The sequence below is a fragment of the Bufo gargarizans genome, chromosome 2 (assembly GCF_014858855.1).
Source record: "Bufo gargarizans isolate SCDJY-AF-19 chromosome 2, ASM1485885v1, whole genome shotgun sequence".
Taxonomy (NCBI): domain Eukaryota; kingdom Metazoa; phylum Chordata; class Amphibia; order Anura; family Bufonidae; genus Bufo; species Bufo gargarizans.
Window position 1 is genome coordinate 725,199,166 of NC_058081.1, and position 72,089 is coordinate 725,271,254.

Consider the following 72,089-nt stretch of genomic DNA (forward strand, 5'->3'; position numbering starts at 1 on the left):
TATTACAGCATGTAATGGCGTTGCAAGCAGCAGGAGCATCCCTGAACGTCCACGATGCCCGGAAAGCTGTCCGTGCAGCGATCCCTTAGATGGCCCTCTCAGATGACGTTGAGACCTATCTGGCGGTGCTCAAAAAGGTGGCTTTGAGGGAAAAGTTACCCCGAGACTAGTGGGCTGAGGTTGTCGCTCCGTTCCTGGCATTTGGACCCCAGCAAGTTTTTTTCGATCTCCCCGATAATCAAGCGGCCGACTACCTGACCGTAAAAGGTAAGATCCTGATAAGACTGGCGTTGAATGTATTGGTCCGGGCCCAGCAAGTGCATCAGTGGGAATTTAACCCGGTTGAACCCGCCAGACCACAGTAATATGACCTGTTACACCGTTTGCAAAAATGGCTGCAGCCTGACATGCTGACCCCTACTGCTGTGCTGGACCCGTCTCTTGGCGGATGTGTTTTGGAGGGCTTTGTCGTACCCTCTCCAGCACTGGATCGGCCAGGTGTCTCCGGGTAATGCCTTGGAGATGGTCGACCTGGTGGAGCGCTACGAGGCAACCAGAAATCTACAAGGGGGGTTCTTTTGGGAGGGGGCCAGTCAAACCCCGGAAATCTCCACCCCAGACCCGGCGACCTGTGCCAGCCGAACCCGCCCGGGACGTACCCCCTGTAGACCCAGCCCCGGTGGTCTGCTGGCGATGTCAGGAGCCTGGACATATAAGAGCCGACTGTCCCCATCTGGGTGAACCCATGGATACCAACTATGGCTACCGCCATTCATTGTATGCCAGGAAGCAATGTGCCACAGGTACCTCCAAGACTGTAGACAATAGTCACCTGTGCCAGGTGGAAGTGGGGGACACTCTGGCGGTGGCTCTGCTGGATTCAGGGAGCCTGGTGTCCTTGGTAAAAGCTGCCCTGGTACGGCCTGCCAAGTATACTGGCCGAAAGGTCATGGAGACTTGAAAGGACTATCCCACCACTCTGGTCTCTCTCTATCAACGATGGCCGGCAGGTGGACTCATGAGGTGGCTGTCGCCACAAAATTACAGTATGAACTCATAATTGGGAGAGACTTTCCTGGCACTATGGCCAGCGGTAGGGGTGACCGCCACTTTGGTGGAAAAGGGGGAGACAACACCGCTAAGTGTGATGGTGGAAGACGTGGAGGAGTTTCCGCCGGGTCTGGAGTTGGCAGATTTCAAAGTCTCCGGAGATAATTTTGGTACAGCACAGCACCAGGACCCAACTCTATCCCGAGTCTGGGAGAATGTGGTAGTTGTTGAGGGTGAGCCGCAACAACCGGGGGCCGAGTCTATGTTTTCCCGTTTTGTGGTTCAACAGGAGATGCTGTACCGGGTAAATCAACTATGGGGTGAGCATATTGAACAGCTGGTGGTGCCCAAGGTGTATCGCAAGCTCGTGTTAGAGTTAGCCCACCAACATGTTCTTGGGGGACACCTGGGCCAGCAGAAAACACAGGAGCGGATTCTACAGCAGTTCTACTGGCCCAGTGTGTTCAGAGAGGTGGAAGAGTATTGCAAGTCTTGCCCAACCGATAACCAGCCCCCAGCCACATTTCCGTAGTCCTCTGGTCCCTCTCCCGATTATTGAGGTTCCATTCGAGCGGATCGCTATGGATCTCATAGGCCCAGTACCGAAGTCCGCTAGAGGGCACCAACACATCTTGGTCATCCTCGACTACGCCACTCGTATGACGCAGTGGCACCGCCTCCGGGAAACATCAGCCAAACTCATAGCTAAGGAGTTAATGGAGATGTTTTCTCGAGTGGGTCTGCCTAAGGAGGTTCTGACTGACCAAGGGACCCCGTTTATGTCCAAGGTCATGAGGGAACTCTGTAAGTTGCTCCACATAAAACAGTTACGGACGTCCATGTATCATCCGCAAACGGATGGCCTGGTAGAGGGTTTTAATCAAACATTAAAAATATGTTAAAAAGAGTGGTGTCTAAGGATGGGAGGGACTGGGACCTTCTTCTGCCCTATCTCACGTTCGCAGTGCGAGAAGTGCCCCAGGCCTCTACTGGGTTCTTGCCCTTGAACTGCTATACAGCAGACACCTTCGCGGTCTGTTGGACGTGGCCAAAGAGGTGTGAGAACAACAACCCACACCGTTGTTGAGTACGTCACCCAGATGCAAGGATGGATGGAAACCTCTGGTTAGGGAGCATATGGAGGCAGCAAAGCAAGCCCAGAGTAGGGTCTATAATCAGCATGCTCGGGTCCGGAACTTTAACTTGGGTGATCAGGTGTTGGTTCTGGTACCGACTGTAGACAGTAAGTTCCTAGTTAGGTGGCAGGGGCCCAACGAGGTACTTGAAAAAACTGGAGAGGTAGATTACAAGGTACACCAGCCAGGGAGGCGAAAGCCGTATGTACCATGTGAATCTGCTCAAACCATGGAGATATAGGGAAACCTGTAGGAAGACAGCCCACGACCAGGGTTCTTAGGGGAAGCGGTTTTGGCCCCTCTGTCTGTAGAAAGGGAAGCGGCTGCCACAGTGAAGATTGCTGACAGCCTCTCCTCTAAACAGGCTCAGGAAGCCAGGGAGTTCATTAGTCGGAATACGGATGTGTTCTCAGACCTCCCTGGACGCACATCCATAATCCGGCATGACATTATCACTGAGCCACAGGCAAAAGTCCGGTTAAAACCATACCGGGTACCCGAGGCTCGGCGACAAGCCACCGTGGAGGAAGTGCAGCTAATGCTACAGCTAGGTGTCATCGAGGAGTCAAAAAGTGAATGGGCCAGTCCGATAGTCTTAATACCCAAGACAGACGGGACATTGCAGTTCTGTAACGACTTCCGCAAACTTAATGAGGTGTCCAAGTTTAACGCGTATCCCATGCCCCGAGTAGAAGAACTTATTGAGAAATTAGGCCAAGCCCGGTATTTTTCTGTGTTGGACCTCACTAAAGGGAACTGGCAGGAACCCTTGACGGAGGCTGCCAAGGAAAAAACAGCTTTCATCACACCAGAGGGGCTGTATCAGTACAAGGTATCACCCTTTGGTCTACATGGCGCTCCCACATCGTCCGCACGCTTTATACGATATCGTTATCCATAGCACTGACTGGGAAAGTCACCTATCTAAAGTACAGGCTGTAGTGGACTACCTTAGGAAGGCTGGACTGACCGCTAACCCGAAAAAGTGAGCGATAGTGTTAGAAGAGACCAAGTACCTGGGGTGTGTAATTGGGTGCGGAATTATTAAACCTCAGGTGAACAAAATTTAGGCAATTAGGAATTAGGCCCGACCTGTCACTACTCGGCAAGTAAAGTTGCTCCTGGGTATGGTGGGGTACTATATTAGGTTTGTCCCCGATTTTGCTGCAGTCGCTGCACCACTGACCTTTTGAAGGGACGCAAGTCAGTAATGGTTCAGTGGAATGAACAGGCGGAAAAGGCTTTCTCCTCTTTGAAGTCTGCCCTGTGCGGGTCCCCGGTATTGGTAACGCCTGACTTCAAGAGGGAGTTTGTGGTGACAGATGCTTTTGAAGTAGGCCTCGGAGCTGTACTCTCTCAGGACATCAATGGGGAGGAACATCCTGTTGTTTTCCTGAGCCAAAAGCTTACCCCAGCCGAGACCCGGTACAGTATAGTGGAGAGAGAATGCCTGGCCATCAAGTGGGCACTCTATTACCTGTTGGAGAGAAAGTTCCGTCTGGTGACCGACCACTCCCCTCTCAAGTGGATGAGGCAGGCCAAAGAGAGGAATGCTCAGGTCACCAGATGGTTCTTGTCGTTACAGAACTTCTCAGTAGAACACAGGGCAGGCCGGTTACAGGGTAATGCAGATACCCAGTCCTGGGTACACTGTCTGGCGTGTGTTCACCCTCTCAGGGTTGAACAAAGGTGGGAGGTATATAGGAAGGCGCAAGGGTCCGTCATTGACGGAAGGTATGTGTCACCAAGGTTCCTGGCCTCGGTGAGGGAAGAGCCTGTAATTTCATGTGTCAGCGGCAGTTAGTGCTGACTGACATGGTTTTGCAATTTAGTATGGCTGTAAAGCCGATCCAGGCCGGCTTTTACTGGGAGAAGCCAAAGTGCAGGGTGGGTGGCTGCTCCCCATGTTCCAGGCCTGGTTTTTGTTTGGGCTATAAGACACAGACAGCACTGTGAGGTGAGAGGAATTTACTCCTCTCTGACAGTGAAGCTCTGTCATTCTCTGTGTTGGGACCTGGGAGTTTGGGCCTGGGTAAAGGCCTGCTACCTTGTTGACGAATCACAGTAATCTTAATGCATATTAGGTAGGTATATAAACTGTAAATCACTGAAAAATTAGACCTACTCAAAACTTAACTTTATATAGGAAATTTATTAAAATAAATCCCACAAAAATGAATATTATCGTTGGCTGACCCTAGTAACAACTTGCCCTAAAAAAGATAACTCCCAAAGAACAAATTCCCGACTCGTTTCCTCTGTCACAAATATTATGACAGAATCATCAGGGGATAAAAAGATAAGAATGTGGCCTAATAGCACCAAGCTGGATAACTTGCTGGTCCTCCAAATATTGCTACCTTGTTGGCGTGAGAGCAGGCGGTTTCTGCTATGTCCAAGGACTTCTGCATTGCTGCATGGTGTGAACAAACACCAGACTCAAGGTGACTGTTTTCCTTGAAACTGACTTTATGTTTTGCTGATCCTTATGTGGGAATAAACACCGAACTGTTTAAGTTAAAGGGAATCTGTCACTAGCAATTTAGCAAAGATTTTTTTTAATAAATCCATGTTTAATAAAGTACCTTTTTTCCATCTGTCTTGTTCTTTAGATTGTAAGTCTTGTCATTTCTTAAAAAAATCGATTCTTATGATATGCAAATGACGCTGTAAGGAGCCCAGAGGGGCGTTATTCTTTCTCCACGGTGCCCAGGAACGCCCCTCTGAAGTGCCGTGCCCGCCTAAATTTGAAAACTAATAATGCACCAAGTTCAGCTAAATCGCCTCCCAGAGACGAGGCTAAGTGCTCAACACCCGCCCCCCCCAGCGCCGCGCTCTGCGGCAAACACCCCGATCCTCCTCTCGCCCGCATCCGAAATCCCGTGCAGGCGCAGTGCCGGCGATTGCCTGCGCTATGATAAGACGACTGACGGCACTGCGCCTGCGCGGGATTTCGGATGCGGGCGAGAGGAGGATCGGGGTGTTTGCCGCAGAGCGCGGCGCTGGGGGGGGCGGGTGTTGAGCACTTAGCCGCGCCTCTGGGAGGCGATTTAGCTGAACTTGGTGCGTTATTAGTTTTCAAATTTAGCCGGGCACGGCACTTCAGAGGGGCGTTCCTGGGCACCGTGGAGAAAGAATAACGCCCCTCTGGGCTCCTTACAGCGTCATTTGCATATCATAAGAATCGATTTTTTGAAGAAATGACAAGACTCACAATCTAAAGAACAAGACAGATGGAAAAAAGGTACTTTGTTAAACATGGATTCATGAAAAAATTTTTTTGCTAAATTGCTAGTGACAGATTCCCTTTAAAGACATTGTGATTGCCTCTATACTGCATCCGCAAACCTGTCTACCAGAGCAAATCTCCACACAGGGGTGTATATAATACAGATATAATGTACCGGGGGTGTATATAATACAGATATAATGTACCGGGGGTGTATATAATACAGATATAATGTACAGGGGGTGTATATAATACAGATATAATGTACAGGGGGTGTATATAATACAGATATAATGTACCAGGGGTGTATATAATACAGATATAATGTACCGGGGGTGTATATAATACAGATATAATGTACCGGGGGTGTATATAATACAGATATAATGTACAGGGGGTGTATATAATACAGATATAATGTACCGGGGGTGTATATAATACAGATATAATGTACCGGGGGTGTATATAATACAGATATAATGTACAGGGGGTGTATATAATACAGATATAATGTACCGGGGGTGTATATAATACAGATATCATGTACCGGGGGTGTATATAATACAGATATAATGTACCGGGGGTGTATATAATACAGATATAATGTACAGGGGGTGTATATAATACAGATATAATGTACCAGGGGTGTATATAATACAGATATAATGTACCGGGGGTGTATATAATACAGATATAATGTACCGGGGGTGTATATAATACAGATATCATGTACCAGGGGTGTATATAATACAGATATAATGTACCAGGGGTGTATATAATACAGATATCATGTACCGGGGTGTATATAATACAGATATAATGTACCGGGGTTGTATATAATATAGATATAATGTACTAGGGGTATAAATAATACAGATATAATGTACAGGGGGTGTATATAATACAGATATAATGTACCAGGGGTGTATATAATACAGATATAATGTACCGGGGGTGTATATAATACAGATATAATGTACCGGGGGTGTATATAATACAGATATCATGTACCAGGGGTGTATATAATACAGATATAATGTACCAGGGGTGTATATAATACAGATATCATGTACCGGGGTGTATATAATACAGATATAATGTACCGGGGTTGTATATAATATAGATATAATGTACTAGGGGTATAAATAATACAGATATAATGTACCAGGGGTGTATATAATACAGATATCATGTACCAGGGGTGTATATAATATAGATATAATGTACCGGGGGTGTATATAATACAGATATCATGTACCAGGGGTGTATATAATACAGATATAATGTACCGGGGGTGTATATAATACAGATATCATGTACCAGGGGTGTATATAATACAGATATAATGTACCAGGGGTGTATATAATACAGATATCATGTACCGGGGTGTATATAATACAGATATAATGTACCGGGGTTGTATATAATATAGATATAATGTACCAGGGGTGTATATAATATAGATATAATGTACCGGGGGTGTATATAATGCAGATATAATGTACCGGGGTGTATATACAGGGAGTGCAGAATTATTAGGCAAATGAGTATTTTGACCACATCATCCTCTTTATGCATGTTGTCTTACTCCAAGCTGTATAGGCTCGAAAGCCTACTACCAATTAAGCATATTAGGTGATGTGCATCTCTGTAATGAGAAGGGGTGTGGTCTAATGACATCAACACCCTATATCAGGTGTGCATAATTATCAGGCAACTTCCTTTCCTTTGGCAAAATGGGTCAAAAGAAGGACTTGACAGGCTCAGAAAAGTCAAAAATAGTGAGATATCTTGCAGAGGGATGCAGCACTCTTAAAATTGCAAAGCTTCTGAAGCGTGATCATCGAACAATCAAGCGTTTCATTCAAAATAGTCAACAGGGTCGCAAGAAGCGTGTGGAAAAACCAAGGCGAAAAATAACTGCCCATGAACTGAGAAAAGTCAAGCGTGCAGCTGCCAAGATGCCACTTGCCACCAGTTTGGCCATATTTCAGAGCTGCAACATCACTGGAGTGCCCAAAAGCACAAGGTGTGCAATACTCAGAGACATGGCCAAGGTAAGAAAGGCTGAAAGACGACCACCACTGAACAAGACACACAAGCTGAAACGTCAAGACTGGGCCAAGAAATATCTCAAGACTGATTTTTCTAAGGTTTTATGGACTGATGAAATGAGAGTGAGTCTTGATGGGCCCGTGGCTGGATTGGTAAAGGGCAGAGAGCTCCAGTCCGACTCAGACGCCAGCAAGGTGGAGGTGGAGTACTGGTTTGGGCTGGTATCATCAAAGATGAGCTTGTGGGGCCTTTTTGGGTTGAGGATGGAGTCCAGCTCAACTCCCAGTCCTACTGCCAGTTTCTGGAAGACACCTTCTTCAAGTGGTACAGGAAGAAGTCTGCATCCTTCAAGAAAAACATGATTTTCATGCAGGACAATGCTCCATCACACGCATCCAAGTACTCCACAGCGTGGCTGGCAAGAAAGGGTATAAAAGAAGAAAATCTAATGACATGGCCTCCTTGTTCACCTGATCTGAACCCCATTGAGAACCTGTGGTCCATCATCAAATGTGAGATTTACAAGGAGGGAAAACAGTCCACCTCTCTGAACAGTGTCTGGGAGGCTGTGGTTGCTGCTGCACGCAATGTTGATGGTGAACAGATCAAAACACTGACAGAATCCATGGATGGCGGCTTCTGAGTGTCCTTGCAAAGAAAGGTGGCTATATTGGTCACTGATTTGTTTTTGTTTTATTTTTGAATGTCAGAAATGTATATTTGTGAATGTTGAGATGTTATATTGGTTTCACTGGTAAAAATAAATAATTGAAATGGGTATATATTAGTTTTTTGTTAAGTTGCCTAATAATTATGCACAGTAATAGTCACCTGCACACACAGATATCCCCCTAAAATAGCTAAAACTAAAAACAAACTAAAAACTACTTCCAAAAATATTCAGCTTTGATATTAATGAGTTTTTTGGGTTCATTGAGAACATGGTTGTTGTTCAATAATAAAATTAATCCTCAAAAATACAACTTGCCTAATAATTCTCCACTCCCTGTAATACAGATATAATGTACCGGGGGTGTATATAATACAGATATAATGTACCGGGGGTGTATATAATATAGATATAATGTACCGGGGGTGTATATAATACAGATATAATGTACCAGGTGTATATAATACAGATATAATGTACAGGGGGTGTATATAATACAGATATAATGTACCGGGGGTGTATATAATACAGATATAATGTACCGGGGGTGTATATAATACAGATATAATGTACCGGGGGTGTATATAATACAGATATAATGTACCGGGGGTGTATATAATACAGATATAATGTACCAGGTGTATATAATACAGATATAATGTTCTAGTGGTGTATAATATACAGATATAATGTTCTAGGGGTGTATATAATACAGATATAATGTACAGGGGGTGTATATAATACAGATATAATGTACAGGGGGTGTATATAATACAGATATAATGTACAGGGGGTGTATATAATACAGATATAATGTACAGGGGGTGTATATAATACAGATATAATGTACCGGGGGTGTATATAATACAGATATAATGTACCAGGGGTATATATAATATAGATATAATGTACCGGGGGTGTATATAATACAGATATAATGTACCGGGGGTGTATATAATACAGATATAATGTACCGGGGGTGTATATAATAGAGATATAATGTACAGGGGGTGTATATAATACAGATATAATGTACAGGGGGTGTATATAATACAGATATAATGTACCGGGGGTGTATATAATACAGATATAATGTACCAGGGGTATATATAATATAGATATAATGTACCGGGGGTGTATATAATACAGATATAATGTACCGGGGGTGTATATAATACAGATATAATGTACCGGGGGTGTATATAATATAGATATAATGTACCGGGGGTGTATATAATACAGATATAATGTACCGGGGGTGTATATAATACAGATATAATGTACCGGGGGTGTATATAATACAGATATAATGTACCAGGTGTATATAATACAGATATAATGTTCTAGTGGTGTATAATATACAGATATAATGTTCTAGGGGTGTATATAATACAGATATAATGTACCGGGGGTGTATATAATACAGATATAATGTACCGGGGGTGTATATAATACAGATATAATGTATAGCACTATGTATATATCACGTGACAGGCCGTCCTCGCCCATCACAGATCTATACATATACATTCGGTTTCGCTCTACCGGTGACGAGGCCTCCGCCCCCGTGTGTTCCCGCTCCGCCCCCGTGTGTTCCCGCTCCGCCCCCCTGTGTTCCCGCTCCGCCCCCCTGTGTTCCCGCTCCGCCCCCTGTGTTCCCGCTCTGCGCACTCTCTCTTCTACACCCGTGCCTGCCAGGGATTTACCAGCTGTGACTCTCGCCTGTCCCAGGATGTCCATATATGGCGTGTGACGTCACGGTCGGGGATTTCCTCCCCCACAGTGAGTCATATGTCTTGTTCTAGGATGTCCTCCAGTCAGCAGCTCAGTCATCACACAAAGAGAAGGGGAGGCAGCAGCTTCACAGCCAGGTGAGTGCCCTGTCCTAGTGCCATGTGCTCCCATCACAGTGCCAGGGAGAGTGCCCTGTCCTAGTGCCATGTGCTCCCATCACAGTGCCAGGAGAGTGCCCTGTCCTAGTGCCATGTGCTCCCATCACAGTGCCAGGGAGAGTGCCCTGTGCTCCCATCACAGTGCCAGGGAGAGTGCCCTGTGCTCCCATCACAGTGCCAGGAGAGTGCCCTGTCCTAGTGCCATGTGCTCCCATCACAGTGCCAGGAGAGTGCCCTGTCCTAGTGCCATGTGCTCCCCTCACAGTGCCAGGGAGAGTGCCCTGTCCTAGTGCCATGTGCTCCCATCACAGTGCCAGGAGAGTGCCCTGTCCTAGTGCCATGTGCTCCCATCACAGTGCCAGGGAGAGTGCCCTGTCCTAGTGCCATGTGCTCCCATCACAGTGCCAGGAGAGTGCCCTGTCCTAGTGCCATGTGCTCCCCTCACAGTGCCAGGGAGAGTGCCCTGTCCTAGTGCCATGTGCTCCCATCACAGTGCCAGGAGAGTGCCCTGTCCTACCAGCCTGTGCCCCTGTTGTTCTCTATCTTCTTTCTGGCAGAGTTCAGATAGTGACCCTCTCAGCGCTGAAATGTGATGCATGTGCTTTACTGGCTCAGTGCGGGGAAGTGACTTCTATTGCTGGGAATGAATATTTTCTTTGTTCTTGACTCTCACATCATTGTATTCACACTCCGTGCGATGCCTAGAGGTGAAGTACGTGCGATGCCCAGAGGTGAAGTACGTGCGATGCCCAGAGGTGAAGTACGTGCGATGCCCAGAGGTGAAGTACGTGCGATGCCCAGAGGTGAAGTACGTGCGATGCCCAGAGGTGAAGTGCGTGCGATGCCTAGAGGTGAAGTACGTGCGCCTAGTGGTGAAGTACGTGCGCCTAGTGGTGAAGTACGTGCGCCTAGAGGTGAAGTACGTGCGATGCCCAGAGGTGAAGTACGTGCGATGCTTAGAGGTGAAGTACGTGCGATGCCCAGAGGTGAAGTACGTGCGATGCTTAGAGGTGAAGTACGTGCGATGCCCAGAGGTGAAGTACGTGCGATGCTTAGAGGTGAAGTACGTGCGCCTAGTGGTGAAGTGCGTGCGATGCCTAGTGGTGAAGTACGTGCGATGCCCAGAGGTGAAGTACGTGCGATGCCTAGTGGTGAAGTACGTGCGATGCCTAGAGGTGAAGTACGTGCGCCTAGAGGTGAAGTACGTGCGATGCCTAGAGGTGAAGTGCGTGCGATGCCTAGAGGTGAAGTGCGTGCGATGCCTAGAGGTGAAGTGCGTGCGATGCCTAGAGGAGAAGTGCGTGCGATGCCTAGAGGTGAAGTGCGTGCGATGCCTAGAGGTGAAGTGCGTGCGATGCCTAGAGGTGAAGTGCGTGCGATGCCTAGAGGTGAAGTGCGTGCGATGCCTAGAGGTGAAGTGCGTGCGATGCCTAGTGGTGAAGTGCGTGGAGGACTAGTGGTGAAGTACGTGCGATGCCTAGAGGTGAAGTACGTGCGATGCCTAGTGGTGAAGTGCGTGCGATGCCTAGTGGTGAAGTGCGTGCGATGCCTAGAGGTGAAGTGCGTGCGATGCCTAGAGGTGAAGTGCGTGCGATGCCTAGAGGTGAAGTGCGTGCGATGCCTAGAGGTGAAGTGCGTGCGATGCCTAGAGGTGAAGTGCGTGCGATGCCTAGAGGTGAAGTGCGTGCGATGCCTAGAGGTGAAGTGCGTGCGATGCCTAGAGGTGAAGTGCGTGCGATGCCTAGAGGTGAAGTGCGTGCGATGCCTAGAGGTGAAGTGCGTGCGATGCCTAGTGGTGAAGTGCGTGGAGGACTAGTGGTGAAGTACGTGCGATGCCTAGAGGTGAAGTACGTGCGATGCCTAGTGGTGAAGTGCGTGCGATGCCTAGTGGTGAAGTGCGTGCGATGCCTAGAGGTGAAGTGCGTGCGATGCCTAGAGGTGAAGTGCGTGCGATGCCTAGAGGTGAAGTGCGTGCGATGCCTAGAGGTGAAGTGCGTGCGATGCCTAGAGGTGAAGTGCGTGCGATGCCTAGAGGTGAAGTGCGTGCGATGCCTAGAGGTGAAGTGCGTGCGATGCCTAGAGGTGAAGTGCGTGCGATGCCTAGAGGTGAAGTGCGTGCGATGCCTAGAGGTGAAGTGCGTGCGATGCCTAGAGGTGAAGTGCGTGCGATGCCTAGAGGTGAAGTGCGTGCGATGCCTAGAGGTGAAGTACGTGCTCCTAGAGGTGAAGTGCGTGCGATGCCTAGTGGTGAAGTGCGTGCGATGCCTAGTGGTGAAGTGCGTGCGATGCCTAGAGGTGAAGTACGTGCTCCTAGAGGTGAAGTACGTGCGATGCCTAGAGCTGAACTACGTGCTCCTAGAGGTGAAGTACGTGCGATGCCTAGAGGTGAAGTACGTGCTCCTAGAGGTGAAGTACGTGCGATGCCTAGAGGTGAAGTACGTGCTCCTAGAGGTGAAGTACGTGCGATGCCTAGAGGTGAAGTACGTGCTCCTAGAGGTGAAGTGCGTGCGATGCCTAGAGGTGAAGTACGTGCTCCTAGAGGTGAAGTACGTGCGATGCCTAGAGGTGAAGTACGTGCGATGCCTAGAGGTGAAGTACGTGCGATGCCTAGAGGTGAAGTACGTGCGATGCCTAGAGGTGAAGTGTGTGCGATGCCTAGAGGTGAAGTACGTGCGATGCCTAGAGGTGAAGTACGTGCTCCTAGAGGTGAAGTACGTGCGATGCCTAGAGGTGAAGTACGTGCGATGCCTAGTGGTGAAGTACGTGCGATGCCTAGAGGTGAAGTGTGTGCGATGCCTAGAGGTGAAGTGTGTGCGATGCCTAGAGGTGAAGTACGTGCGATGCCTAGAGGTGAAGTACGTGCTCCTAGAGGTGAAGTACGTGCGATGCCTAGAGGTGAAGTACGTGCGATGCCTAGTGGTGAAGTACGCGCGATGCCTAGAGGTGAAGTACGCGCAATGCCTAGAGGTGAAGTACGCGCGATGCCTAGAGGTGAAGTACGCGCAATGCCTAGAGGTGAAGTACGCGCGATGCCTAGTGGTGAAGTACGTGCGCCTAGAGGTGAAGTATGTGCGATGCCTAGAGGTGAAGTACGTGCGATGCCTAGTGGTGAAGTGCGTGCGATGCCCAGAGGTGAAGTATGTGCGATGCCTAGAGGTGAAGTGCGTGCGATGCCTAGAGGTGAAGTGCGTGCTCCTAGAGGTGAAGTACGTGCGATGCCTAGAGGTGAAGTACGTGCGATGCTTAGAGGTGAAGTACGTGCGATGCCTAGAGGTGAAGTGCGTGCTCCTAGAGGTGAAGTACGTGCGATGCCTAGAGGTGAAGTACGTGCGATGCCTAGTGGTGAAGTACGTGCTCCTAGAGGTGAAGTACGTGCGATGCCTAGAGGTGAAGTACGTGCGATGCCTAGAGGTGAAGTACGTGCGATGCCTAGAGGTGAAGTACGTGCGATGCCTAGAGGTGAAGTGCGTGCTCCTAGAGGTGAAGTACGTGCGATGCCTAGAGGTGAAGTACGTGCGATGCCTAGAGGTGAAGTGTGTGCGATGCCTAGAGGTGAAGTACGTGCGATGCCTAGAGGTGAAGTACGTGCTCCTAGAGGTGAAGTACGTGCGATGCCTAGAGGTGAAGTACGTGCGATGCCTAGTGGTGAAGTACGTGCGATGCCTAGAGGTGAAGTACGAGCGATGCCTAGAGGTGAAGTACGTGCGATGCCTAGAGGTGAAGTACGCGCGATGCCTAGAGGTGAAGTGCGTGCGATGCCTAGAGGTGAAGTACGTGCGATGCCTAGAGGTGAAGTATGTGCGATGCCTAGAGGTGAAGTACGTGCGATGCCTAGAGGTGAAGTATGTGCGATGCCTAGAGGTGAAGTACGTGCGATGCCTAGAGGTGAAGTACGTGCGATGCCTAGTGGTGAAGTACGTGCGATGCCTAGAGGTGAAGTACGCGCGATGCCTAGAGGTGAAGTACGCGCGATGCCTAGAGGTGAAGTACGCGCGATGCCTAGAGGTGAAGTGCGTGCGATGCCTAGAGGTGAAGTACGTGCGATGCCTAGAGGTGAAGTATGTGCGATGCCTAGAGGTGAAGTACGTGCGATGCCTAGAGGTGAAGTGCGTGCGATGCCTAGAGGTGAAGTACGTGCGATGCCTAGTGGTGAAGTGCGTGCGATGCCTAGAGGTGAAGTACGTGCGATGCCTAGAGGTGAAGTACGTGCGATGCCTAGAGGTGAAGTTTGTGCGATGCCTAGAGGTGAAGTTCGTGCGATGCCTAGAGGTGAAGTACGTGCGATGCCTAGTGGTGAAGTACGTGCGATGCCTAGTGGTGAAGTGCGTGCGATGCCCAGAGGTGAAGTATGTGCGATGCCTAGAGGTGAAGTACGTGCGATGCCTAGTGGTGAAGTACGTGCGATGCCTAGTGGTGAAGTACGTGCGATGCCTAGTGGTGAAGTGCGTGCGATGCCTTGTGGTGAAGTACGTGCGATGCCTAGTGGTGAAGTGCGTGCGATGCCTAGTGGTGAAGTACGTGCGATGCCTAGTGGTGAAGTGCGTGCGATGCCTAGAGGTGAAGTACGTGCGATGCCTAGAGGTGAAGTACATGGAGGTCTATGGATTGAGAGAACAATGGTAAACTGCAGGGGATGCTGGGGGTTATGGTTTGTAGGAGTAAGGCCTCATGCACACGGCTGTATGTATTTTGCGGTCCACAAAATACTGATGCGCAAAATGCGTATATTGCGGAAGGAACAGCTGGCCCCTAGTAGAACAGTCCTATCCTTCTCCGTTATATGGACGTGTTCTATTTTTTGGCGGAACGGACATACGGAAACAGAATGCGCATGGAGTAACTTTTGTGTTTTTTTTTGTTCGTTTTTTTGTGGACCCATTGAAATGAATGGTTCCGCATACGGTCCACCAAAAAAACGGAACGGACGCGGAAAGAAAATATGTTTGTGTTTCGTGTGCATGAGCCCTTGAGGGCGGCAGGCTGGAATCCTAAATTCTGCTGGTCCGGTGCTGGACATCCCGTTAATGCGGCAGTGCTGGACTGTTGGATGTGGGGTCAGTGGACTGTGGTACGTGCGTGGACGTATTCTGGGCACGGTGCCACACTATGCTGGGTGTGAATTCCAGCTCTTGTGACGGTTACGTCAGCCTGTGTGCATGTAATCAGGGGAGGGGTGCGGGGTTTTTATTACTTTCCTATTGTCATTTCGGGATTTCCCAGGTACATATCATTACTGGGGGGGGGGGGGGGGGGGTAGAGCGACCGCGGATCCCTGCACCTGCCACCGGTACCTGCGTGATGTCCTTAGAGAACAGGGGCTGAATCTCAAAGGATCAGTGAGGGAATCGCATAGATAGCACTTCCCTCCGAGGGCCAGATTCTATGGTGAGATCCTTACTGCCAGTAATGGGGGTGGAATCACGGAATGGCGCGCGTCCGCCTAATGGTGATCGTTTGTAATGTCAACATGAATGAAACGTATTGACCACCTGTCCACAACTGTGGGGACCCCCAGTGATCCCGAGAACGGGGGGTCCGTGGTAGAGTGCACCCATAGAGGACCGAGGTGCGCAGTACCGCCTGACGGGACCCTCCGTTCTCACAACTGTGGTCGGACCACCACCGATCCTGCAGAGAAGTGACAAAGGCTAAAGCGATGTCCCCGTGTATCGATGGCGTATCTCACTTTGTGATCACTTCTGACTGGCAGGACCCCCAGGGTGGTCTGAGCGCATTCGTAAGAACGGAGGGTCCCCGGTCTGAGTGGAGCAGTACGGCTCAGTAGTATGAGGATATGGCGGTATATTGGGGAATTGCTATGTGTGCAGTCGCTCCATTGCGTCAGACTGAACCTTCCCGTCAGGATTTGCATACTGAAAACAATTACAAGGTCAGGTCTGACCTGATTGACCTTTGCTTCCTGTTCGGGGGTTTTCTCTCGCTTTCCCCGACGCCCCCCCCCACCGCCCCCCCCGTCCTCGTCACTTCCTCGTATGTTCTCCTTGCACCATCTCCAGTAATCGCTTTCTGATGAAATCTGACGACATAATGTCCTGTACAAGGAAAGTGCAAGGTTTATTCCAAGATACGCCAAACACCTGGACACACCCCAGCTGCTGCAGAACCTCATAATACACACCCCAGCTGCTGCAGAACCACATAATACACACCTCAGCTGCTGCAGAACCTCATAGTACACACCTCAGCTGCTGCAGAACCTCATAATACACACCCCAGCTGCTGCAGAACCACATAATACACACCTCAGCTGCTGCAGAACCTCATAATACACACCTCAGCTGCTGCAGAACCTCATAATACACACCTCAGCTGCTGCAGAACCTCATAATACACACCCCAGCTGCTGCAGAACCTCATAATACACACCTCAGCTGCTGCAGAACCTCCTAATACACACCTCAGCTGCTGCAGAACCTCATAATACACACCTCAGCTGCTGCAGAACCTCATAATACACACCTCAGCTGCTGCAGAACCTCATAATACACACCCCAGCTGCTGCAGAACCTCATAATACACACCCCAGCTGCTGCAGAACCTCATAATACACACCCCAGCTGCTGCAGAACCTCATAATACACACCCCAGCTGCTGCAGAACTTCATAATACACACCCCAGCTGTTGCAGAACTTCATAATACACACCCCAGCTGCTGCAGAACCTCATAATACACACCCCAGCTGCTGCAGAACCTCATAATACACACCTCAGCTGCTGCAGAACCTCATAATACACACCTCAGCTGCTGCAGAACCTCATAATACACACCTCAGCTGCTGCAGAACCTCATAATACACACCCCAGCTGCTGCAGAACCTCCTAATACACACCTCAGCTGCTGCAGAACCTCATAATACACACCTCAGCTGCTGCAGAACCTCATAATACACACCTCAGCTGCTGCAGAACCTCATAATACACACCCCAGCTGCTGCAGAACCTCATAATACACACCTCAGCTGCTGCAGAACCTCATAATACACACCCCAGCTTCTGCAGAACCTCATAATACACACCCAGCTGCTGCAGAACCTCATAATACACACCCCAGCTGCTGCAGAACCTCATAATACACACCCCAGCTGCTGCAGAACCTCATAATACACACCCCAGCTGCTGCAGAACCTCATAATACACACCTCAGCTGCTGCAGAACCTCATAATACACACCTCAGCTGCTGCAGAACCTCATAATACACACCCAGCTGCTGCAGAACCTCATAATACACACCTCAGCTGCTGCAGAACCTCATAATACACACCTCAGCTGCTGCAGAACCTCATAGTACACACCTCAGCTGCTGCAGAACCTCATAATACACACCTCAGCTGCTGCAGAACCTCATAGTACACACCTCAGCTGCTGCAGAACCTCATAGTACACACCCCAGCTGCTGCAGAACCTCATAATACTCACCCCAGCTGCTGCAGAACCTCATAATACACACCCCAGCTGCTGCAGAACCTCATAGTACACACCTCAGCTGCTGCAGAACCTCATAGTACACACCCCAGCTGCTGCAGAACCTCATAGTACACACCACAGCTGCTGCAGAACCTCATAATACACACCTCAGCTGCTGCAGAACCTCATAGTACACACCACAGCTGCTGCAGAACCTCATAATACACACCTCAGCTGCTGCAGAACCTCATAATACACACCCCAGCTGCTGCAGAACCTCATAATACACACCCCAGCTGCTGCAGAACATCCTAATACACACATCAGCTCCTGCAGAGCCTCATAATACACATCTCAGCTGCTGCAGAACCTCCTAATACACACCTCAGCTGCTGCAGAACCTCCTAATACACACCTCAGCTGCTGTAGAACATCATAATACACACCCCAGCTGCTGAAGAACCTCCTAATACACACCTCAGCTGCTGCAGAACATCATAATACTCACCTCAGCTGCTGCAGAACATCATAATACACACCTCAGCTGCTGCAGAACCTCATAATACACACCTCAGCTGCTGCAGAACCTCATTATACACACCCCAGCTGCTGCAGAACCTCATAATACACACCTCAGCTGCTGCAGAACCTCATAATACTCACCTCAGCTGCTGCAGAACATCATAATACACACCTCAGCTGCTGCAGAACCTCATAATACTCACCTCAGCTGCTGCAGAACATCATAATACACACCTCAGCTGCTGAAGAACCTCCTAATACACACCTCAGCTGCTGCAGAACATCATAATACTCACCTCAGCTGCTGCAGAACATCATAATACACACCTCAGCTGCTGCAGAACCTCATAATACACACCTCAGCTGCTGCAGAACCTCATTATACACACCCCAGCTGCTGCAGAACCTCATAATACACACCTCAGCTGCTGCAGAACCTCATAATACACACCTCAGCTGCTGCAGAACCTCCTAATACACACCTCAGCTGCTGCAGAACATCATAATACACACCCCAGCTGCTGCAGAACCTCATAATACACACCTCAGCTGCTGCAGAACCTCATAATACACACCTCAGCTGCTGCAGAACCTCATAATACACACCTCAGCTGCTGTAGAACCTCCTAATACATACCTCAGCTGCTGCAGAACCTCCTAATACACACCCCAGCTGCTGTAGAACCTCCTAATACATACCTCAGCTGCTGCAGAACCTCCTAATACAGCTTATTTCTATGTTTTCTGTGGTTTATTCTACTGCCGGCGTAGCACCTGTATCTTTAAGGTCTCTTTATTTGACGTCTGCGGAGCTCTGAGTAAACCTCGTAGCACTCGGCAGTTCATTCTGTTCCAGCACGACCAGTACGTGACCTTGTCTCCTCGTCACCCGCTCACACCGAGGACGTCTTGTTCTGGTCACTTTCGGATTGTCTTATCAGCCTGGTGTAGGAGACAGTAAATAGAGGGCGCGCTCAGTGTCGCAGGCTGGAGACGCTGCGATCGGCCGCCGTCACCCGGACTGACAGGTCGGAGCTTTGTGGTGTTTTATGACTGAACCTCTTCCTGTAAAATCACTTTGATGCCTCCATGGCTCTGCCTGCGACAGAAGGAGGTGTCCGACAACTATTGAGGGGTCACAAGAGGTGGCTGCGGCGTCAATAGGGACTTCAGTGTGACAGAAGAAGAGCTGATGCCAAACCAGGCTGACTACGGCCATGACCATCTCCCCACTATCTGTGGTCAGTTTTGGAGATGATCAGGAGGTGCGATTTTCTCAGGAAATCTGGGGATTTTCTTCCAGTTACACATTACACAGCTCTTCCCAGTAACGTATCATACTGGTTAAAAATGAAAGTAAAAGCCGACGGGCGCCCAAACAGCAGACGTACGGAGCTGAGTCTACCAAGACCGCTGCCGGTTAGATCAGGGAGCCAGAAGAAGAACTGCTTCAAGTTTTGAGTAACCGACTGTAGGTCTTACACGCGAACCATGACTTCTGACTGATCGGGGGAGGGGTTGACTTGTGCCATTGAAACCAGTAGACGTCCATGCGCCACCTTCTATTCTTGGTTATAGGGAGATCCATATTGGTGTACGCCATTAGGCACAACCGCACCATGTGGGCGCACCCATACATTTCAATTCTGCGGGTCACATCACTGGTTTTTCCATACGAGTTAGGCCTCATTCAGGTGGCCATAATGTGGGCGCACGTTAGTGTCCGTATTACAGACACAAATCCGATCGTGGGTCTACTTTCCTGAACTTGGGATCCATGACACTGGAAGTTTGTGGTTGGATCGGGATTTGCTGCTGTAACACAGACTATAAAATGTGGCCTTACGATGGTCGTACATTTCCACGTTCTGGATTATCAGACAGGGCACACAGAACTCCATAAGCATTGTCCTCCAGAGAGTTTTCTGCAAATGCCAGACTATTGGACGTGAGTCAGGACGACGCCTCCAGAGCCTAACTATGTTTGCATTTCTCCAGGAGAGGACGTGGGATTGTATAAGGAAGCGATGCACGAAGAAGTGAAACTGGGGGCGTCTTACATCGTAAGGCTGCTGAACCGTCACGAAAAACTGGACCGTCAGCAGGTGGAGAGATTTACCAAAACCCTCACCTCCATTTTATGCGACAGGTTTGAAGGACACTGGTATCCCGAGAGCCCCCAGAAAGGCCAGGCCTACAGGTAAGAACAACTGCGGGTCTTCTCATGGGCGGGGTTGGGTAAAGTGATCGCCTGTAGCCCAGGATAGTCAGAATATAATTGGTTAAAAACATGGACTGCACTTCTAATCTCTGGGGCGTCTTCTAATCTCTGGGGCGTCTTCTAATCTCTGGGGTGTCCTCTAATCTCTGGGGCGTCTTCTAATCTCTGGGGCGTCTTCTAATCTCTGGGGCGTCTTCTAATCTCTGGGGCGTCTTCTAATCTCTGGGGCGTCTTCTAATCTCTGGGGCGTCTTCTAATTTCTGGGGCATCTTCTAACCTTAGTTGCATCTTCTAATATCTGGGGCATCTTCTAATCTCTGGGGTGTTTTATAATATCAGGGGCGTCTTATAATATAGTCCGTCTTCTAACGTCAGGGGGTTTTCTAATATCAGGGGCGTCTTCTAAAATCAGGGGCGTCTTCTAACGTCAGGGGCGTCTTCTAACGTCAGGGGCGTCTTCTAACGTCAGGGGGTTTTCTAATATCAGGGGCGTCTTCTAAAATCAGGGGCGTCTTCTAAAGTCAGGGGCGTCTTCTAACGTCAGGGGCGTCTTCTAACGTCAGGGGCGTCTTCTAACGTCAGGGGCGTCTTCTAACGTCAGGGGCGTCTTCTAACGTCAGGGGCGTCTTCTAATGTCAGGTACGCTCCATCCGCTTTGTAAAAGCTTGACAGACAAAGGTTTTCTTACATCCCTGTGATCACCAAGGGGGCCTTTCTTCTTACCAGGATTCCAGACAACTGTTCTTCATCTTACCTGCCAAAACAGCGTGCAGGCCATGTTGTCAGAGCTTATCCTGCTAAGTAGCTTAAAAAACTTTCAGGTTCTGTTGGGTCAAAATGGCCAACGGTGGGGGGGGGGGCTGTTCTCAGTAATGGAGGAGGTCTATTGGCTGAACCCCTGCCTATCATGCTGTCTTCTGACAACCCCTTAAAGGTGCTGTTCTGCCTTTAATGTAGATGGGCTGCAGTACCACACACAGCCTGAGGACACGTGTGGCGATATTTATTGAAGCAAGCAGTCATGTTTTGCTAATCCTAAGCATAGGAAGCTGAACAGAACAGGTTATGTGTCTGAATGACGGGGGTCTGACCCCTTCAACCCCCATCGATCATGAAAAGAGAGGTCCTGTATCCTCCACCATGTGAACTGTACTGCGGATGAGCATGTGCGCTAGTTTCATGGAGATAGAGAGGCGATGCGCACACTCATCCGCCATTTCATTAATACGGGTGGGACAGGACGTCTATTTCCATGATCATTGGGGGTCCCAGCTGTCAGATCCCCCACCAGTCAAGGATAGGAGTAGGCACAACCCATTTGATGAACGCACAGGTGGAGTTATCCTTTAAAGCAATAGTCTCCATCTTCTGGCTCCCTAGCCAGTGCAATACTACAACTCCCAGCATGCTAATCATTGTAGTTTTGCAAGAACTGGAGAGACCACAGCTTTAATAGCTGATATATTTTCATTGTCTCTTTGTGGATGGGTGTGTACGGTCAGGGCATACTGGGAGTTGTAGTTTTACACTGGCTGGGGGGCCACAGGTTAGATAGACAACTCTAGCAGATCCGATCTGTCGGGATATAATCATCTTATGCACCTCATCTGATCCCAGGTGTATCCGGATAGAAAAAAACATGGCGGTGGATGACTCCGTATTACGGGCCTGTGTTCGGAGCGGTCTGCGCTGCTCACAGTTGGCTTTTCCTAAAAACATGTATATTTGGATTGATCCAAAGGAGGTGAGCTGCAGGTAAGTCCAACACACAGCAACCAGTTATTAGATCATTACATCTAATCTGATAATCCAGCACAGAATGAAGTATAAGACTGAGCTGGGAGAACCATTTCAGAATCTACGTCCGGCCCTCAAAACCATTTTTATAAGCCCCACCCCGTTGAGGACCCTCTTATGGATCACAAACCCTCGAGGTCTTTATGTGGAGTTTCCTTTGATCCTCAGGTTAGGAGAGAGCTGTAGCCCCTTCATTGTGAAGGTTCCAGAAGAATCCAAGAAGGCGACAACTGAGGAGAAACCGGAACAGGACACGTCAGACTACCACTCAGACGGCTCAAGCAGATCTCCGTCAGAATGCTCCAGCGAGGATGAAGAAAGCGTCATGAGCAAAACGAAATCTCCTGCGACTGATACTCAGAAAGTGGTGAGTCCGCAGGATAATGACTGGTTTGTATGATAGAAGGAAAGATGGGGTCATCACGTAGTGTGGCACGTGCTGGAGACAAATGTAATGGCAAGGAGTGGTGAGTCTGTGGACTCTGGACGCTGTGTGTCGGCACTGAGTCACCAGATCTAGTCTGTTATTTTCTTCCCATCTCCTCCTTAACGAATGTTACTACCTGAAATCCAAAAATTCTTGAGTCGTCTGCATGAAAACCAACATGGCCACCTTTCAAACTGGGGTGGCCACCTAGAGGCGACCCACTAGTAAACTTTCAGGTGGTCACCCAACTTTTCCAAGCTCCTGAATGGAAAACCTCTTCAGTTATGTCATGATGTATCCCCTACTATCGTGGCTCGCCTAGGTAGGTCTGCTGTGTTGACCAGTGAAAAGCTGGGTGACTACCTATGTGGATACTGTATAGGTGGCCATTTTGGATATCGCATTGTTTTTCCATGTGGAAATGTCAGGCCAGGAAAGATTTTTTTTTAAATTTTCATAATGGCTTAAAAATTATAAAAATAAGTATTATTCACCTTCCTGATCCCCTGCCGCTCCAGATCTGAACGGGAGTGGTGAGTTACTACTTATTTTTGTTAATTTTTTAAACCATTCTGCTTGTTTTTTCATTTTTTTCCCAGCTGCACAATTTCTTTAAGCAACTTCTGATATCACTGTCCTGACTGATTCTCTTTCTCCGATGACAGGCTGCCCAGTATTACTACAGCCCAGCGCCATCCTCCACCGTCTTCTACCAGTACCCCGGTGGTGCTGTCAGCTTCATCCCAACCTATCAGCCCATGACCTTGTATTACCTGGTGCCGAAATACTATCACAACGTCAGATCTCGGGGAGTTCAGAGGAAATGGAAATCCAAAAAGTCATCACCTCCCACCAAAAGTTGAAGTGAGACTTTTTATCGCCTCGGCCTCCGGTAAAAATTTCAACCTCATATACTTGAAAACAACTGAAGCTGTGGCCGGTGTCCTCGGCAGTAGGATGTGAGCCTAGCTTCATGGCTCGGATCTCGTTGATCAGCTATTGTGTGTAGTCCGAGAATTTTACAGGAACACTCAGGGACCAGAGTAAAAGCTGTGAATGAGCGCAGCTCTGGGGTAAAGCTACTGATACGACTTGACGGACCATGACCCACCACTGAGCAAGGTCCGTCCTTGGTGGCATCATGTGGCATCACTAGATGTGTTACTGCATTATAGGTAAGCACAATGGATATCTTCTTATACCTCCGACACAGGCCTGGGCAAACGCCAGGTAGCCAATGTGCCTTTTGCAGTTTTTGTTTTTTCTATAAAATTCTATGAAGCTGCACATTTTTGGGAACGTTCTATGCACTGTGGAGATCTCCACTTAAAGGGGAGCTTCACTTCCATTCCTTTAACCCTGCACAATCTCACCAGATGCAGATTCTGCAGTATTACGATGACCTTCCTTCTTCAGGTCTGGAACCAAAGGGCAAAAAGTCAACAGTCCTATCGGGCACCATATACTGTCACCTTTAAGAAGTTGTCACAGCCCTCCCCACTCACATTGGGAGGAAAAACTCAAATCCACATGGAAACAAAGTTGCTGATACACGGGAATGTGGCGGTATTTCTGATGTTTTTGAAATTCTCCTCTATGAAGTCCTCTTTTTGGTGCAGAGTAGCAAAAAATAAGCTGATGCCTGGCTTTTAAAGGCGGCGTGATTGTTCTTATTCATGAGGCCCATTGAGGATACCGCCACGCTAATGGAGTGTGAATATTTATGTAAATGAGGTGTATGAATATTTATGGTTCATGCTGGTCACTGTGATCATGGGAACAAATTTTGGGAAAAAATGTGATTATTATTATTATTATTATTTTTTAAATATATATGCTGCTGCGTAATTAACTGAAAGGTCTGTGAGGCGTGACCTTCCATTTGAGTGAAACTACGATTTCCAGGATGCTGGGGCTTGTAGTTTTGCCCAAGCTGGACGGTCATATGCTGGGAGTTGTAGTATCACAATAGCCACAAGTTCCAGACCTGCTTCAGCTTTTAATTTATACTGTTGTAACAGGTCCCGTCTCCTCAGGGATCGATTATATACTCAACGCTGGTAGGTTTTTTCTACCCCGATGCTGCTCAGTCTTGGCATTAAAGCTTTATTTAAAGGTATTCTATGGACAATAAGTTAAATTTGTGATATGGAAATGTTTGGAATTATGTCTTTATTAATCTGTTGTAATGCAGAGAAGCTTCATCATTGTGTTTTTATGCTATTTTTATCTGGAGACTTTTTAACATATTTTGTATAAAAAATATTTATTATATAAAAGTTGACTAACAAAACCGTCTGTCTGTATGTGAGTGTGCTGGGCGGGGCTTGTCCTGCAGGATATAAGCAGGGGCGTGTACTGAGGGAGGAGCCTGTAGGGAAATGCCCGCAATACACCTTCTAGTTCCATAAGGTTTCTATAATAGGAGATAAGCAGCAGCCGGACTCCTCTGCTTATCCTTATCCCACTAGTAACCAAGGATCGTGTGAATGAAAATCCAACTTGTGTGACTTCAGTTTTCCCCGAGGAGGGACATTTCAGGCTGTACCCGAACACACTGAATCATCAGCAGGTCCCTTTAAATTGACATACCAGAGCAATCAAAATTCACATAAAAGTTAAGCTGATTCTTTCCTTTTTGTTTTTTGTGTCAATTACTCATTTCATATCTATTTCTCCAGTCACATCCAAAGCTGCTATTATTCTGCCAGTTGCCCCTGGAAACAGACAGCTGTTTAGATCCACCCTGCTGACGGTCGTGATATAAAAGCTTAGCTCTAGCTGTAGAACTGCCATATGAACCCCCACAATGCACTGCTCTCGGGAAACTGCAGAATTCTACATTTTGCTTTGGGTGTGAATAGAGAGGAAAACATCATGTGAAATTAAGTGGGAAAAAAAGTATTTACACATTTACTCAACATGTCCTCAGAAGATCCTACACTGAGAACTGATGCCGCGTGAAGGTGAATGGGAGGAGAACAGATTATTTCCGGCAGAGCCGAGGAGTCAGATGGGGCTGCAGCCTCAGTCCAACCCTCTTCAGTATCTACAACAATGAGCGGCCGCGGCTCTGGGGTCCTCTTCAGCACCCGGTCTCACCCTCCATGACACCCAGGTGAAATGTCTACTGTATGCAGATGACCTTCTGCTACTATCACCAACTGAGAAAAGTCCCCAAGATAACCTAAAAATTCTGGAGAAATTCAGCACCACATGGGCTATGCCCATCAATCCAATAAAAACCACCATCATGGTGTTTCAGAAGAGAAACCAGCCGGGTGTCCTCCGTTCCTGTTATAGGGGTATTCTCATCCTAATGATCACTGTTAAATCTGTTAATGATTTGACAGTGATCATTTTTCTAAATACATGTTATTACCCAATGCCCACCCTTTTTTTAGAAAATAAGTCCCCTCTTACCTGATGTTGTCTTTGGTCTCCCCTGGTTATGGCCACCTCTCCTGTCGAATCCCGCCGGGCCGCGCTTGCGCAGAAGACTGAAAATTCTCTCCGGGCCACGCAATGTCCTGAACGCGCACGTCGCCACGCATGCGCCATGATGACTTCTTCCTGGCCAGTTTAGCACAGGGCCGCGAACGCGCGCGCCGGCTCTGTACTATACAGGCCTGGAATAAGTCACTATGGCGCATGCGCGTTCAGGACACTGCGCGGCCCAGCCGAGAGAAGAATCCAGGAAGTGGACGTCGCACTCAAGGAAGGTAAGTATAAAAAGGGAAGATGAGAATACCCCTTTAACCAACTGTAGACTTTCAGAAACCAATGGGTACACCTACCTGGGACTGGAAATTAGCCCGTCAGGAAGCTTTAAGAAAGCCAAACAAATACTAAAGGACAAGATGTGCAAAACCTTCTATGCCATCAGAAGGTGTCTGTATCATCTCTAAGCAACAGTGATCTTCTGGCTTCAAATCTTTGATAGCATCATCGTCCCAATCCTCCTGTATGGGGGTGAAGCCTGAGGTCCGGATACATACCCAGACTGGTCGAAGTGGGACTCTGGGCCAACAGAAATATTTCACCTGGAGAACGACAAGCATCACCTCATGAGCAAAGCTGGGCAGATTTCCACTATACCTTGCTGTCCAGAAGTGGTGCTATCATTCAGGGCCCATCTACATAGCAGCTGTCCAAGCTACTACCTTCACAAAGCCTTGCTGCACCAAAGAGCCCCAGGAAAATGAAGCAACCCCCAACAATTCACCCAAACCCAGTCTAACTATGCCCCAACCAGTACAGCCTGACAAAGGGGGACATCCAGAAGACGATACACAAGAGGAATATATCAGAATCTGAAGGAACGACATAAGAACATCACAGAAGCTGACAATCTACAAGAGCCTACAGAGGAAGAACAAACTGCCCCATATCTGGAGAAACTCCCCAACCCCAGAAATGAACAGATCCTGAGCCTCTACAGACTCAGCGCCCCCCACAGCCTGCTCATCAAACCCAGGCAAAGGTACAAGCAGGCTGTGCCAGCAGTGCGACCAGGAGGCCGTGGAGGATGAGACCCCTAATACTCAGCAGTGAAGGACACTCAGTTTAGGAGACTGTCTGATCTCTTCCCAGCTTTCACCTTGGGAGAAAGAGGGGAACACAGCTGCCATATCAGCACAATATTTCAGTGCCTGCCATAGACTGAGAGGAGCCTGATATGCCATATAATAATTATTTAGAGTGAGAGTGTTGATGAGATGGGAGGCTACAGAGGAGAATGCTGCAGTAGTCCAGGGAGGAGATGATGAGAGCATGCACTAGTATTTTAGTTTATTGAGGAAGGAGCGAATACGAGAGATGTTCTTGAATTGAAAGAGGCAGATGTTGGTGAGGGTTTGGATGTGTGGCTTAAAGGACAGGTCCTAATCGAATGTTATCTCCAGGCAGAAGACCTGTGAATCTGGAGAAAGTGTTGTGTCATTAACTGTAGTGGATAGGTGTGGTAGGGGGGCTTAGTGACATGGGGAAAGATGTGGAATTCCACTTTCTCCATGTTGAGTTTTAAGAAGTGGAAGAAGAATGAAGATACTGTATAGCCGACAGACAAGCTGGGATTCTGGACAACGGGAAGTGACATCTGGGCCGGAGAGGTAGACTTGAGTGTCCTCATCATAGAGGAGGTATTGGAAGCCATGGGGCTCTATGAGCTGTCCAAGGCTGAATGTGTAAATGGAGAAAAGTAGGAGACCCAGGACAGAACCTTGAGGGACACCAACAGAAAGGGGCAATATGATGAGGCAGAGTATGAATAAGAAACACTGAAGGTTCTGTTAGTGAGGTATAAGGAGATCCAGGAGAGGGCCAGGTGTCTGATGCCGAGGGAAGAGAGGGTTTGTAACAGGTGAGAATGGGCAACAGTGTCCAAGGCAGAGGAAAGGTAAAGAAGGTGGAGGACAAAGTAATGACATACACCGCTATACCGCGCCCTGGATGTGTCCCTATCCCAACCCAGTTATGTATCACTTGCTTTGGCAATACTAATTAATATGTATTTAGTCCTGCGAATTAAGCCAGATAGATAATACATATGAGATAGATAAGAGAAAAACTCCAATGCTTCAGTCCTCTCACTGGGACTTTTCGCAATCGGTTCCAGTGAGAGGACTGGAAAGTTGCTGTTTGGTGATTGAAATATACTTTATTTGATACATTTTTGGAAGTGCCGTGGAGCTTTTCTCTTTTGTATTTTTGGAGGTTGGATCGCTGTCACGGCCGCTGGCCCCTCTCACATCTTTATGCTGTGCTGCTCACATTCTGTGGACTGTATATTAGATAGAGAGATCATTTTGCTTTGTAAGAGGAGCTGGAGATAACGAGCAGGAAAGAAAATAGTTTTTGTTTTAGAATAAACTTTTATTGAAACAAAAATCTATGGACAAAATCAGAAAATACACAAGAAGATCCAAGAGCCGAGTCGTCAATATTTGGGCGTCTCTGAGGGTCGTACTGAATTCCACACCGACCAGCAGTTGTTTCATCATCTCCGCCAGTAGGAAAGGGACTTCACTCACGTTACCTATGGAGAGACGTGAGAACGTAATATTGTCAAGTGATGTACAATATGCATCTTCTACAGATTTGTCAAACTTCTATAAACTTAGAACTAACTTTATACCCCCCCCCCATTTCTTCTGAAATGTCCTCATTTTTTTTCATCTTATTGGCCTTAATAATTAGGATAATTGACAGTATTTTTAGATTCCAACAAAAGTATAAAACAAAATCCCAATATATCAATAGTAATGATCTGTGCTCTCACCTCATGGCTTCTTTCTTCCTTTGGCACTTCTTGTTCTTCTTTGCTCTCTTTGGACTGTCTTTGTTGTTGATGGTCTGTTGATGCTCGGCCTGGCTCTGTAGGTCGCAGATTGTTGGACAGTCCTCGGACACATGGCCGATCATTGTGCAGGTGATGCAGAATGATATTTTACGGTCTTTGTTTTTGTGGTCCATCTTGCTGCATCTCACAGAAACAGTCACTTCCCTCTCTTCACCTTCAGTAGAGCATGGAGAGGAGGGGGATCCCCGTCCCAATTCTTTATCCATCACTACTTTCTGCTGATGGTGACTGGAGGATAGAGAGAAGAGTCTGCAGGGTCTTTAAAAGAGGGTGTATGAGCAGAGACAAGACCCCTGATTAGATCTGTGGAGGTGTCGGGGGCAGGCGTTCCTGTAATTGTCTCCTCCACCATTTTGTGTATCAGGAGTGTAAATCTGATTTACATAAAAGAAGTCTATTCAGTGGCTGCGAACCACACCCGAAATACCACACGTGGAAGGGTCCCTCCAGTATCACATCTATCTCATATCTATCAATCTGTCTATCTCTGTCTGATACTGACCGTCTCTGTACATGGATTTATAGTAAGACAGATATGGGATGTACAGATGGAGACATAATAGATGGATGAGCCCAGCACAGCGTCCAATAGAAGCGCCATTTCTTTTTCGATGCCTGTAAAAAGCTGGAGAAACACGTGTCGTCCTTCATCGCGGCAAATCATATAATGTGCACAGAACAAAAATTGGATTGGGGGGGGGGGGGGCGTCTCATCTTTACCATTTATTGAATCGACCTGAGCTTTTCCCTTTAAATCTGTCCTGTGCACATTATATGATTTGCCGCGATGAAGGACGACACGTGTTTCTCCAGCTTTTTACAGGCATCAAAAAAGAAATGGCGCTTCTATTGGACGCTGTGCTGGGCTCATCCATCTATTATGTCTCCATCTGTACATCCCATATCTATCTCACTATAAATCCATGTATAGAGACGGTCAGTATCCGAGAGAGATGAGGCAGACAGAGATAGACAGATGGATAGATAGATAGAAAAAAGAAAATCCACAGAACTTCCAAACAATAGTGTTTATTACACCGGGTGCCACGTTTCCGTCCTCTCCTCTCCTTGCTTGAAAAAGGTTCTATTGAGAGGACGGAAACGTGGCACCTGGTGGAATAAACACTGTTTTTTGGAAGTGCTGTGGATTTTCTTTTTTATATCTGATTTGGATGTTGGACGCTTCCTCTGCTCCGTGTTTCTATTTGTCTGCAGAGCTCCCCAATATCTCATTCACTGTCTATTAGATAGATAGATATTAGACAGATAGAAATTGGTACAAGTAGACAAACGTTGAATACACAGAACAGGGTGCGATGTGCTGCAGGTGACCACATTCCCATCTCTTTCTCATTGTTTTCTGATCACGGATACATAGATACATAGATATGGGATTGTCTTCTCCACCATTGTATCCGCAGAGGAAATCTCATTTACATAACAGAAGTCCATTCAGTAGATGTGAACCACACCCAGGACCTCCTGTGAAGGGAGGGTCCGTCTTCTCCTCCCCCCACAATAAGTCGTCCCCCCACCTCCCATATTATATCCCCCCCCCCCCCCATATACGGAGATTATAGATAGTTCTCCATATACGATCTACGTCATAAATCTGCATCATCAAAATGAAAGCTGCGTGGTGATTGGCCACTATGGGCAACTAAGACAGCCTTACTGTCACTTTTGATCAATCTGCCCCATGATTGGTCCAGGACGGATGTCACATGGTGAGATTTCTTCTGGCCGTAGGGACTGTCTGATCTTTCTGTGACCTCCCTCATGTCTCGCCTGTAGGAGTCTGTAATGTTCTCACCGCTCTGAGGTCGTGTGGACTGACATCTATACATTACATAACATAGACATTTCTATCAACGCAGCCGCGGAAAGAGGTTCTGCGCTCAGTCCGAGTCCAACAGACGTGAGAGTCTCTCCACCGGGAAATCCGGAAGTGTCTGAGGCCGCGGTCACATCCGCGTTTAGTCTTCCGTTCTTCTGATCCTTCAGGAGAACAACAAATAATTTTGGAAAAATTATACGGATCTTTTATGTTGAGCTTCAGTTCTGCTTAAGTCATTTCCGTCAGAGATCCATTATTCTTTACGGGAAGAAAAGTCTTCTACTGAGACATAACACTGACCTGTCTACATCTCCGAGAACTATCCTCTATAACATCAGACACTATCCATCTATCTATTATCTATTATCTATCATCTATATTCTATGTATTATCTATTATCTATCTATTCTCTATCATCTATCTATTATCTATCTATTATCTATCTATTATCTCTATCTATCTATCTATCTATCTATCTATCTATCTATCTATCTATCTCTCTTATATCTGCAGGTATACTCCGGGTCCAGGACTCTGTACAGTGGCTCATTCGGCCATTATCCCACACACACATGTACTGCGGAGGGGCAGCTCATCAGGAGATCTATATACTCGCGCTCTCTGCTGTATACTCTCACTTTACACGTCTATGTACAGGCGCGGTTGTGGTAATAAAGCTGCATTATCCGGATACACTTTCTATACGCCGGTCCCTGGGGCGGTGGCCCCTGTCATCTACATATGAAATGCTGGGAGGTAGCAGTGCTGGAAATCCAGTACAAGGATGATAATGAACTGGGACCAGTTTGTGATGAGATTTGCACTGGGATTCGGCCAGACAGGTGTGAACTCTGCACAGAGTCTGCTGTGTCTGATGGATAATTCTATCGGATTCTATCTATCATTTATCTACTAGAAAACTACATTACAGTGAAAGAAAAGAGACAGTTACAGATTAGGAACAATCTCGGGTTACACAGAGACAGACACACGGACAGAGAGACGTCCGGCAGTGAGAGATCAGACTGCACAGAACACAAGTGATCACAGCTCTCACATCTCACCAATTCTGCTGCCAGTTTTTTCTTTATAGACAGAGAAATGTATCTTATCTCCAAACACTTTAAAAAAGGAGGGGGGGGGGGATAGACAAAATGAACATAAATTTTAAGAAATGCATTTCTGAGACAGACTGATTCTAATATTGATAGTTATAAGATAGAAGGGTTGATAGATAATAGACAGATAGATAATAGATATATAATAGATAAATAATAGATAGACAGATAGATAATAGATAGTAGACATTTCATCCAGCCCTGATACTGTTTTGGAGGGAAGGTGCGGGTACCGGGGAGGGGGCAGTGGCGGATCCTCCCTGTATTGTCATGTTTTGGTCGTCACCCTCTGAATGGTCTTGTGTTATGTAAATCAGGTTCACTCTCCGGATAATCACGATGGTGGAGGAGACAATCACAGGACCCCGTCTCCTCCTCAGATAAATACTGGGGTCTTGTCTCTGCTCAGACACACACCTGCTGCAGACCCTGCAGGACTCCTCCGTATCCTGCACATCCACCTTAAAGGTAAGTGAATCCGCCGTCACCCACCTGCCGATCCCTCTGTAGACGGACATTTTATTTGCATCTTTTAATTTGGTAGATATTACCCTGCTGTCAGTCGTAGAATAATATCATTTAGACCCTAGTTTTTAGTTTGGGTGTAATATATCTTTTATAATAGAGACCTCGCCCAGACAGCCCTGACAACCTACCTGACCCCACAGCCCATAACAACCATTCAGATTCCAGGGGTGATCTGCCTTGTGCAGAATATGGAGGTTGATCGGTTGTGGTGACCGTCAATGTCAAATCCCAACTGGAAAAAAGTGATTAAAAAAAGTTTAATTTTTTTTATATTTATTTAAAAGTCATTAATTTGCCGTCACCCACCCAGGGGGTTCACATACTTACTGATACAGAGGGGGAGAGGACCCTGCCCATGAGGTAAGGGTGAGACACAATAGGTGGGGGTAAAAACTTCTCGTCTGGCTGTGGGGTGGCAGTATGCTCATTGCAGGTGGTCGGCTTTCCTGAGGAGGTGGTTTTCAGGTTACTCTTGAAGGTTTGGATGTTGGGGGAGAGTCTGATGTGCTGAGGTTGCAAGTTCCAGTGTAGGGGGTAGTACACGACGAGGAACAGACAAGAGGAGAACGCAGAAGGAGGTCTTGTGAGGATTGGAGATTACGTTGGGGGATGTATCTAGAGAGAAGGTCAGAGATGTACGGAGGGGACTGGTTGTGGACGGCCTGATATGTATTTGTTAGTATCATGATTTGAATTAGCTGGGCAATGGGGAGCCAGTGATGTGACTGGCAGAGGGGAGAAGCAGAGGAGAAACGAGGGGAGAGGAGGATTAACCGAGCAGCAGTTGAGGATGGATTGAAGGGGTGTGAGAGTTCTAAATGAGAGGCCACAAAAGAGACTGTTGCAGTAGCCCAGGCGTTAGATGATGAGGGTGTGCACTAGCATTTTGATGACCCTGGGTTGAGGGAGCTTCTGTCTAACTAACATGGATAGGAGAGGTGCAGGAGATGCGACTACTGCAGGGAGAACCTTACAGAGCAAAGCATGATGGGATTGGGTAGCAAAGCCAGCAGGGAGCTGAGTAAAACAGGAAGTTCTGCATGTAAACATCCTGTCAGGATGCCATAATGTCAACAACATGGGAAGGAAAGTGAAAAACACGAAAAACAGCTATATGGGACAAAATATGCAGTGTTTAAAAAATCATTACGTGGCCAGAGAGTCACTTTAATACCTCTACAATGTCTTCTTTGGATTACCTGCTACTTTTACAAAATTACAACCCAAAAATTACAAAAATCAAAGTTGCCTTAAACATTTTTTAATGTAGATTATCTAACATTTTATTACTTGTATTCTTCTCCTCCATATCCTGTAGTCATCACTGGCAGAAGGTACAGGGAGATGGAGAAAGAGACAAAACCCAAGATCCCTTCCTCTCACTGCTCTGCTGAAAAAGAGGAGAGAAAAGTGACCGTCTTAGTTAAAAACCCACATACACCAGTCAGACATGTCATTACCTTCTTAAGACAATTCTGCACTGTGGTGAGAAATCCTACGAAGAACCTGGATGGGAATGGCTTCTGGAATTCAAGCTGGTCTGTGACTGTCCGACTGAAGAAAGACCCGTCCACATCTGATGGTCTTCAACACTTACCACAGAGATGCACCTTGGGGAACGCAGAAGCTCTCATCACTTATTCAGACAAACCTCAGATCTGCAAAGGAAATCCAGGCCAGAAATTCAAGGACTCTCCAAGGAAAACAACCTGCAACCTTCAGGACCAGGAACACCATGTTGACCAGGAATGTCCCAAGAAGAGCCATATGCAGCTCAAAATAGAGCAAGGTGGGATGGTACCACAAACAACTCTTACCATGTTTTCCTAAGATAACACCATTAAAGGGTGTTCTGCTGTTAGGGTTAACAGAAATGAGACAGTAGGCACTGGCAGCCCTTCAGAACAGAACATACTTGATATAACTCATGGTTCTAACTATTATATAGGTGGTGCAGCTAAGGAGGCCCCCTCTGCCCCCTTACAATGTATTTAAGGGTTTTCCCACCATAGACAATATTTAAATATCTTATAGGTGGAGGTCCAATATATCGGGAATATTGGCAAATAGGGATATTTTACGCAGTCAATCTACAAAAAGTAACATTTTCTGTTTTCACCCCTCCAGATAATATGGCTGTGTTGTCTTCTATACCAGTGGAGATGAGGGACGAACTGCTGGCCGGTGTAGAATACATCAAGACTCTTGCAAACAGAATCCAGAATCTGGATCCTGTCATGGTTGACTTGTTTGGGGAAAAACTAGCAGAGAGACTTTGTCAAAAATATACTGGGCACTGGTATCCCGAGAAGCCCATGAAAGGACAAGCCTACAGGTAACTCATGAGGTTTTTTCTATAGTACTTTTGTTTGGATTTCAGTGGATATTGTTTGATTGCCATGTCCAAAAAAATCTCATATTAGTATTTTAGCATCTCCAAAAAAAAATACCATATTGTTCTATTAACATCTACAAAAACATCCTGTATTTGTCCATTGGCATATGAAATATTTCCCACATTGGCCTAACAGAATCTTGCAAAACGTCCCATATTGGTCCATTGGCATTTCAAAAGTTTCCCACATTGGTCTATTACCATCTCCAAAAACTTTATGTATTTGTCCATTGGCATCTCAAAACCCCCCATAATGGTCAATTCATGTCTCCAAAAACCTGCCACATTGGTCTATTAGCATATCCAAAAACTTCCTGTATTTGTCCATTGCATCTCAAAAAAATCCTGCATTGGTTTATTGACATCTCCAAAAATTTCCATTTTGGTTCTTCAGCATCTTCAAAAACCTAAATTGGAACATTAACATCTCAAAAAAATTCACATATTGGTTCATCAGCATCTCCAAGAAATTCCCTAATTTTTCCATTGGCATCTCCTCTTTAATGGCTGATTTTTACATTTCAGGTGCATAAGGATCAACAGACATGACAGAGATGAGAGCATCTTGGAAGCATGTTCCCATAGTGGCCTAAAATATCATGAACTGACCCTGCCCAAGGAGATGACCTTGTGGATTGACCCTTATGAAGTCTCCTGCCGGTAAGTACTCTCCCTTCTTATAACAGTCAGGTTGGTGGTCGATAATTTCCAGTACTGATAACTGATCTATCTACGGACAGGTTAAGAGAAGAGAGTAATCCGTACACAGTGGCCAGGTTCGATCTGAGGACTCCTCACCTTCCAGATCCTTCTTCTAGAGTTCCCAACTCTAGTTATGCTGATTGCTCCACACCCACACCGGAAGAAGACAGTTCAATAGGCAGCTCATCACTCCCATCATCTCCAAGTCCTAATGGTGAGGACAGTGACAGTGGGATAGATGTCAACTGTGATAGAACTACTACCCCTCCAATGTCATGTAGTCCAACAGAGGAGCACATCTGGAGGAACCCAGCAGTAAATCAGGTAAGAAAGCCTTTACTAGAGCGGTGACTGTGCATAGTGAGGTTGGTCCATGTTGTCTTCATGTGATACCCGACGCTGCTCCACAGCAACCACTGGTGCACATTTACATGGAACTAAGACTGACAGTGCTGAGGAGCAACGGCAGCTATTATAAGTACATGAAGAAACCTAGAAAGTGGAAATCTCATTGTGATCCACAATACTCATGTCACTGTGGGCACCCAAAAATATAGTTGGGGCACAGGACAGTGAAATACTGACACTTGGGGAGCGGGACATTGACACTGACACTTGGTTTACAGGATTTTGATACTTTGGATTCTCCATGACTTATTCTTTATTCTTTTCTTTTAGGACTCTCCTGACGCCATATTCAGAATGTCGCCCCCTCTCTGAATTCCAGCATGGAGTGCTCCCCAGTTCTGCCACCCAGACCCCCAGCAGTTTCACTGGTTGTAGATACTGTGAGGAGCAGTAAACATTGGGGATGTATATGTACTGTGTAGACTATGGGGGTGTATATGGTGTATACTGTGTAGACTATGGGGGTGTATATGGTGTATACTGTGTAGACTATGGGGGTGTATATGGTGTATACTGTGCAGACTATGGGGGTGTATATGGTGTATACTGTGTAGACTATGGGGGTGTATATGGTGTATACTGTGTAGACTATGAGGGTGTATATGGTGTATACTGTGTAGACTATGGGCGTGTATATGGTGTATACTGTGTAGACTATGGGGGTGTATATGGTGTATACTGTGCAGACTATGGGGGTGTATATGGTGTATACTGTGTAGACTATGGGGGTGTATATGGTGTATACTGTGTAGACTATGAGGGTGTATATGGTGTATACTGTGTAGACTATGGGGGTGTATATGGTGTATACTGTGTAGATTATAGGGGGTGTATATGGTCTATAGTGTGTAGACTATGGGCGTGTATATGGTGTATACTGTGTAGACTATGGGGGTGTATATGGTTTATACTGTGTAAACTATGGGGGTGTATATGGTGTATACTGTGTAGATTATAGGGGGTGTATATGGTGTATACTGTGTAAACTATGGGGGTGTATATGGTGTATACTGTGTAGACTATGGGGGTGTATATGGTGTATACTGTGTAGACTATGGGGGTGTATATGGTGTATACTGTGTAGACTATGGGGGTGTATATGGTGTATACTGTGCAGACTATGGGGGTGTATATGGTGTATACTGTGTAGACTATGGGGGTGTATATGGTGTATACTGTGTAGACTATGGGGGGTGTATATGGTGTATACTGTGTAGACTATGAGGGTGTATATGGTGTATACTGTGTAGACTATGGGGGTGTACATGGTGTATACTGTGTAGAAGACTATGGGGGTGTATATGGTGTATACTGTGTAGACTATGGGGGTGTATATGGTGTATACTGTGTAGACTATGGGGGTGTATATGGTGTATACTGTGTAGACTATGGGGGTGTATATGGTGTATACTGTGCAGACTATGGGGGTGTATATGGTGTATACTGTGTAGACTATGAGGGTGTATATGGTGTATACTGTGTAGACTATGGGGGTGTATATGGTGTATACTGTGTAGACTATGAGGGTGTATATGGTGTATACTGTACAGAAGCTATTTATGTGAATCTTTATAATAAAGATCTGATTATGAATCTGCGTTTCTATAATTTACAATATGGAAGCAATTTAAAGGGGAACACCCCAAAATACCATGTGGGACCCGGCATCCAGGGCATCAGCTTCCATGCTAGATGTCTTCTAGCGCCTGACAGATAAACAGTTGACTAACAAAACCGTCTGTCTCTATGTGAGTGTGCTGGGCGGGGCTTGTCCTGCAGGATATAAGCAGGGGCGTGTACTGAGGGAGGAGCCTGTAGGGAAATGCCTGCGATACACCTTCTAGTTCCATAAGGTTTCTATAATAGGAGATAAGCAGCAGCCGGACTCCTCTGCTTATCCTTATCCCACTAGTAACCAAGGATCGTGTGAATGAAAATCCAACTTGTGTGACTTCAGTTTTCCCCGAGGAGGGACATTTCAGGCTGTACCCGAACACACTGAATCATCAGCAGGTCCCTTTAAATTGACATGCCAGAGCAATCAAAATTCACATAAAAGTTTAGCCGATTCTTTCCTTTTTGTTTTTTGTGTCAATTACTCATTTCATATCTATTTCTCCAGTCACATCCAAAGCTGCTATTATTCTGCCAGTTGCCCCTGGAAACAGACAGCTGTTTAGATCCACCCTGCTGACGGTCGTGATATAAAAGCTTAGCTATAGCTGTAGAACTGCCATATGAACCCCCACAATGCACTGCTCTCGGGAAACTGCAGAATTCTACATTTTGCTTTGGGTGTGAATAGAGAGGAAAACATCATGTGAAATTAAGTGGGGAAAAAAAGTATTTACACATTTACTCAACATGTCCTCAGAAGCTCCTACACTGAGAACTGATGCCGCGTGAAGGTGAATGGGAGGAGAACAGATTATTTCCGGCAGAGCCGAGGAGTCAGACGGGGCTGCAGCCTCAGTCCAACCCTCTTCAGTATCTACAGCAATGAGCGGCCGCGGCTCTGGGGTCCTCTTCAGCACCCGCTCTCACCCTCCATGACACCCAGGTGAAATGTCTACTGTATGCAGATGACCTTCTGCTACTATCACCAACTGAGAAAAGTCCCCAAGATAAGCTAAAAATTCTGGAGAAATTCAGCACCACATGGGCTATGCCCATCAATCCAATAAAAACCACCATCATGGTGTTTCAGAAGAGAAACCAGCCGGGTGTCCTCCGTTCCTGTTAAAGGGGTATTCTCATCCTAATGATCACTGTTAAATCTGTTAATGATTTGACAGTGATCATTTTTCTAAATACATGTTATTACCCAATGCCCACCCTTTTTTTAGAAAATAAGTCCCCTCTTACCTGATGTTGTCTTTGGTCTCCCCTGGTTATGGCCACCTCTCCAGTCGAATCCCGCCGGGCCGCGCTTGCGCAGAAGACTGAAAATTCTCTCCGGGCCACGCAATGTCCTGAACGCGCACGTCGCCACGCATGCGCCATGATGACTTCTTCCTGGCCAGTTTAGCACAGGGCCGCGAACGCGCACGCCGGCTCTGTACTATACAGGCCCGGAATAAGTCACCATGGCGCGTGCACGTTCAGGACACTGCGCGGCCCAGCCGAGAGAAAATCTTCAGTCTGCTGCGCAAGCGCGGCCCGGCCGGGAGAAGAATCCAGGAAGTGAACGTCGCGCTCAAGGAAGGTAAGTATAAAAAGGGAAGATGAGAATACCCCTTTAACCAACTGTAGACTTTCAGAAACCGATGGGTACACCTACCTGGGACTGGAAATTAGCCCGTCAGGAAGCTTTAAGAAAGCCAAACAAATACTAAAGGACAAGGTGTGCAAAACCTTCTATGCCATCAGAAGGCGTCTGTATCATCTCAAAGCAACAGTGATCTTTTGGCTTCAAATCTTTGATAGCATCATCGTCCCAATCCTCCTGTATGGGGGTGAAGCCTGAGGTCCGGATACATACCCAGACTGGTCGAAGTGGGACTCTGGGCCAACAGACATATTTCACCTGGAGAACGACAAGCATCACCTCATGAGCAAAGCTGGGCAGATTTCCACTATACCTTGCTGTCCAGAAGGGGCACTATCATTCAGGGCCCATCTACATAGCAGCAGTCCAAGCTCCTACCTTCACAAAGCCTTGCTGCACCAAAGAGCCCCAGGAAAATAAAGCAACCCCCAACAATTCACCCAAACCGGGTCTAACTATGCCCCAACCAGTACAGCCTGACAAAGGGGGACATCCAGAAGACGATACACAAGAGGAATATATCAGAGTCTGAAGGAACGACATAAGAACATCACAGAAGCTGACAATCTACAAGAGCCTAAAATTGGATTGGGGGGGGGGGGGGGGGGGCGTCTCATCTTTCCAATTTATTGAATCGACCTGAGCTTTTCCCTTTAAATCTGTTCTGTGCACATTATATGATTTGCCGCGATGAAGGACGACACGTGTTTCTCCAGCTTTTTACAGGCATCAAAAAAGAAATGGCGCTTCTATTGGACGCTGTGCTGGGCTCATCCATCTATTATGTCTCCATCTGTACATCCCATATCTATCTCACTATAAATCCATGTATAGAGACGGTCAGTATCAGAGAGAGATGAGGCAGACAGAGATAGACAGATGGATAGATAGATAGAAAAAAGAAAATCCACAGAACTTCCAAAAAATAGTGTTTATTCCACCAGGTGCCACGTTTCCGTCCTCTCCTCTCCTTGCTTGAAAAAGGTTCTATTGAGAGGACGGAAACGTGGCACCTGGTGGAATAAACACTATTTTTTGGAAGTTCTGTGGATTTTCTTTTTTATATCTGATTTGGATGTTGGACGCTTCCTCTGCTCCGTGTTTCTATTTGTCTGCAGAGCTCCCCAATATCTCATTCACTGTCTATTAGATAGATAGATATATAATAGATAGATAGATAGATATGAGATAGATAGATAGATAGATAGATAATAGATAGATAGACAGATAAAGCTTTATAGACAGATATTAGACAGATAGATATTGGTACAAGTAGAAAAATGTTGAATACACAGAACAGGGTGCGATGTGCTGCAGGTGACCACATTCCCATCTCTTTCTCATTGTTTTCTGATCACGGATACATAGATACATAGATATGGGATTGTCTTCTCCACCATTGTATCCGCAGAGGAAATCTCATTTACATAACAGAAGTCCATTCAGTAGATGTGAACCGCACCCAGGACCTCCTGTGAAGGGAGGGTCCGTCTTCTCCTTCCCCCCATATACGGATATTATAGATAGTTCTCCATATACGATTTCTTCTGGCCGTAGGGGACTGTCTGATCTGTCTGTGACCTCCCTCGTGTCTCGCCTGTAGGAGTCTGTAATGTTCTCACCGCTCTGAGGTCGTGTGGACTGACATCTATACATTACATAACATAGACATTTCTATCAACGAAGACCCCGGAGGAAACGCAGCCGCGGAGAGAGGTTCTGCGCTCAGTCCGAGTCCAACAGACGTGAGAGTCTCTCCACCGGGAAATCCGGAAGTGTCTGAGGCCGCGGTCACATCCGCGTTTAGTCTTCCGTTCTTCTGATCCTTCAGGAGAACAACAAATAATTTTGGAAAAATGATACGGATCTTTTATGTTGAGCTTCAGTTCTGCTTAAGTCATTTCCGTCAGAGATCCGTTATTGTTTACGGGAAGAAAAGTCTTCTACTGAGACATAACACTGACCTGTCTACATCTCCGAGAACTATCCTCTATAACATCAGACAATATCTATCTATCTATCTATCTATTATCTATCTATTATCTATCTATCTATCTATCTATCTATTATCTATCTATCTATCATCTATCTATTATCTATCTATCTATCTATCTATCTATCTATCTCTCTTATATCTGCAGGTATACTCCGGGTCCAGGACTCTGTACAGTGACTCATTCGGCCCATTATCCCACACACACATGTACTGCGGAGGTGCAGCTCATCAGGAGATCTATATACTCGCGCTCTCCGCTGTATACTCTCACTTTACACGTCTATGTACAGGCGCGGTTGTGGTAATAAAGCTGCATTATCCGGATACACTTTCTATACGCCGGTCCCTGGGGCGGTGGCCCCTGTCATCTACATATGAAATGCTGGGAGGTAGCAGTGGTGGAAATCCAGTACAAGGATGATAATGAACTGGGACCAGTTTGTGATGAGATTTGCACTGGGATTCGGCCAGACAGGTGTGAACTCTGCACAGAGTCTGCTGTGTCTGATGGATAATTCTATCGGATTCTATCTATCATTTATCTACTAGAAAACTACATTACAGTGAAAGAAAAGAGACAGTTACAGATTAGGAACAATCTCGGTTACACAGAGACAGACACACGGACAGAGAGACGTCCGGCAGTGAGAGATCAGACTGCACAGAACACAAGTGGTCGCAGCTCTCACATCTCACCAATTCTGCTGCCAGTTTTTTCTTTATAGACAGAGAAATGTATCTTATCTCCAAACTATTTTAAAAATGAAAAAAAAAAAAATGAACATAACCTTTAAGAAATGCATTTCTTAGACAGACTGATTCTAAGATTAAGGCCTCATGCACACGACCGTTGTTGTGTCCCGTGTCCGTTGTTCCGTTTTGCGTGATTTTCTGCGGACCCATTGACTTTCAATGGGTCTGTGGAAAACTCGGCTAATGCACCGTTTGTCATCCGTGTCCGTGATCCGTGTTTTCAGTCCGTGAAAAAAATATGACCTGTCCTATGTTTTTTCCCGGACAGCGGTTCGCGGACCCATTCAAGTCAATGGGTCCGTGAAAAAACACGGATGCACACAAGATTGTCATCCGCGTCCGTTTTTTTTCCTTTCATTTGCATGGCAAACTAAACTTAGATATTTTTTTTTTTTACTTTTCTTCATGTTTGGAGATCCTCCAAAAATAAAGAAAGACACACGGAAACAAAAAACGGACACGGATCACGGAACAACCGAACCCCTTTTTGCGGACTGGAAAAAAATACTGTCATGTGCATGAGGCCTAATAGTTATAAGATAGAAGGGTTGATAGATAATAGATAATAGATAGATAATAGATAGATAGATAGATAATAATAGACATTTCATCCAGCCCTGATACTGTTTTGGAGGGAAGGTGCGGGTACCGGGGAGGGGGCAGTGGCGGATCCTCCCTGTATTGTCATGTTTTGGTCGTCACCCTCTGAATGGTCTTGTGTTATGTAAATCAGGTTCACTCTCCGGATAATCACGATGGTGGAGGAGACAATCACAGGACCCCGTCTCCTCCTCAGATAAATACTGGGGTCTTGTCTCTGCTCAGACACACACCTGCTGCAGACCCTGCAGGACTCCTCCATATCCTGCACATCCCTGAGCTTCATCTTCTCCATCACCTTAAAGGTAAGTGAATCCGCCGTCACCCACCTGCCGATCCCTCTGGAGACGGACATTTTATTTGCATCTTTTAATTTGGTAGATATTACCCTGCTGTCAGTCGTAGAATAATATCATTTAGACCCTAGTTTTTAGTTTGGGTGTAATATATCTTTTATAATAGAGACCTCGCCCAGACAGCCCTGACAACCTACCCGACCCCACAGCCCATCACAACCATTCAGATTCCAGGGGTGATCTGCCTTGTGCAGAATATGGAGGTTGATCGGTTGTGGTGACCGTCAATGTCAAATCCCAACTGGAAAAAAGTGATTAAAAAAAGTTAAATTTTTTTGTATTTATTTATAAGTCATTAATTTGCCGTCACCCACCCAGGGGGTTCACATACTTAATATATAAAAACAAGTAGAATAAGTGTGGACTATCTAACTGACTGATACAGAGGGGGAGAGGACCCTGCCCATGAGGTAAGGGTGAGACACAATAGGTGGGGGTAAAAACTTCTCGTCTGGCTGTGGGGTGGCAGTATGCTCATTGCAGGTGGTCGGCTTTCCTGAGGAGGTGGTTTTCAGGTTACTCATAAAGGTTTGGATGTTGGGGGAGAGTCTGATGTGCTGAGGTTGCAAGTTCCAGAGTAGGGGGTAGTACACGACGAGGAACAGACAAGAGGAGAACGGAGAAGGAGGTCTTGTGAGGATTGGAGATTATGTTGGGGGATGTATATGGAGAGCAGGTCAGAGATGTACGGAGGGGACAGGTTGTGGACAGCCTGATATGTATTTGTTAGTATCTTGATTTGAATTAGCTGGGCAATGGGGAGCCAGTGATGTGACTGGCAGAGGGGAGAAGCAGAGGAGAAACGAGGGGAGAGGTGGATTAACCGAGCTGCAGTTGAGCATGGATTGAAGGGGTGTGAGAGTTCTAGATGAGAGGCCACAAAAGAGACTGTTGCAGTAGCCCAGGCGTTAGATGATGAGGGCGTGCACTAGCATTTTGATGACTCTGGGTTGAGAGAGCTTCTGTCTAACTAACATGGATAGGAGAGGTGCAGGAGATGCGACTACTGCAGGGAGAACCTTACAGAGCAAAGCATGATGGGATTGGTTAGCAAAGCCAGCAGGGAGCTGAGGAAAACAGGAAGTTCTGCATGTAAACATCCTGTCAGGATGCCATGATGTCAACACCATGGGAAGGAAAGTGAAAAACAGCTATATGGGACAAAATATGCAGTGTTTAAAAAATCATTACGTGGCCAGAGAGTCACTTTAATACTTCTACAATGTCTTCTTTGGGTTACCTGCTACTTTTACAAATTTACAACCCAAAAATTACAAAACATCAAAGTTGCCTCAAACATGTTTTAATGTAGATTATCTAACATTTTAATACTTGTATTCTTCTCCTCCATATCCTGTAGTAATCACTGGCAGAAGGTACAGGGAGATGGAGAAAGAGACAAAACCCAAGATCCCTGCCTCTCACTGCTCTGCTGAAAAAGAGGAGAGAAAAGTGACTGTCTTAGTTGAAAACCCACATACACCAGTCAGACATGTCATTGCCTTCTTAAGACAATTCTGCACTGTGGTGAGAAATCCTACGAAGAACCTGGATGGGAATGGCTTCTGGAATTCAAGCTGGTCTGTGACTGTCCGACTGAAGAAAGACCCGTCCACATCTGATGGTCTTCAACACTTACCACAGAGATGCACCTTGGGGAACGCAGAAGCTTTCATCACTTACGCTGATATGCCACAGATTAAAAGCAATATGGAAGAAGCGTTGCAAACTGAATCGCCCTCCTCTCCGTGCTCTAATAAAAGTGAAGAGAGGGAAGTGACTGTTTCAGTGAGAAACCCACATACACCAAGGAAGGAGGTTGCTGCCTTCTTGAGACGTTTCTGTACTGTAGTGAAGGGTCCTACCAAGATCCTCAATGGTCTAGGCTTCTGGACTGGAAATTGGTCTGTAACTGTCCAACTATGGAAAGACCCGTCCACATCTGATGGCCTTCAATACTTACCACAGAGATGCACCTTGGGGAACTCAGAAGCTCTCATCACTTACTCTGACATGACAGAGATTTGCAGCAAGATGGACCACAACAACGAAGACCGTAAAATATCATTCTGCATCACCTGCACAATGATCGGCCATGTGTCCGAGGACTGTCCAACAATCTGCGACCTACAGAGCCAGGCCGAGCATCAACAGACCATCAACAACAAAGACAGTCCAAAGAGAGCAAAGAAGACCAAGAAGTGCCAAAGGAAGAAAGAAGCCATGAGGTGAGAGCACAGATCATTACTATTGATATATTGGGATTTTCTTTTATACTTTTGTTGGAATCTAAAAATACTGTCAATTATCCTAATTATTAAGGCCAATAAGATAATAAAAATAAGGACATTTCAGAAGAAATGGGGGGGGGGGGGGTAAAAACTTAGTTCTAATTTTATAGAAGTTTGACAAATCTGTAGAAGATGCGTATTGTACATCACTTGACAATATTACGTTCTCACGTCTCTCCCTAGGTAACGTGAGTAAATCCCTTCCCTACTGGCGGAGATGATGAAACAACTGCTGGTCGGTGTGGAATTCAGTACGACCCTCAGAGACGCCCAAATATTGACGACTCGGCTCTTGGATCTTCTTGTGTATTTTCTGATTTTGTCCATAGATTTTTTTTTCAATAAAAGTTTATTCTAAAACAAAAACTATTTTCTTTCCTGCTCGTTATCTCCAGCTCCTCTTACAAAGCAAAATGATCTCTCCATCTAATATACAGTCCATAGAATGTGAGCAGCACAGCATAAAGATGTGAGAGGGGCCAGCGGCCGTGACAGCGATCCAACCTCCAAAAATACAAGAGAAAAACTCCACGGCACTTCCAAAAATGTATCAAATAAAGTATATTTCAATCACCAAACAGCAACTTTCCAGTCCTCTCACTGGAACCGATTGCGAAAAGTCCCTGTGAGAGGACTGAAACGTTGCTGTTTGGTGATTGAAATATACTTTATTTGATACATTTTTGGAAGTGCCGTGGAGTTTGTCTATCTATCTATCTATTATCTATCTATCTATCTATCTATCTATCTCATATCTATTATCTATCTGGCTTAATTCGCAGGACTAAATACATTTTGGTTTTGCCAAAGCAAGTGATAAATAACTGGGTTGGGATAGGGACACATCCAGGGCGGGGTATAGCGGTGTATGTCATTACTTTGTCCTCCTCCTTCTTTACCTTTCCTCTGCCTTGGACTCTGTTGCCCATTTTCTCCTGTTACAAACCCTCTCTTCCCTCGGCATCAGACACCTGTCCCTCTCCTGGATCTCCTTATACCTCACCAACAGAACCTTCAGTGTTTCCCATTCATACTCCGCCTCATCATCATGCCCCTCTCTCTTGGTGTCCCTCAAGGTTCTGTCTCGGGTCTCCTACTTTTCTCCATTTACACATTCAGCCTTGGACAGCTCATAGAGTCCCATGGCTTCCAATACCACCTCTATGATGAGGACACTCAAGTCTACCTCTCTGGCCCAGATGTCACTTCCCTGCTGTCCAGAATCCCAGCTTCTCTGTCGGCTATACAGTATCTTCATTCTTCTTCCACTTCTTAAAACTCAACGTGGAGAAAGTGGAATTCCACATCTTCTTATATGACAGGTATACCGTGGCTCACCCGAACCCGGTCTATGGTTAAGGTGCACTGTTTTTAGATGACTCACCTAGTCATCAAAAATTAAAAGCAAATTATGAAATTTAAAAACAGGCACTCACCATCTAATTCGTATTAAAATAAAAATATATTCTTAAAATAAATAAATGCGGTAATTGCCCGTACAGTCCTAGAGTATACTGTAATTATCGGAGACCAAATTTCTAATCCTAACATTCAGATGTTACAATCAGATTCGCTCATTGATATTAGGGCTGAAACAATGTGTCTAATATAGTAGAGCGACCGCGAGTGCAAATGTCTCTATACAATATAATCCTTAAAGCTCAATTATAAACCAATGGTGCATCGATATTAATACTATTAAAATTATGAATCCATACAATGTGATATATAAAGTGTCACGATTTAGTAATTAGGAATTGTCCTCCCAAAAGTGGTTATCGCTATTGATAAGTGACGCTGTAAAAAGTTGCTTGTTAAATATTAAAACAGGTGAAATTAATCTCTTTGGAGGCCAGGTATCAGTAATAAGGCTGGCATCTGGGGCGTCCCCCCTTGCTGCAGCCTCTTACCTGTCCCCTCCGCTCACTGATCACCTGGCTGCGTCTCCTTGACTCCATGTGACACACGGGTATCGCGCTGTCCTGCAGTCCTCCTGGCTGTGCAGTATGTAGCGCGAACTTCCCAGCTGTGTGGAGCGCGGACCTCAGCGTCTCACGTGGTAGAGTTTGCAGGGGACCTCAGCGTCTCACGTGGTAGAGTTTGCAGCGGACCTCAGCGTCTCACGTGGTAGAGTTTCCAGCGGACCTCAGCGTCTCACGTGGTAGAGTTTGCAGCGGACCTCAGCGTCTCACGTGGTAGAGTTTGCAGCGGACCTCAGCGTCTCACGTGGTAGAGTTTGCAGCGGACCTCAGCGTCTCATGTGGTAGAGTTTGCAGCGGACCTCAGCGTCTCACGTGGTAGAGTTTGCAGCGGACCTCAGCGTCTGACGTGGTAGAGTTTACAGCAGACCTCAGCGTCTCACGTGGTCCAGTTTGCCGCGGACCTCAGCGTCTCACGTGGTAGAGTTTGCAGCGGACCTCAGCGTCTCACGTGGTAGAGTTTGCAGCGGACCTCAGCGTCTCACGTGGTCCAGTTTGCAGCGGACCTCAGCGTCTCACGTGGTCCAGTTTGCCGCGGACCTCAGCTGACTCACGTGGTAGAGTTTGCAGCGGACCTCAGCGTCTCACGTGGTCCAGTTTGCCGCGGACCTCAGCGTCTCACGTGGTAGAGTTTGCAGCGGACCTCAGCGTCTCACGTGGTAGAGTTTGCAGTGGACCTCAGCGTCTCACGTGGTCCAGTTTGCAGCGGACCTCAGCGTCTCACGTGGTCCAGTTTGCCGCGGACCTCAGCGACTCACGTGGTCCAGTTTGCAGCGGACCTCAGCGTCTCACGTGGTCCAGTTTTCCGCGGACCTTAGCGTCTCACGTGGTAGAGTTTGCAGCGGACCTCAGCATCTCACGTGGTCCAGTTTGCAGCGGACCTGAGCGTCTCACGTGGTCCAGTTTGCAGCGGACCTCAGCGTCTCACGTGGTAGAGTTTGCAGCAGACCTCAGCGTCTCACGTGGCAGAGTTTGCAGCGGACCTCAGCGTCTCACGTGGTCCAGTTTGCAGCGGACCTCAGCGTCTCACGTGGTCCAGTTTGCAGCGGACCTCAGCGTCTCACGTGGTCCTGTTTGCAGCGGACCTCAGCATCTCACGTGGTAGAGTCTTTGCCATAGAGTAACAGCTTGATTGTGTCACGTGACGTCAGACAGATCAGGTACTGCTTTCACGCTGTTTGATTGTGAGGTGTCTTTTAAAGGGCCCAGTGCCCCAAATAAAAGTTCCAAGTCTTGGTCTTAGGTGGGTAGTTATAAGTCCAAATCAGCCAGACGCGTTTCGAGGTGACAACCTCCTCCTCAGTGGCCTCGGTTCATAATGCAACTACCCCCTTCTTATATAGTCATTGACCTTGAAAACCCACCTAAGACATGGTCTGGATTTTAGGGATTTTCATCCAATCACATTATTTTATTTCTCACTCCAATAATCACAGTATACTCTAGGAACTGTTTGGGCAATTACCGCATTTATTTATTTTAAAGGGAACCTGTCACCGGGATTTTGGGTATAGAGCTGAGGACATGGGTTGCTAGATGGCCGCTAGCACATCCACAATTCCCAGTCCCCATAGCTCTGTGTGCTTTTATTGTGTAAAAAAACCTGATTTTATACATATGCAAATGAACATAAAAGAGTCATATCTTACTTGTGTGACCAGAGAAGAGTCATATTTTCAAGCTCTGACTCATATCAGGTTAATTTGCATATGTATGAAATCGGTTTTTATACACAATAAAAGCACACAGAGCTATGGGGACTGGGATATTGCGGATGTGCTAGCGGCCATCTAGCAACCCATGTCCTCAGCTCTATACCCAAAATCCCAGTTCCCTTTAATAAAATATTTTTATTTTAATACAAATTAGATGGTGAGTGCCTGTTTTTACATTTCATAATTTGCTGTTAATTTGTGATGACTAGGTGAGTCACCTAAAAACAGTGCACCTTAACCATAGATCGGGTTCGGGTGAGCCACGGTATACCTGTCATATAAGATGTGGAATTCCACTTTCTCCACTGTTGAGTTTTAAGAAGTGTAAGAAGAATGAAGATACTGTATAGCCGACAGACAAGCTGGGATTCTGGACAGCAGGGAAGTGACATCTGGGCCAGAGAGGTAGACTTGAGTGTCCTCATCATAGAGGTGGTATTGGAAGCCATGGGGCTCTATGAGTAGTGTTGAGCGCGAATATTCGAATTGCGCATTTTTTTCTCGAATATCGCAACTCTGAGATTTTGCGAATATTTAGAATATTGTTCTATATATTTGCGAAATCGAATATTCTTTTTTTTACTTTTTTTATTTTTTTATTTCCCACTTCCCTAAAGTTGTTCTTACCTGTCCTTTGGATTCCTGGCTGCTCAATTCAGTGCCCGTTGCCGCTTCTGCCGACCTCCATGCTCATGGAGCGTCCCCATCACCATGGGAACGTCTCCATATACTAGAATGTACTGTCGGATTTGAGAATTACGTTGAAATCGCAATTTGATTAATTCAAGTTATAATAATCTAATTGCGATTTCAACTTTTTACGTACAGTACAGACCAAAAGTTTGGACACACCTTCTCATTCAAAGAGTTTTCTTTATTTTCATGACTATGAAAATTGTAGATTCACACTAAAGGCATCAAAACTATGAATTAATACGTGTGGAATTATATACATAACAAAAAAGTGTGAAACAACTGAAAATATGTCATATTCTAGGTTCTTCAAAGTAGCCACCTTTTGCTTTGATTACTGCTTTGCACACTCTTGGCATTCTCTTGATGAGCTTCAAGAGGTAGTCACCTATAATGGTTTTCACTTCACAGGTGTGCCCTGTCAGGTGTAATAAGTGGGATTTCTTGCCTTATAAATGGGGTTGGGACAATCAGTTGCATTGTGGAGAAGTCAGGTGGATACACAGCTGATAGTCCTACTGAATAGACTGTTAGAATTTGTATTATGGCAAGAAAAAAGCAGCTAAGTAAAGAAAAACGAGTGGCCATCATTACTTTAAGAAATGAAGGTCAGTCAGTCTGAAAAATTGGGAAAACTTTGAAAGTGTCCCCAAGTGCAGTCACAAAAACCATCAAGCGCTACAAAGAAACTGGCTCACATGCGGACCGCCCCAGGAAAGGAAGACCAAGAGTCACCTCTGCTGCGGAGGATAAGTTCACCCGAGTCACCAGCCTCAGAAATCGCAGGTTAACAGCAGCTCAGATTAGAGACCAGGTCAATGCCACCCAGAGTTCTAGCAGCAGACACATCTCTAGAACAACTGCTAAGAGGAGTCTGTGTGAATCAGGCCTTCATGGTAGAATATCTGCTAGGAAACCACTGCTAAGGACAGGCAACAAGCAGAAGAGACTTGTTTGGGCTAAAGAACACAAGGAATGGACATTAGACCAGTGGCAATCTGTGCTTTGGTCTGATGAGTCCAAATTTGAGATCTTTGGTTCCAACCACCGTGTCTTTGTGCGACGCAGAAAAGGTGAATGGATGGACTCTACATGCCTGGTTCCCACCGTGAAGCATGGAGGAGGAGGTGTGATGGTGTGGGGGGGCTTTGCTGGTGACACTGTTGGGGATTTATTCAAAATTGAAGGCATACTGAACCAGCATGGCTACCACAGCATCTTGCAGCGGCATGCTATTCCATCCGGTTTGCGTTTAGTTGGACCATCATTTATTTTTCAACAGGACAATGACCCCAAACACACCTCCAGGCTGTGTAAGGGCTATTTGACCATGAAGAAGAGTGATGGGGTGCTGCGCCAGATGACTTGGCCTCCACAGTCACCGGACCTGAACCCAATCGAGATGGTTTGGGGTGAGCTGGACCGCAGAGTGAAGGCAAAAGGGCCAACAAGTGCTAAGCATCTCTGGGAACTCCTTCAAAACTGTTGGAAGACCATTTCAGGTGACTACCTCTTGAAGCTCATCAAGAGAATGCCAAGAGTGTGCAAAGCAGTAATCAAAGCAAAAGGTGGCTACTTTGAAGAACCTAGAATATGACATATTTTCAGTTGTTTCACACTTTTTTGTTATGTATATAATTCCACATGTGTTAATTCATAGTTTTGATGCCTTCAGTGTGAATCTACAATTTTCATGCGGGTTTCTCATAGAAACAGTCACTTCCCTCTCTTCACCTTCAGTAGAGCACGGAGAGGAGGGAGATTCCCGTCCCAATTCTTTATCCATCACTATTTTCTGCTGATGGTGACTGGAGGATAGAGAGAAGAGTCCTGCAGGTCTGTAAAAGAGTCTGTGGAGATGTCGGGGACAGGGCGTTCCTGTAATTGTATAAAGGTAATGTTATCCAGCTCACCTGGTCGGCGTGTAATATCCCGTGTGCACGGAGTCAAGCCAGCAAGTTCCTGGGCGTAGACAAAGTGAAATAGAAAAAACGATTCCGGCACTAATTTTTCTTCCCATAAAATCTTCCTCTTTATTCAATCACATCATATGCGGACAGTATCACAAACAAGCTGTTTACGCGTTTCGGAGACCTTCTCCTTAGGCCTCATGCACACGACAGTATTTTTTCACGGTCCGCAAAAAACGGGGTCCGTAGGTCCGTGATCCGTGACCGTTTTTTCGGCCGTGGGTCTTCCTTGATTTTTGGAGGATCCACGGACATGAAAAAAAGAAATTGTTTTGGTGTCCGCCTGGCCGTGCGGAGCCAAACGGATCCGTCCTGAATTACAATGCAAGTCAATGGGGACGGATCCGTTTGACGTTGAGACAATATGGTGCAATTTCAAACGGATCCGTCCCCATTGACTTTCAATGTAAAGTCAGGAGTCCCTTTTATACCATCGGATCGGAGTTTTCTCCAATCCGATGGTATATTTTAACCTGAAGCGTCTTCATCACCATGGGAACGCCTCTATGTTAGAATATACTGTCGGATATGAGCTAGATCGTGAAACTCAGATCCGACGGTATATTCTAACACAGAGGCGTTCCCATGGTGATGGGGACGCTTCAGGTTAAAATATACTGAAAAACTGTGTACATGACTGCCCCCTGCTGCCAGGCAGCAGAGGGCAGACCCCCCCCTGTAGTTAACTCATTGGTGGCCAGTGCGGCCGGCCCCCCCTCCCTCCCCTGTAGTTAACTCATTGGTGGCCAGTGGCCCCCCCTCCCTCCCCTGTAGTTAACTTGTTGGTAGCCAGCCCCCCCTCCCTCCCCTGTAGTTAACTCATTAGTGGCCAGTGGGTCCCCCTCCCTCCCCTGTAGTTAACTCATTGGTGGCCAGTGGGCCCCCCTCCCTCCCCTGTAGTTAACTCATTGGTGTCCAGTGGGCCCCCCCTCCCTCCCCTGTAGTTAACTCATTGGTGTCCAGTGGGCCCCCTTCCCTCCCCTGTAGTTAACTCGTTGGTGGCCAGTGGGCCCTCTCCCCTCCCTCCCCCTCCTAATTAAAATCTCCCCCCTATCATTGGTGGCAGTGGAGAGTACCGATCGGAGTCCCAGTGTAATCGCTGGGGCTCCGATCGGTAACCATGGCAACCGGGACGCTACTGCAGTCCCGGTTGCCATGGTTACTTAGCAATTTGTAGAAGCTTCATACTTACCTGCGAGCTGCGATGTCTGTGACCGGCCGGGAGCTCCTCCTACTGGTAAGTGAAAGGTCTGTGCGGCGCATTGCCTAATGATCTGTCACTTACCAGTAGGAGGAGCTCCCGGCCGGTCACAGACATCGCTGCTCGCAGGTAAGTATGATGCTTCTACAAATTGCTAAGTAACCATGGCAACCGGGACTGCAGTAGCGTCCCGGTTGCCATGGTTACCGATCGGAGCCCCAGCGATTACACTGGGACTCCGATCGGTACTCTCCACTGCCACCAATGATAGGGGGGAGATTTTAATTAGGAGGGGGAGGGAGGGGAGAGGGCCCACTGGCCACCAACAAGTTAACTACAGGGGAGGGAGGGGGGGCCCACTGGCCACCAACGAGTTAACTACAGGGGAGGGAGGGGGGCCCACTGGCCACCAACGAGTTAACTACAGGGGAGGGAGGGGGGGCCCACTGGACACCAATGAGTTACCTACAGCGGAGGGAGGGGGGGCCCACTGGACACCAATGAGTTAACTACAGGGGAGGTGGGGCTGGCTACCAACAAGTTAACTACAGGGGAGGGAGGGGGGCCCACTGGCCACCAATGAGTTAACTACAGGGGAGGGAGGGGGGCCCACTGGCTACCAATGAGTTAACTACAGGGGAGGGAGGGGGGGCCCACTGGCCACCAATGAGTTAACTACAGGGGAGGGAGGGGGGGCCAGCCGCACTGGCCACCAATGAGTTAACTACAGGGGAGGGAGGGGGGGGGGCGGCCGCACTGGCCATCAATGAGTTAAAAACAGGGGGGGGGGGTCTGCCCTCTGCTGTCTGGCAGCAGGGGGCAGTAATGTACACAGTTTTTCAGTATATTCTAACCTGAAGCGTCTTCATCACCATGGGAACGCCTCTGTGTTAGAATATACTGTCGGATCTGAGTTTTCACGAAGTGAAAACTCACCTCTGAAAAAGCTTTTATGCAGACAGATCTTCGGATCCGTCTGTATGAAAGTAACCTACGGCCACGGATCACGGACACGGATGCCAATCTTGTGTGCATCCGTGTTCTTTCACGGACCCATTGACTTGAATGGGTCCGTGAACCGTTGTCCGTCAAAAAAATAGGACAGGTCCTATTTATTTGACGGACAGGAAACACGGATCACGGTCTCGGCTGCAAAACGGTGCATTTTCAGATTTTTCCACGGACCCATTGAAAGTCAATGGGTCCGCGAAAAAAAAACAGAAAACGGCACAACGGCCACGGATGCACACAACGGTCGTGTGCATGAGGCCTATGTCGTAACAAAGTGTTCTGCGAGTCTAAAGGAATGTAAAGACCCCCGTCACCCCCATCTAGCGGGTGGTGGTACCATGACGTCACACATCAATCAGCTCGCAGACTCACACCTGAAGCATCAGTAACAAAGTACATGGATTTAGAATAGCCCCACGTGACGCGCCTTCCACATCCCACGCCGGGGCGGAAACAGCACAAATGGGGAAATCTGTCTGCAAAGCACAAGCGCAGGGCGTGAGAAACGCATCATGTGGACAGGACCAGACCACATATTACAGATTCAAATAAAACGTAAGCCTGTAGGAATGGATGACCGCGGCTGCAATTTCATATCTTTGTAAAACTAAACTAAAATACAATATAATGAAAAAAATGTGTTGGAAAATATCACAGAAAATATACAATCTGAAAAGATATTCTTGTGCACTGAGGGTCCATTCACACGTCTGCAAATTGGGTCCGCATTCGCTCCGCAACTTGCGGACCATTCGCTTTCAATTGGACTGGAACGGATGCAAATCCACAATTTCTTGGATCCGAATCCGCATTTTCGGGATCCACATCCATTTTTTCAGGATCCGTCTTTTCGGGATCCGAAGAATCGTTTCCGAATTTTTTTTATAGAACATGTCCACCTTGTCCACAATTGCGGACCAGGAAAGGCCTCCTGTATTATGGTGTGTGTAACGTGCGGTCCGGAAGATGCGGATCTCACATTGCAGGTGTCCATGTCCCTGTATCCAAAACACTTACGGATGTGTGAATGGACCCCAACGCATGCGCAAATACTGCAGGATGACTGACGTCCTGGAACTATCATGAAACTATATCCAGGGCTCCGATACAAGAGAAAAAGGAAGCCTATTGGTAAATATACATCAATTCCTTCTTTTGATTTAGACCTGTTGGCTCCCTTGTATTTAACAAAAACTTCCAAAAAGCCACGTTCCGTCCGTGTGTATGGATGAGATGTTTGGCAGCCCCCGAGATGTTAATGATAGATGGATTTGTAATATAATTCAGATGTTCAAGTATTCTGGTTTTAAATTTACGTACGGCGCTGCCACATGCATCATATCACACTCGATACATTGTATAACAGATCAGCCCCGTGGTGTTGCAACTGATGTAAGTTTTTATGGGGAAAGTGGTTGAGTGGTCGGCATTGTGGAAGCTCTGTCGGACTGATACATAATTACACCTGGTGAAGCCTCTGTAATTTAACCCCGCGCTCTGCAATTTTTTGTTCTTGTTAGTATTGGCCACAAATAGGGAAGGAGAAAGGGAGCCGCCACAGTTAGTGCTTTTCTGGAAACTATTTTAGCGCCATTCTTTAAAGCATTGTACAGAATATTGTCATCAAATAAGATGGGAAGACATTTCTGTACTCTGCTTCGTGTCTCATTGAAGGGAGTCTGTCGGCACATTTACCCCTTTTTAACAGTTCCCTTAGCGCTGTGGCCGCAACACAGATGATTAAAACGGTACCTTTATATGCTTTTGTGGACTTTTAAAACTGCCAAAAACGAACTTTGATGCATATGTAAATGAGGGCTCGCAAGTGCCCAGGGCGGCGTCCACCGCGTTGGAGCCCAAGCAGCTCTGCCTCTTCCTCTGCCCGCCCAGCCTCTTCCTCTGCCCGCCCGTCTGTTTTCTCTCCCCCTCAGCGAGATACCGCGTCTACGCGAAGACTTCCTTGGCCGGGGCATGTGCACTGCGATGCCCATTGCTGGCACGGCATCGCAGTAGCTTATGCGCATGCCCCGCCAAGGAAGTAATCGCGTAGGCGCGGGATCTCGCTGAGGGGGAGAGAAAACAGATGGGCGGGCAGAGGAAGAGGCTGGGCGGGCAGAGGAAGAGGTGGGCAGAGGAAGAGGCTGGGCGGGGAGAAGAGCCGAAGAGGCAGAGCTGCCTGGGCACCAACGCGGTGGACGCCGCCCTGGGCACTTGCGAGCCCTCATTTACATACGCATCAAAGTTCGTTTTTGGCAGTTTTTAAAGTCCACAAAAGCACATAAAGGTACATAGAGTTTGGCTCTCCTGCCTGCAGGCATCTGACGATTGAGAGGATCGTGTCGGGAGGAGAGTGCGGTTCTGCTGAAGGGACTCTCTCTAGTGGGTGGTGCGGCTGACGACCTGTTGCCCCTGAGTGAGGGTGCTGACCAAACGGCCGTTACTCCTCTTGCTGGGGACAGGGAGATCACTTTATGGGCCGGAAAACGGGCACCTCAGGGCCAGCTATACCGCCTAAACTAATGCTGGACAATATGAGCCAAACAGAAGATCGGGAGGCTGGGACCTCCTCTGAGCGCCCAGAGGTCGACCTTGCAAAAGTTATGGCGGCCATCACTAACTGCCAGACGGCGCTCACGGTCAAAATTGACCATGTCCAGGCTGATCTTACTCTCCTCAGACATGACATTGATAAGATTAGAGAGAGAACGACTGAGGTGGAGAGGAGGCTGAGTGACGTGGAGGACAGGGTTCATCGTGATGACTCTGCGATAAATGCTCTGCAGAATCAAGTCAAGACCCTGTTGGCGAAAGTAGAGGATGCCGAGAACCGTAACAGACGGAATAATATCCGCATTATGGGTCTCCCTGAAAGGGCGGAGGGGACCTCTCCTGAGGAGTTTGTGGAACGTCTTATAAAGCAAGTCTTTGATCCTATAAATCTCTCAGGGACCTTTGCGGTGGAACGGGCCCACAGGATTCCCACTCGTCCCTTGCCTCCTGGAGCCCCATCTCGTCCTTTCATCTTTAAGGTTCTAAATTACAGAGACCGTGATGCTATCCTGGCAGCAGCTCGCCGATTAAAGGACATTCATTTTGACAACACCCGGATTTCCTTCTACCCGGACTTTTCTACAGAAGTGCAGAAGCAGCGTAGGCAATTTACAGCGGTGAGAGCCCGGCTGAGAGAGAAGGGACTTGTTTATGCCATGATGTATCCGGCACGGCTACGAGTGCAAGATGGAGAGCAGGTGAAATTCTTCGCCACCCCTGAGGAGGCATCGGACTGGCTAGACCGCAGGGGCTGAGTGCAACATGTCTGATGTTTCGGGTGTCTCATCATATGTTTTCAGATGATTGCAATATCAATGGAGCTGAATGTGAGATGGTTGGGGTAACCTGCTGCACAGGTTCGGTTTAGGGTTTCCCTAGAGCAGCGGGGTTAAGAACGGGTTCTCCGTTCCCCTTTTCTACTAATGAGGCAAATGGGGGGAGGGCATTTAGGCTTAGATAAGTTGGGGTTATCTGGGCAGGGAGGGGGGCTTTGCCCGATGTTTCGGGCATATTGGGGGGTTTTTGCTTAATTTTGGGAAGTTGGTATGAATGTGTGAGTGTATGGCTTGGGTGGTGCAGTCACTTTTGGGGTTACTGTCTTAAAAGACCGCCATGATGATGGTCTGTCGGTTTGTCTCCTGGAATGTCAGGGGTCTCAATGATAAAATTAAACGCTCTCTGGTCTTTAATTTTCTACGTAATCACAATCCGGACGTACTGATATTGCAGGAGACACATCTGCAGGGGCGGAAGCTTTTGGCGTTACGGAGGCCCTGGGTGGGTTCAGCATACCATGCTGTATATAACTCTAGAGCCAGAGGTGTATCAATATTGGTGGCGAAGTCCCTTCCCTTCCGGGTGCATTCTGTGTATACTGATATGATGGGACGTTATGTGGTTCTCCATGCTGCAATAGGGGGCATTGACTACCTTGTGGTGGGTGTCTATGTCCCCCCCCCCTTTCGGAGGGGAATATTGAACGAGATCATGAGACGAGTAGCATCTATGCCCCCGATGCCTCGTATTGCACTTGGGGATTATAATGCGACTCTGGACCGGTCGCTGGATCGACTTCGCCCTAGTGATACTCATAATGAGGCGTTAAGCTCCTGGGCTGATGTATTTGATCTAACGGAGGGATGGAGGTATTTGCATCCGGGAATACGCCAATACTCCTGTTATTCTGCCCCCCACGCAGCGCTCTCACGGATAGACTTAGTGTTCCTTAGTAGAGACCTATTGCCCTCTCTGGTGGTGGCTGACTACTTGCCACAAGGTATTTCTGACCATGCCCCCCTGTTGGTAATTCTGAAGCAACCCCTTGCACCGGCTGAAAGAATTTGGAGACTCAATAGTAAATGGCTGGAGGTCCTACCTGTGGTTTGGACTGTACAGCAGGGTATGAAGGACTATTGGGAACTTAATGAGGGCTCAGCTACCCCGTTAGTGGAGTGGGAAGCCTTTAAAGTTGTAGTGCGGGGTACTCTGATTCAAGCGATAGCTACGTATAGGAAGGAGATGAGTGCTACTAGGACTAAATTAGAGGGGGAGGTGGTAGAGAAAGAGCAGGCTTTTATTGCAAACCCAGATGGAGAGGGTAGGAGATTATGGGATGAGGCTCAGAGGAAACTTAGTCTACACCTAACAGAGTATACCCAGAAGAAGCTATTGTATCAAAGGCGCTTGGTATTTGCTGACGGGGATAAGAACGGGAGTGCCTTGGCGTTCCTGGCTAGGACTGAGTCGCCACAGACGGTGGTCCCACACATCACCTGTGGGGATGGCTTGAGGGTATACCGACCGGAGGACATATGTGAGCAGTTTGTTCAATTTTATGCGGACCTGTATAGCTCCAAAATTAATTTGTCCCCGGATGAGATCCGATCTTTCCTTCAGACCATCCCCCTTAAACCCTTGGCGAGGGCAGACAGTAAGTCTTTAGAGGAAGTTATTGATGTAGAGGAGATTAAAGCTGCGATTGGAGATATGGCAGTGGGGAAAACACCTGGTCCGGACGGCTTCCCAGTAGAATGGTACAGATTGGATGTTGAGCTGCACTCTGCACGTCTACTGAAACTCTTCAACTACGCATACGACTCCGGTGGTTTGCCTGCATCCTTTGGAGAGGCTACCATTGTGGTGATTCATAGAACTGGGAAGTCTCCGGACCATTGTGCGTCGTATAGACCTATTTCCCTACTGAATACCGACGCCAAAATTTTAGCTAAAGTCTTGGCCAAGAGACTTAGTGGGGTAGTCTTATCCATTATTGACCCTGACCAATCTGGCTTTATGCCTGGTAAGACGACTGATATTAACCGTAGGAGATTGTTTACGAACTTGCAGGTCAGGCATGATAACGCGGGATCAAGAGTCTTGGCATCTCTCGATAATGAGAAAGCCTTTGACTCGGTAGAGTGGCATTTTATTTGGGAGACAATGTCCCGCCTTAATTTCCCTCCCTCTTTCATTAAATGGGTCCAACTATTGTATCTTGCGCCTACAGCGCGCATCAGAGTGAATGGCTTTCTTTCCCGACCTTTTAGGTTGTATAGAGGTACAAGGCAGGGTTGCCCCCTGTCTCCGCTGCTGTTCGCTCTGATATCGGAGCCTCTTACACAATTGATCAATAATAGCTCCTTGATAGAAGGATGGACGATAGCTGGGATACAAGAGAAGGTGTCACTTTATGCGGATGACCTGTTGGTGTACCTGGCTGATCCTGGCCCCTCCTTGGAAACTCTGCTAGATGTGGTGAACGGATATGGTAGATATTCAGGATTGCGAGTGAACTGGGCTAAATCCAGTCTCTGTGGATGTGGAGGAAGGGATTGATATCTCTCCGGTGTCCTCCCTGAAAGTGGTGGACAGTTTCCTTTATTTGGGGATTCAAATACATAGAGACCCTCGACAGTTCTGTCATCTGAATCTGAGGCCCACTATGGAATATGTCACACGTAAGTTGGAAGCCTGGGAAAATCTCCCCTTGACCTTAATAGGCAGGATCAACATCATCAAAATGGTGTTGCTGCCTAAGCTATTATATGTGTATAGAGCGGCTCCTGTGAAGATCCCTAAGTCCCATTTTGAAGTCTTAGATAAAGTCATGTCCCGATTCCTGTGGTGTCATCAGACCCCAAGGATAGCAAGGAAGACGTTGAAAGCTTCCTATTTACAGGGGGGTTTGCAGCTTCCTGACTTGTATGTTTACTACATAGCGACACGCCTGATGTACGCATCCTGGTGGATCAGAGCGGATCCCAACAATCCGGCGGTGGTGCTGGAGGCAGCGCTAGTCGAGTCGTATGAGGCCCTAACGAACCTGGTTTATAGGGGAGGCGGGGTTCTGGTCGATGGGAGATATACGGAGGCTATGGTGACGGTTATAGAGGCCTGGATGAGGTTTGTGGATACACATGCGGTTACTCAAACAGGGGACACCTGGTCTCCGTATGTCCCACTATGGCGCAACAAGCACCTCCCTGAGCTTCTACACTTGCCAGATTTTGAATTTTGGCCTAGGAAAGGGCTTAAGTACTTGACACAGCTGTTCCAGGATGGGGTCTTTCGCTCTTTTGGGAGTCTACAGTCGGACTTCCTGTTACCCCAGACGAGTTTTTATCTTTTCCTCCAACTGAGGCACGCTTGTGATAAGCAGTTTCACTCTTTGACCCTGAGCTTGAAGTGTGGTCCTTTAGAATCAGTAGCCAGGAGGGAGCAACCATACAAACCAATTTCCTCCTTTTATGGTGAAATCATCAAGCTGCAGGAGTCTCCTATCCGGCGATCATTTGTCAGGTGGTCGGCGGATATCCCAGAGTTGGAGGATTCTCATTGGAGGAATGGCGTCTGGGGTGGAGGAGGTCTGTTATAAGCGCCCGGGATCAACTCATTCAGGCCAAATGGATACATAGGGTATATCTGACCCCGGTGCGTCTATACCAGATGCGGCAGATTCCGAGTCCTGGGTGCGACAGGTGTGGGGGTGATAGAGGATCCTTCTTCCACATGGTTTGGCAATGTCCGGCACTACAAATATACTGGAAGGGAGTGTGCAATTTCATTAATGTTAAGTTGGGACTGCCAGGGATCTGTGACCCGATAGTATGCATTATGGGGCTAGTTTTTGATGTGACTCCATCCAAATATAGTAGAATATTGCTGTGACTATTAATGTTCTATGGTAGGAAGAATATACTTCTGAACCGGAAACCTCCCAAGTGTCCCACGGTGGACCAGTGGGTGCAACTTATTAACAAAGATCTCCAGATGTACAAATTGACGTATGAAGCGAGAGGAGCCCCTGATCGATTTGACTAAATATGGGGTGTATGGGTGCAGGCGGCGGGCACGGTCTGAGACCCATTACTGATTGGGACTGCACCACCCAAATGTGTGTTTGCGTGTGTGGATGTGGAGTGAGTACAGACCCTTTTTCCTTTTTTTTTATGGCAACAGTGATGCTCTGTAATTGGGATACAATTATGTCTCCTACTGTTGTGCACTATGACACTGATGACATTGTCTGGTCTTGCTTACGTGTGTGACTGTCATGCAGAATAGTTTTCCCTTTGGGATTGTTGTATTAACTTGAAAAGTGTTAAATAAAGGCTATTAAAAAAAGAATTGCCAGCGGTGGGCTTCCTATAAGAGTCTGGAACACCCGTCAATCTTAAATCTAGAAAGACTATGGATTCCACCTCCACAGTACACGTGAACCGTAGATTGTAAGTGTAGTCATGAAGTCCGATACGGCAGACACATCGCCATCCCATACAATGAGCAGGTCATCGATGTATCTGCCGTACCACGCCAAGCACCATCCGAATGGACAATCAACATTATATATACATCTCTCCTCCCAAAATGCCATGGTGAGGTTTGCTAATGAGGGTGAGAATTTCGCCCCCATTGACACCCCTCTTATCTGTAGATAATATTTGATGTTAAACACGCAGTAATTGTGCTTGAGTAAGAAGGATGTAACTTCACATATGGAATCAATGAAGGTATTTGAGTGACCAGTGACCTGTGGAGGTGGAATTCCAAAGCCATAAGGGCCACTCCGTGGGGGATCGACGGATACAAAGCTTCAACGTCAGCAGTGACCCATGTGAATTGCGGATGCCAGACAAAATGGTGCATAGCACGTAACACGCCACCTGTGTCCTTGAGATATCCTGGTATGGGCTTTACCAAGGGTTGTAATACATTGTCAAGCCAGGTTCCTAAACGTTCCATCAGGGACCCCATGCCCGATATGATGGGACGCAAAGGAGGGGGAACTAGCCCTTTGTGTACCTTTGGCAAAGCGTCCATGATTGGGGTTATGGGTGCGTCACACAGAGAAAGCCGTATTGTGAATCATTGCAAAAGCCTAAGGTTAAACCTTTCTGTATCAGAGAATTATATTCACATGTGTATTCCAACAATGGATTTCTCTCCAGCTTTCTGTATGTGGACGCGTCACTTAAAATATCTTCCACCTGCTTTTCATAAGTATTTTTATCCAGAACCACGATGGATCCACCTCTATCTCCCAGCCTTATAGTAGGACGGCTTAGGTACAACATTATCATTAGCAGGTAAGCTATTACCATATTGGGAGCCTTGTGAGACATCCAAAAATTCTGTGGAGTCCAAATCAGACGAGAAACGGACTCTGGTTGTTCGCGGCGTCTTTCTCCGATATTTCTTGTGGTGTTTTAGTATAGACTTGGGGTGGAGCAAAGATTTTCTCTCCTGCCCCATTCGTGCACTTGGCTTTGTGCATAGTCAGGCAAATCTCGCTGGAATTTAACGTGCTTGGTGTTCAGGATTTTATCTTCCATTTGTGTAACTGAAGCCGTGATGTTTAGTTCCATCTCGTGTCATCGGCTTCGCCTCCATATTCGGAGAAGATTTCCTGCACTGCTCAGTTTCACATTGTAATGTACGAAGTTCTTCATTCTCATAGTCCGTGATAAGCGCCATTAATTCCAACAAACACTTTGACAGAACGTCGTTCCATTTGGTAACAAAAACATCAGAGAATATGGTAGTGGGCATTTTTTTGAGGCTTTTTGGATTTTTTGGTTAAATACAAGGGAGCCAACAGGTCTAAATCAAAAGAAGGAATTGATGTGTATTTACCAATAGGCTTCCTTTTTCTCTTGTATCGGAGCCCTGGATATAGTTTCATGATAGTTCCAGGACGTCAGTCATCCTGCAGAATTTGCGCATGCGTTGGGGTCCATTCACACTTCCGTAAGTGATTTGGATACAGGGACATGGACACCTGCAATGTGAGATCCGCAACTTGGGGACCGCACGTTACACACACCATAATACAGGAGGCCTTTCCTGGTCCGCAATTGTGGACAAGGTGGACATGTTCTATAAAAAAAGTTTTGGGAACGATTTTTCGGATCCCGAAAAGACGGATCCTGAAAAAATGGATGCGGATCCCGAAAATGCGGATTCGGATCAAAGAAATTGTGGATTTGCATCCGTTCCAGTCCAATTGAAAGCGAATGGGTCCGCAAGTTGCGGAGCGAATGCGGACCCAATTTGCAGACGTGTGAATGGACCCTCAGTGCACAAGAATATCTTTTCAGATTGTACATTTTCTGTGATATTTTCCAACATATTTTTTTCATTGTATTGTATGTTATTTTAGTTTTACAAAGATATGAAATTGCAGCCGCGGTCATCCATTCCTACAGGCTTCCGTTTTATTTGAATCTGTAATATGTGGTCTGGCCCTGTCCACATGATGCGTTTCTCACGCCCTGCGCTTGTGCTTTGCAGACAGATTTCCCCATTTGTGCTGCTTCCGCCCGGCGCGGGATGTGGACGGCGCGTCACGTGGGGCTATTCTAAATCCATGTACTTTGTTACTGATGCTTCAGGTGTGAGTCTGCGAGCTGATTGATGTGTGACGTCATGTTACCACCACCCGCTAGATGGGGGGGACGGGGGTCTTTACATTCCTTTAGACTCGCAGACCACTTTGTTACGACTATGGAGAAGGTCTCCGAAACGCGTAAACAGCTTGTCTGTGATACTGTCCGCATATGATGTGATTGCATAAAGAGGGAGATTTTATGGGAAGAAAAATTAGTGCCGGAATCGTTTTTTCTATTTCACGTTCCTGTAATTGTCTCCTCCACCATTTTGTGTATCAGGAGTGTAAATCTGATTTACATAAAAGAAGTCTATTCAGTGGCTGCGAACCACACCCGAAATACCACACGTGGAAGGGTCCCTCCAGTATCACATCTATCTCCTGTCTATCCATCTGTCTATCTCTGTCTGCCTCATCTCTCTCTGATACTGACCGTCTCTATACATGGATTTATAGTAAGACAGATATGGGATGTACAGATGGAGACATAATAGATGGATGAGCCCAGCACAGCGGCCAATAGAAGCGCCATTTCTTTTTTGATGCCTGTAAAAAGCTGGAGAAACACGCGTCGTCCTTCATCGCGGCAAATCATATAATGTGCACAGGACAAAGGATAAAACTGGATTGGGGGGGGGCGTCTCATCTTTCCAATTTATTGAATCGACCTGAGCTTTTCCCTTTATATCTGTCCTGTGCACATTATATGATTTGCCGCGATGAAGGACGACACGTGTTTCTCCAGCTTTTTACAGGCATCAAAAAAGAAATGGCGCTTCTATTGGCTGCTGTGCTGGGCTCATCCATCTATTATGTCTCCATCTGTACATCCCATATCTATCTTACTATAAATCCATGTACAGAGACGGTCAGTATCAGAGAGAGATGAGGCAGACAGAGATAGACAGATGGATAGATAGATAGAAAAAAGAAAATCCACAGAACTTCCAAACAATAGTGTTTATTCCACCAGGTGCCACGTTTCCGTCCTCTCAATGGAACCTTTTTCAAGCAAGGAGAGGAGAGGACGGAAACGTGGCACCCGGTGTAATAAACACAGTTTTTTGGAAGTTCTGTGGATTTTCTTTTTTATATCTGATTTGGATGTTGGACGCTTCCTCTGCTCCGTGTTTCTATTTGTCTGCAGAGCTCCCCAATATCTCATTCACTGTCTATTAGATAGATAGATAGATAGATATTAGACAGATAGAAATTGGTACAAGTAGAAAAACGTTGAATACACAGAACAGGGTGCGATGTGCTGCAGGTGACCACATTCCCATCTCTTTCTCATTGTTTTCTGATCACGGATACATAGATACATAGATATGGGATTGTCTTCTCCACCATTGTATCCGCAGAGGAAATCTCATTTACATAACAGAAGTCCATTCAGTAGATGTGAACCACACCCAGGACCTCCTGTGAAGGGAGGGTCCGTCTTCTCCTCCCCCCACAGTAAGTCGTCCCCCCACCTCCCATATTATATCCCCCCCCATATACGGAGATTATAGATAGTTCTCCATATACGATCTATGTCATAAATCTGCATCATCAAAATGAAAGCTGCGTGGTGATTGGTCGCTATGGGCAACTAAGACAGCCTTACTGTCACTTTTGCCCCATGATTGGTCCAGGACGGATGTCACATGGTGAGATTTCTTCTGGCCGCAGGGACTGTCTGATCTTTCTGTGACCTCCCTCATGTCTCGCCTGTAGGAGTCTGTAATGTACTCACCGCTCTGAGGTCGTGTGGACTGACATCTATACATTACATAACATAGACATTTCTATCAACGCAGACCCCGGAGGAAACGCAGCCGCGGAGAGAGGTTCTGCGCTCAGTCCGAGTCCAACAGACGTGAGAGTCTCTCCACCGGGAAATCCGGAAGTGTCTGAGGCCGGGGTCACATCCGCGTTTAGTCTTCCGTTCTTCTGATCCTTCAGGAGAACAACAAATAATTTTGGAAAAATGATACGGATCTTTTATGTTGAGCTTCAGTTCTGCTTAAGTCATTTCCGTCAGAGATCCGTTATTGTTTACGGGAAGAAAAGTCTTCTACTGAGACATAACACTGACCTGTCTACATCTCCGAGAACTATTCTCTATAACATCAGACACTATCCATCTATCTATCTATCTATTATCTATCTATCTATCTATCTATTATCTATCTATTATCTATCTATCTATCTATCTATCTATCTATCCATCTATCTATCTATCTATCTATCTATCTATCCATCTATCTATCTATCCATCTATCTATCTATCTATCTATCTATCTATCCATCTATCTATCTATCTATCTATCTATCTATCTATCTCTCCTCTCTTATATCGGCAGGTATACTCCGGGTCCAGGACTCTGTACAGTGGCTCATTCGGCCATTATCCCACACACACATGTACTGCGGAGGTGCAGCTCATCAGGAGATCTATATACTCGCGCTCTCCGCTGTATACTCTCACTTTACACGTCTATGTACAGGCGCGGTTGTGGTAATAAAGCTGCATTATCCGGATACACTTTCTATACGCCGGTCCCTGGGGCGGTGGCCCCTGTCATCTACATATGAAATGCTGGGAGGTAGCAGTGGTGGAAATCCAGTACAAGGATGATAATGAACTGGGACCAGTTTCTGTATTGTCATGTTTTGGTCGTCACCCTCTGAATGGTCTTGTGTTATGTAAATCAGGTTCACTCTCCGGATAATCACGATGGTGGAGGAGACAATCACAGGACCCCGTCTCCTCCTCAGATAAATACTGGGGTCTTGTCTCTGCTCAGACACACACCTGCTGCAGACCCTGCAGGACTCCTCCGTATCCTGCACATCCCTGAGCTTCATCTTCTCCATCACCTTAAAGGTAAGTGAATCCGCCGTCACCCACCTGCCGATCCCTCTGTAGACATTTTTTTTATTTGGTAGCTATTATCCTGCTGTCAGTCGTAGAATAATATCATTTAGACCCTAGTTTTTAGTTTGGGTGTAATATATCTGTTATAATAGAGACCTCGCCCAGACAGCCCTGACAACCTACCTGACCCCACAGCCCATCACAACCATTCAGATTCCAGGGGTGATCTGCCTTGTGCAGAATATGGAGGTTGATCGGTTGTGGTGACCGTCAATGTCAAATCCCAACTGGGAAAAAAGTGATTAAAAAAAGTTTATTTTTTTATATTTATTTATAAGTCATTCATTTGCCGTCACCCACCCAGGGGGTTCACATACTTAATATATAAAAACAAGTAGAATAAGTGTGGACTCTCTAACTGACTGATACAGAGGGGGAGAGGACCCTGCCCATGAGGCAAGGGTAAGACACAGTAGGTGGGGGTAAAAGCTTCTTGTCCGGCTGTGGGGTGGCAGTATGCTCATTGCAGGTGGTCGGATTTCCTGAGGAGGTGGTTTTCAGGTTACTCTTGAAGGTTTGGATGTTGGGGAGAGTCTGATGTGCTGGGGTTGCAAGTTCCAGAGTAGGGGGTAGTACACGACGAGGAACAGGCAAGAGGAGAACGGAGAAGGAGGTCTTGTGAGGATTGGAGATTACGTTGGGGGATGTATCTGGAGAGAAGGTCAGAGATGTACGGAGGGGACAGGTTGTGGACAGTCTGATATGTAGTTGTTAGTATCTTGATTTGAATTAGCTGGGCAATGGGGATCCAGTGATGTGACTGGCAGAGGGGAGAAGCAGAGGAGAAACGAGGGGAGAGGTGGATTAACCGAGCAGCAGTTGAGGATGGATTGAAGGGGTGTGAGAGTTCTAGATGGGAGGCCACAAAAGAGACTGTTGCAGTAGCCCAGGCGTTAGATGATGAGGGCGTGCACTAGCATTTTGATGACTCTGGGTTGAGGGAGCTTCTGTCTAACTAACATGGATAGGAGAGGTGCAGGAGGTGCGACTACTGCAGGGAGAACCTTACAGAGCAAAGCATGATGGGATTGGTTAGCAAAGCCAGCAGGGAGCTGAGGAAAACAGGAAGTTCTGCATGTAAACATCCTGTCAGGATGCCATGATGTCAACACCATGGGAAGGAAAGTGAAAAACATGAAAAACAGCTATATGGGACAAAATATGCAGAGTTTAAAAAATCATTACGTGGCCAGAGAGTCACTTTAATACCTCTACAATGTCTTCTTTGGGATACCTGCTACTTTTAAAAAATTGCAACCCCAAAATTACAAAAATCAAAGTTGCCTTAAACATGTTTTAAAGGGTTTCTACCACTTCAGTTTGACCAAATTAGCTTTCAGACACTAGCAATCTGCTAGTGTCTGATCTCCATCACCATGCAATTCTTAGACCTTTGTGTGGAGCCGTTTCATTAAAAACTAACTTTTATTGCTATGCAAATGAGCCTCTAGGTGCTATGGGGGCGTCTTTTCAGCACCTAGAGGCTCGGTCTACTCACACTGTATGCCGCTCATCTCGTCTTGAATGCCGGCCTCCATCTCAGCCATCGGACGAATTCTCGCACCCTGCGCCGTTCACTTCTGTCATCGGCACAGGCGCAGTGAGTAAATGATACGCTCCTGGTGCCGGATTCCTCACTGCGCCTGCGCCGATGACAGAAGTGAATGGCGCAGGCGCGAGAATTCGTCCGATGGCTGAGATGGAGGCCGGCATTCAAGACGAGATGAGCGGCATACAGTGTGAGTAGACCGAGCCTTTAGGTGCTGAAAAGACGCCCCCATTGCACCTAGAGGCTCATTTGCATAGGAATAAAAGTTAGTTTTTTACAAAGGTCTAAGAATTGCATGGTTATGGAGATCAGACACTAGCAGATCGCTAGTGTCTGAAAGCTAATTTGGTCAAACTGAAGAGGTAGAAACCCTTTAATGTAGATTATCTAACATTTTAATACTTGTATTCTTCTCCTCCATATCCTGTAGTAATCACTGGCAGAAGGTACAGGGAGATGGAGAAAGAGACAAAACCTAAGATCCCTTCCTCTCACTGCTCTGCTGAAAAAGAGGAGAGAAAAGTGACCGTCTTAGTTGAAAACCCACATACACCAGTCAGACATGTCATTGCCTTCTTAAGACAATTCTGCACTGTGGTGAGAAATCCTACGAAGAACCTGGATGGGAATGGCTTCTGGAATTCAAGCTGGTCTGTGACTGTCCGACTGAAGAAAGACCCGTCCACATCTGATGGCCTTCAACACTTACCACAGAGATGCACCTTGGGGAACGCAGAAGCTTTCATCACTTACTCTGATATGCCACAGATTAAAAGCAATATGGAAGAAGCGTTGCAAACTGAATCTCCCTCCTCTCCGTGCTCTAATAAAAGTGAAGAAAGGGAAGTGAATGTCCAACTATGGAAAGACCCGTCCACATCTGATGGCCTTCAACACTTACCACAGAGATGCACCTTGGGGAACTCAGAAGCTCTCATCACTTACTCTGACATGACAGAGATTTGCAGCAAGATGGACCACAACAACGAAGACCTTAAAATATCATTCTGCATCACCTGCACAATGATCGGCCATGTGTCCGAGGACTGTCCAACAATCTGCGACCTACAGAGCCAGGCCGAGCATCAACAGACCATCAACAACAAAGACAGTCCAAAGAGAGCAAAGAAGAACAAGAAGTGCCAAAGGAAGAAAGAAGCCATGAGGTGAGAGCACAGATCATTAATATTGATATATTGGGATTTTCTTTTATACTTTTGTTGGAATCTAAAAATACTGTCAATTATCCTAATTATTAAGGCCAATAAGATAATAAAAATGAGGACATTTCAGAAGAAATGGGGGGGGGGGGGGTATAAAGTTAGTTCTAAGTTTATAGAAGTTTGACAAATCTGTAGAAGATGCATATTGTACATCACTTGACAATATTACGTTCTCACGTCTCTCCATAGGTAACGTGAGTAAAGTCCCTTTCCTACTGGCGGAGATGATGAAACAACTGCTGGTCGGTGTGGAATTCAGTACGACCCTCAGAGACGCCCAAATATTGACGACTCGGCTCTTGGATCTTCTTGTGTATTTTCTGATTTTGTCCATAGATTTGTTTTTTTCAATAAAAGTTTATTCTGAAACAAAAACTATTTTCTTTCCTGCTCGTTATCTCCAGCTCCTCTTACAAAGCAAAATGATCTCTCCATCTAATATACAGTCCATAGAATGCGAGCAGCACAGCATAAAGATGTGAGAGGGGCCAGCGGCCGTGACAGCGATCCAACCTCCAAAAATACAAAAGACAAAAACTCCACAGCACTTCCAAAAATGTATCAAATAAAGTATATTTCAATCACCAAACAGCAACTTTTCAGTCCTCTCACTGGAACCGATTGCGAAAAGTCCCAGTGAGAGGACTGAAACGTTGCTGTTTGGTGATTGAAATATACTTTATTTGATACATTTTTTGAAGTGCCGTGGAGTTTTCTCTCCTATCTATCTATCTCATATCTATTATCTATGTGGCTTAATTCGCAGGACTAAATACATTTTGGTTTTGCCAAAGCAAGTGATAAATAACTGGGTTGGGATAGGGACACATCCAGGGCGGGGTATAGAGGTGTATGTCATTACTTTGTCCTCCTCCTTCTTTACCTTTCCTCTGCCTTGGACACTGTTGCCCATTCTCTCCTGTTACAAACCCTCTCTTCCCTCGGCATCAGACACCTGGCCCTCTCCTGGATCTCCTTATACCTCACCAACAGAACCTTCAGTGTTTCTTATTCATACTCCGCCTCATCATCATGCCCCGCTCTGTTGGTGTCCCTCAAGGTTCTGTCCTGGGTCTCCTACTTTTCTCCATTTACACATTCAGCCTTGGACAGCTCATAGAGTCCCATGGCTTCCAATACCACCTCTATGATGAGGACACTCAAGTCTACCTCTCCGGCCCAGATGTCACTTCCCTGCTGTCCAGAATCCCAGCTTGTCTGTCGGCTATACAGTATCTTCATTCTTCTTCCACTTCTTAAAACTCAACATGGAGAAAGTGGAATTCCACATCTTATATGACAGGTATACCGTGGCTCACCCGATCCCGGTCTATGGTTAAGGCACTGTTTTTAGATGACTCACCTAGTCATCAAAATTAAAAGCAAATATGAAATTTAAAAACAGGCACTCACCATCTAATTCGTATTAAATAAAATATTTATTAAAATAAATAAATGCGGTAATTGCCCGTACAGTCCTAGAGTATACTGTAATTATCGGAGACCAAATTTCTACTCCTAACATTCAGATGTTACAATCAGATTCGCTCATTGATATTAGGGCTGAAACATGTGTCTAATATAGTAGAGCGACCGCGAGTGCAAATGTCTCTATACAATATAATCCTTAAAGCTCAATTATAACCAATGGTGCATCGATATTAATACTATTAAAATTATGAATCCATACAATGTGATATATAAAGTGTCACGATTTAGTAATTAGGAATTGTCCTCCCAAAAGTGGTTATCGCTATTGATAAGTGACGCTGTAAAAAGTTGCTTGTTAAATATTAAAACAGGTGAAATTAATCTCTTTGGAGGCCAGGTATCAGTAATAAGGCTGGCATCTGGGGCGTCCCCCTTGCGCAGCCTCTTACCTGTCCCCTCCGCTCACTGATCACCTGGCTGCGTCTCCTTGACTCCATGTGACACACGGGTATCGCGCTGTCCTGCAGTCCTCCTGGCTGTGCAGTATGTAGCGCGAACTTCCCAGCTGTGTGGAGCGCGGACCTCAGTGTCTCACGTGGTAGGGTTTGCAGCGGACCTCAGCGTCTCACGTGGTAGAGTTTGCAGCGGACCTCAGCGTCTCACGTGGTAGAGTTTGCAGCGGACCTCAGCGTCTCACGTGAGTAGAGTTTGCAGTGGACATCAGCGTCTCACGTGGTAGAGTTTTGCAGCGGATCTCAGCATCTCACGGGGTAGAGTTTGCAGCGGACCTCAGCGTCTCACGTGGTAGAGTTTGCAGCGGACCTCAGCGTCTCACGTGGTCCAGTTTGCAGCGACCTCGCTCTCATGCAAGCGAGACCTCAGCGTCTCACGTGGTAGTTTGCAGCGGACCTCAGCGTCTCACGTGGTAGAGTTTGCAGCGGACCTCAGCGTCTCACGTGGTAGGTTTGCAGCGGACCTCAGCGTCTCACGTGGTAGAGTTTGCAGCGGACCTCAGCGTCTCACGTGGTAGAGTTTGCAGCGGACCTCAGCGTCTCACGTGGTAGAGTTTGCAGCGGACCTCAGCGTCTCACGTGGTAGAGTTTGCAGCGGACCTCAGCGTCTCACGTGGTAGAGTTTGCAGCGGACCTCAGCGTCTCACGTGGTAGAGTTTGCAGCGGACCTCAGCGTCTCACGTGGTAGAGTCTTTGCCATAGAGTAACAGCTTGATTGTGTCACGTGACGTCAGACAGATCAGGTACTGCTTTCACTCTGTTTGATTGTGAGGTATCTTTTAAAGGGCCCAGTGCCCCAAATAAAAGTTCCAATTAGAAATATGGGGTACAGTCTCTTTAGGGTGGTCTTAGGTGGGTAGTTATAAGTCCAAATCGGCCAGACGCGTTTCAAGGTGACAACCTCTT

At 46.7% G+C, this 72,089-nt stretch overlaps 2 protein-coding genes across 2 annotated transcripts; both read left to right on the plus strand.

Annotated features, from left to right (window-relative positions):
• The first annotated feature begins 9,944 nt into the window (after positions 1-9,944).
• Positions 9,945-24,719, plus strand: LOC122927131 (protein BTG3-like). The gene is made up of 5 exons (XM_044278722.1): positions 9,945-10,011; positions 19,980-20,181; positions 21,820-21,957; positions 22,168-22,366; positions 23,092-24,719. Exons 2-5 carry the CDS (start codon positions 20,009-20,011, stop codon positions 23,287-23,289), a joined length of 708 nt encoding a protein of 235 aa, XP_044134657.1. The 5' UTR covers positions 9,945-10,011; positions 19,980-20,008; the 3' UTR covers positions 23,290-24,719.
• A 9,713-nt stretch (positions 24,720-34,432) lies between these two features.
• On the plus strand, positions 34,433-36,087 carry LOC122926377 (protein BTG4-like). The gene is made up of 4 exons (XM_044277752.1): positions 34,433-34,605; positions 35,191-35,325; positions 35,406-35,691; positions 36,046-36,087. The coding sequence occupies exons 1-4, from the start codon at positions 34,433-34,435 to the stop codon at positions 36,085-36,087; spliced, it is 636 nt and encodes a 211-aa protein (XP_044133687.1).
• Positions 36,088-72,089: the final 36,002 nt, after the last annotated feature.

Excerpts from the sequence above, each read along its gene's own strand:
- LOC122927131 (XM_044278722.1), top strand. The coding sequence starts at position 20,009 with ATGCACGAAGAAGTGAAACTGGGGGCGTCTTACATCGTAAGGCTGCTG. Across the intron at positions 21,958-22,167 it reads CCAAAGGAGGTGAGCTGCAG|GTTAGGAGAGAGCTGTAGCC; the intron begins GTAAGTCCAACA and ends TTTGATCCTCAG. Across the intron at positions 22,367-23,091 it reads CGACTGATACTCAGAAAGTG|GCTGCCCAGTATTACTACAG; the intron begins GTGAGTCCGCAG and ends CTCCGATGACAG.
- LOC122926377 (XM_044277752.1), top strand. The coding sequence starts at position 34,433 with ATGAGGGACGAACTGCTGGCCGGTGTAGAATACATCAAGACTCTTGCA. Across the intron at positions 34,606-35,190 it reads ATGAAAGGACAAGCCTACAG|GTGCATAAGGATCAACAGAC; the intron begins GTAACTCATGAG and ends TTTACATTTCAG. Across the intron at positions 35,692-36,045 it reads GGAACCCAGCAGTAAATCAG|GACTCTCCTGACGCCATATT; the intron begins GTAAGAAAGCCT and ends CTTTTCTTTTAG.